This window comes from Papio anubis, chromosome 1, assembly GCF_008728515.1.
Source record: "Papio anubis isolate 15944 chromosome 1, Panubis1.0, whole genome shotgun sequence".
Classification (NCBI taxonomy): Eukaryota; Metazoa; Chordata; class Mammalia; order Primates; family Cercopithecidae; genus Papio; species Papio anubis.
Window position 1 is genome coordinate 154,411,341 of NC_044976.1, and position 72,089 is coordinate 154,483,429.

Here is a 72,089-nt window from a genome sequence, read left to right on the forward strand (position 1 = left end):
CAGTACCAACGAGCTCAAACAGGAGACTGGCTCTCCAGGCTTGGTTCCATAATGAGTGGAAAGCTACAAGCCATGCCCTCAGGGAGCACTCGAATCCCGCTCTCTGTAGTTTCCACACTTTCACTAGGCACTGGCCACCAAGGATACTTGGCATTAAAAACAGTTGTGGTTTTAAATGGCAAATCCTCCAGGAAAAGACTGTGTTTATACTTTTCTCAGCTTTTTCTACTATATTTAGCTCCTTTTTGGTGGTTACTTTTTCAATTGCCCCTTTTTAGAAAAAGTAGAATCCATCTGAACAAAAACTCTAAAGAATATATTCTGAATAGGTGAACTATGAACCCCCTATGCGTTTGATTCATTTAATGCTTATCAGTTGTCTACTATGTGCAAAGCTATGCGTAGTGAACTTGGCACTCACACAATTCTGATTCCCAAATAGACTGTCAGAGAGCTACAACATCACCTACATCTGGACTTTCCCAAACTTTCCTTTCTCCACTCACTACTTTCTTTTTCTTTTCACCTATGTCCTACACAAATACTGACCACTTTTTAAATCCGTTGGACAGAAAAGCAATCAAAGTTTTGTCATAGAGAGGTCTGAAGATATATGACTTATGCTGGAGTATTTTTCACATAATGATAAAAATATAGCCATATATATAGGCTATAAATAAATCCTATTGCATTGACTATAGTTTTCCTAAGAGAGCTAATATTTATGCTTTTACAAAATCAACTTAAAAATTAATGGTATAAACATTAAGATACATTTTTGTGTGAATATTTTTAATAATTTTGTTTGGAACTCATCCCTGACCAATTCTCATTTATCCAGCCACAAAAATCTTGACTATTCAGCTTCTTGATGAAAACCAGGATGTTGGATCGGCATGTGGCAAGCCAGCTACCTCCCATGCCCACTACCAAAAAGAAAAACAGTCGGGTGCGGTGGCTCACGCCTGTAATCCCAGCACTTTGGGAGACCGAGGCAGCCGGATCACGAGGTCAACAGATCGAGACCATTCTGGCTAACACGGTGAAACTCTGTCTCTACTAAAAATACAAAAAATTAGCTGGGCGTGGTGGCGGGCGCCTGTAGTCCCAGCTACTTGGGAGGTTGAGGCAGGAGAATGGCGGGAACTCGGGAGGCGGAGCTTGCAGTGAGCCGAGATTGCGCCACTGCACTCCAGCCTGGGTGACAGAGTGAGACTCCATTTCAAAAAAAAAAGAAAAGAAAAGAAAAGAAAAACAAAACATGTTTTAATCTGGGTGTGCTTAGCTGTCTAAAAGTTTGATTTTTGCCCTAAGTCTCTGCTAGTTAGAATTACATCTAAATAGAGGAATCAATTAGTGTCAAAATCACATATTACATACTAATGTGGGCTTCATATTATTGACATTAAGCAAATTGGAAAAATAAAAAGAGAAAAGCTGAGGGAGAAAATCAATCCTAATTGTACCATCAAAAGTAACCACTCAGTATTTCCTGCTGTATTTCCTCCCAACGTTTTTCTCTCATTTTTTTAAACTTAATATTATATTGTGAATATTCTTAAATAAAACCTCTTCTAAAATAGTTGTATAATAGTCTATTTCTAGTTGGTCAGTGATTTATTAACCATTCTTGTTGAATGTTTAAGTTGTTTCCAGTTTTTCACTGCTATAAACAAGGCAGAGATGAACATCCTGTATACATATTTCCTAGTATTTAAATTATTTCATCGGTGGATACTTACCTTACATCATACACAAAAATCAACTCAAAATGAATTGAAGACTTAAATACAAGACCGGAAACTTTAAAAACACTGGGGAAAAAGAAAAAGAAAACACTGGGCTAAAACCTTCATGAAATTCGTCTTAGCAATGATTACTTGGACTTGATACCAAAGGAACAGGTAATAAAAGCAAAAATAAACAAGTAGGACTACACCAAATGAAAAAGCTTGTGCACAGCAAAGGAAACAACAAAATGAAAATACAGCCTATGGATGGATTGGAAGAAAATATTTGCAAACTATATATCTGATAAATGGTTAATATCCACAATACATAAGGAACTCCTATAGCTTACTAGCAAAAACACAACCCAATTTAAAAATGGACAAAGGAACTGAATAGACATTTTTCCAAAGAAGACACACAAATAGCTAACAGGTACATGAAAAGATGCTCTCCATTACTGATCATCAGGGAACCAAAAATCAAAACCACAATGAGATATCACTTTGTTCCTACTAGGGTGGCTATTTTTAAAACAAAACCAAAAGATAACAAGTGTTGGCAATGATGTGGAGAAAAGGGATCCCTTGTACACTGTTGGTGGGAATGTAAATTGAAATGGCCACTGTGGAAAACAGTATGGAGGTTTCTTTAAAAATTCAAAGTAGAACTATCGATGAACCAACAAGCTCACATCTGAATATATATCCAAAGGAATTAAAATCAAGATCTTGAAAGGATATCTGCACTGCCACATTCATTTCAGCATTATTCACAAGAGCCAAGACATGAAAGCAACCAAAATGTCCCTCGACTGATCAATGGATAAATAAAATGTGGCATATACAAACAATGTCATATTATTCTGCCTTTAAAAAGAAAGAAATGCTGTCATTTTCATCAACATAGATGAACCTGGAGGACATTATGCTAACTGAAATAAGCCAGATGCAGAAGGACAAATACTGCATGGTACCATTCATATGAGAAATCTAAAATAGTCAAACTAATAGAAGCATATGGTAGAATGGTAATTGCCAAGGGCTAGGGGTCATGGGGAAGTATATTAGTCAAGGGTACAAAGTTTCAGGTACACTGGTTGGTGGAAATGTAAGTACAGGATAAATATACAAGATAAGCCCTAGAGATTTGTGGTACAGCATAGTGCCTATAGTTAATAATACTGTATTGCATACTTAAAAACTTGCTAATAGGGTAGATCTTATGTTAAGTGATCTTATCACACATACAAGTAATAATGATAAAGAGGGTAGAAGGAAACTGTTGCAGATGATATGTTTATGACATTGATTGTGGTGATGACTCCACATGTGTATACTTCTCTCCAAACTCATCAAGTTGTGTATGTTAAATATATACAACTTTTTGTATGTCAATTCATACCTCAATATAATAGTCTAAAAACAACTTAATTAGAATGGAGTCTCAAATACAAAATTATTACAGCCAAGCTTTTTGATACAAATTTTTATATTGCTTTCCAATATAATTATATCAGCTTGCAATCCTGAGAGAAAAAATAAATCAGTCTTACCACACCCTCAAATTTATATTCAGTTACTCTATCTGCATAAGAATTTACATCGTTGCCTAAGAATTTATATTTTATCTCACTTCAGGTTCCAGGAACTTAATTCTTGACACAATGTGAGGTACTAATACAAAATGTTTCCAAAAAAACTAGCAAACATTTCCTGAGCACCTACCATGTGTAAAGAACTGTGCCTGGTGTTGTACAAAATATAGTACAGGTATATGAACTGTACTTGTCCTTATACTACTTACTCTTCAGTAGGAGAAGTAAAATTATAGCTGTCTACCACAGTGTCCACTTTTTGCTCTTTTGTATTAGTTACACAGCTAATACAAAACAGAAAGTAATAAGAGCCATAGAAGAATTACAAATAGTTTAATGAGAAGGCAGAACAAAGGAAACATTTGATGAGATAAGGAGATCTAATATCAATTGCTTTGGGCCTTATGCTTTTTGTATTAAGAGGAACACAAAATGCTGAAGATAGAGCTTTGGGGCCTTAATATTCCTTTAACGAAGACTCTGGCAGAAGTAGGACTTTCTTTAAAAATTTTGAATTATTATTATTATTATTATTTTTTGAGATGGAGTCTCACTCTCTCACCCATGCTTGTGTGCAGTGGCATGATCTCAGCTTACTACAACCTCTGCATCCTGGGTTTTTAAGTGATCCTCCTGCCTAAGCCTCTTGAGTAGCTGGGAATACAAGTGTGTACCACTATGCCTGCCTTATTTTTGTATTTTTAGTAGAGATGGAGTTTTGCCATGTTGGCCAGGCTGTGGATTTCTTTAATGCATCATACAGCATGGAACAAAGTCCTGTGATTATGTTCATTACTATTCCCACTAGTATAAGTAATTACTATGATGTTTCAAGTAAAATGGATTAACATATCAATGTTCTGCTTGAATCAAATGCTGTTGATTTGATATGTATTTTATGTTCTTTCCTTTCTCTATATTTAATAGAGATGAAATTGAGTGATCCTGGAGCAAGATGGCCGAATAGGAGCAGCTCCAACCTCCAGCTCCCAGCGTGAGCAACACAGAGAACGGGTGATTTCTGCATTTTCAACTGAGGTACCGGGTTCATCTCACTGGGGAGTGCCAGACAATCGGTGCCGGTCAGCTGGTGCAGCCCAACCAGCGAGAGCTGAAGCAGGGCAAGCTATCACCTCACCTGGGAAGCACAAGGGAGAAGGGAATCCCTTTTCCTAGCCAAGGGAAACTGAGACACACAACACCTGGAAAATCGGGTAACTCCCACCCTAATACTGCGCTTTACCAAGGGTCTTAGCAAACAGCACACCAGGAGATTATATCCCACACCTGGATGGGAGGGTCCCATGCCCACGGAGCCTCCCTCATTGCTAGCACAGCAGTCTGAGATCTGCCGGGCGCGGTGGCTCAAGCCTGTAATCCCAGCACTTTGGGAGGCCGAGGCGGGCGGATCACGAGGTCAGGAGATCGAGACCATCCTGGCTAACATGGTGAAACCCCGTCTCTACTAAAAATACAAAAAACTAGCCGGGCGTGGTGGCGGGCGCCTGTAGTCCCAGCTACTCGGAGGCTGAGGCAGGAGAATGGCCTGAACCTGGGAGGCGGAGCTTGCAGTGAGCCGAGATCGCGCCACTGCACTCCAGCCTGGGTGACACAGCGCGAGACTCCGTCTCAAAAAAAAAAAAAAAAAAGAAAATGTGGCACATATACACCATGGAATACTATGCAGCCATAAAAAAGGATGAGTTTGTGTCCTTTGTAGGGACATGGGTGCAGCTGGAAACCATCATTCTCAGCAAACTATCGCAAGAACAGAGAACCAAACACCACATGGACTCACTCATAGGTGGGAATTGAACAATGTGATCACTTGGACATGGGAAGGGGAACATCACACACCGGGGCCTATTATGGGGAGAGGGGAGGGGGGAGGATGTCATTCAGAATTATAACTGATGTAAATGAGAAGTTGATGGGTGCTGACGAGTTGATGGGTGCAGCACACCAACATGGCACATGTACACATATGTAACAAACCTGCACGTTGTGCACATGTACCCTAGAACTTAAAGTATATATATTAAAAAAAAGAGATGAAATTGATCCTTGAGGTGGAGTCAAACAAAGGTAAAGGCTGAGACCTTGGCCTACTAGGATCTCAGCTCTGTGTACATCTAAATGGAACAAAAAATAAATGAAAGATTTTCTGGTTTTATCTTGGTGACATTCACTGGTGTATTGGTCTGTTTTCATGCTGCTGATAAAGACATACCCTAGACTGGGCAATTTACAAAAGAGGTTTAATGGACTTACAGTTCCACATGGCTGGGGAGGCCTCACAATCATGACAGAAGGTGAAAGGCATGTCTCACATGGCAGCAGACAAGAGAAGAAAGCTTGTGCAGGGAAACTCCCCATTTTAAAACCATCAGATCTCATGAGACTTATCATTATCCCAAGAACAGCACAGGAAAGACCTGCCCCCATGATTCAATTACCCCCCACTGGGTCCCTCTCACAACACATCGGAATTCAAGATGAGATTTGGGTGGGGTCATAGCCAAACCATATCATTCCACCCTGGCCCCTCCCAAATCTCATGTTCTCACATTTCAAAACCAATCATGCCTTCCCAACAGTCCCCCAGTGTCTTAACTCATTTCAGCATTAGCTCAAAAGTCCACAGTTCAGTCTCATCTGAGACAAGGCAAGTCCCTTCCACCTATGAGCTTGTAAAATCAAAAGCAAGCTAGTTGCTTCTTAGATATAATGGGGGTACAACAGGCATTGGGTAAATGCAGCCATTCCAAATGGGAGAAACTGGCCAAAACAAAGGGGCTACAGGCCCCACACAAGTCTGAAATCCAGTGGGGCATTCAAATCTCAAAGCTCCAAAATGATCTCCTTTGACTCCATGTCTGTCATCCAGGTCATGCTGATGCAAGAGGTGGGTTCCCATGGTCTTGGACAGCTCTGCCTCTGTGGCTTTGCAGGGTACGACCTCCCTCCTGGCTGCTTTTATGGGCTGGTATTGAGTGTCTGTAGCTTTTCCAGGCACACAATGCAAGCTGTCAGTGGATCTACCATTCTGGGGTCTGGAGGACTGTGGCCCTCTTCTCACAGCTCCATAGGTGGTGCTCCAGTAGGGACTCTGTGTGGGGGCTCTGACCCCACATTTCCCTTTGACACTGCCCTAGCAGAGGCTCTCCATGAAAGCCCCACCCCTGCAGCAAACTTCTGCCTGGATATCCAGGCACTTCCATACATCCTCTGAAATCTAGGCAGAGGTTCCCAAACCCCAATTCTTGGCTTCTATGCACTGGCAGGCTCAGCACCACATGGAAGCTGCCAAGTCTTGAGGCTTGCACACTCTGAAGCCATGGCCTGAGCTCTGTGTTGGCCCCTTTCAGCCATGGCTGGAGTGGCTGAGACATAGTGCGTCAAGTCCCTAGGATGCATACAGCACAGGGACCCTGGGCCCAGCCCACGAAACCACTTTTTCCTCCTAGACCACCAGGCCTGTAATGGAATGGGCTACCTGACATGGCTTGGAGACATTTTCCCCATTTCTTGGGGATTAACATTCAGCTCCTCATTACTTATGCAAATTTCTGCAGCCTGCTTAGATATCTCCTTAGAAATGGGATTTTCTTTTCTATCACATTGTCAGGCTGCAAATTTTCCAAACTTTTATGCTGTTTCCCTTTTAAAACTGAATGCCTTTAGCAGTACCCAACTCGCCTCTTGAATGCTTTGCTGCTTAGAAATTTCTGCTGCCAGATACCCTAAATCATCTCTCTCAAGTTCAAAGTTCCACAAATCTCTAGTGCAGAGGCAAAATGCCACCAGTCTCTTTGCTAAAACATAACAAGAGTCACCTTTGCTCCAGTTCCCAACAAGTTCCTTATTTCTGTCTGAGACCACCTTAGCCTGGACTTTATTGTCCACATCGCTATCAGCATCTGGAGCAGGCAAAATCATTCAACAAGTCTCTAGGAAGTTCTAAACTTTCCCACATTTTTCTGTCTTCTTCTAAGCCCTCCAAACTATTCCAACCTCTGCCTATTACCCAGTTCCAAAGTTGCTTCCACATTTTTGAGTATCTACAGCAGCACCCCACTCTACCAGTACCAATTTACTGTATTAGTCTGTTTTCACACTGCTGATAAAGACATACCCGAGACTGGGCAATTTACAAGAGAAAGAGGTTTAATGGACTTACAGTTCCATGTGGCTGGGGAGGCCTCACAATCATGACAGAAGGTGAAAGGGACATCTCACATAGCAGCAGACAAGAGAAGAAAGCTTGTGCAAGGAAACTCCCCTTTATAAAACCATGAGATCTCATGAGATGTATTCACCATCCTGAGAACAGCATGGTAAAGACCTGCCCCATGATTCAATTACCTCCTACTGGGTCCCTCCCACAATACATGGGAATTCAAGATGAGATTTGGGTGGGGACACAGCCAAGCCATATCAACTGGTGCCTCTTTTTACTTCCAGTGATCTAGAGATGTTAACTATGCTAGTTGCTAACCACATGTAGCTATTTAAACTTATTTTAAAATTAAGAAAAATTAAACAAAATTTAAAATATAGTTTCTCAGTTGCTCTGGCCATGTTTCAGTTTCTCAATGATTCATGTGGCTAGTGACTACTATGTAGCACAGAGCACATATATGACATTCCATCATTGCAGAGTTCTACCGCACAGTGCTGATCCAGTGTCAGGGATTACGTAAGCTCAAGAAAATTGTTAGATAGTTACAGAGGCTCAAGAAATTGATTGTGCAGTTGACCAGGATTTAGGAAGGTTGTAATTATATGTTAAGACCCAATTTTCTAGGGATGAGAGCAGTGAAGTGACTCTCCTTCTTTCTAGGGTATACTCTTTGAACATCAACTATTTACAGAACATCTTCTATAAAAAATGATCTAGAATAAAGGCAAAGAAAAGGGAAATCTTGAACATCAATGTGTAAATCTGTGAAGGTGTTTTAGTTATAGATAGCATAATCATATGTCCCAATTTACCTGTGTGGTCTCAGTTTGCACCAGTTTTCTTTGCATAATTATTAAGAGTCCTCTTTTTCATTCTCAAAGTGTTCTAGATGGATAATAAATTACATGGTCACGGTACTTATAGTCTCATTTCCTCCTTCCTCATTGAAGCTATGTAGATAAGCAAAACAAAAGCCTTCTAAATGCTGATTTCCATGTAATAACCACCTTTGCTTAAGTCACATTCAGGGGTATGTGCTCACAGACTGAAATTGTTCCCCACATGTAGCGAGCCAACTTACTGTAGCAGAGCTCCAGCCAACATATTTGGACTTCTGCTTTTCTCTTTCTTAAGGATGAACTATCAGAGGCAACACTGTTTTACTACAGCATAGAAATATATGAATGACTTAGGGAGAAATAAACTACATCAAATGCTTGCATGTATGTATTTCCTGCATTAACAGGTTTTCATGACTTAATGAGGAAAGAGGGTGTTGACCTTGAAAGAAACACAGAAACAAATATTTAGTGGAAAAACAACTGATCTGGAAGACAAAATATGTGAGCTTCTTGCTAGTTTAGCCATCATGTGAACTTAGATTTCCCCTTTTTATGTCTTGTCCTTCTACACTTCAGTTTTCTAGAGGGAAAGGTGTGATACACATTTAAAGCATTCTTCACTTGAGCTCATTAGAACTTCTGAATTTTCAGCTCCTTAAATGTACCAGTTCCTGGCCTTTGCATATGCATTGTTTTTCATTCTTCAGGACTTAGTATGAGTATCATCAGTTCTTCATGGATGTCTTCTCTGATCCCCTGAATTAGGTCAAGTGACCCCATGATGTTTATACCTTCTCATCAAAGCACTGAGCTTTGGTTTCCTATTTGCTTGTCCAAATTCTCCACAAGATTTTAAGTTCGGTGAGAATAAAAGCCATGTCTACTTAATTCACTTTATATGCCCAGTCCTACAGAATCCACATAGTTGATTCTCAGTTTTATTAATAAATGAATAAGCAAGCCTGTGTGCAAGCCTTTGTATCCAAGAATATGGAGTCAAGTACAGCCTGATTCTTATCCTGACAGAGCACACAAAGTAAGGCCGAACTAGAATGTCTGTAATGTGAGACAAAGTAAGTTTCACCAAAGAGGTACAAAAGATGCTGTAGGAATTTAAGGATAAACGATAGCACATCAGAGATAAGAAAAGGCTTCTGAAGAGATGGAGCATTTGAAATCAACCTTAAAGAAAAGCTAGAACTTCAATAGGCAGAGATTGCTACTGTGCAGTTAACATTCAATTTATTGTCAAGCTACTATGTATAGGAATTGTTTTAGGCACTAAGTTAGTAGTAAGAAGACAAGACATGGTTCCTGCCTTAGTACAGTCAGTGATCTAACTGGGAAACATATAGATGTACAAAAATCTATGATATAAGACAAAATATATTTTCTGCTAAAGTTGACAGTGTAACCAGTGTGCTTTTGGAGCTCAAAGGAGGAAGGGTGGAGGGTGGAAACAGACAGGAGGTATCAATTTTGACTAGGTTGTCTTTTCCACTAGGGTGGAGAACATTAGAGTAAAGCTCTGCAGTTGCGGATTTTAATGAACCTCTTGGAACTTGCCTTTGTTTCTCTTGTTGCTTGGCAACTCTCAGTCTGGCTCCTGAGATGGTCACCACTGGGAACAATTTTTTTAAAGGTTAAACTTTAAATCTCCCATTTACACATAGACCACACGTGTAAAAATTGTCTCCATTCAATTGCCTATTTGGGCAATGACCTTGGCCATGGGAAGAGCATGTCACCCAAATTTTACCTTACCTTTATGTTTGCTGTACTCTCATGGGGGTAATCACTGGACTCTTAACTCCACTAACTCCCAGGGATATTTTGAGCTGGCTTCTTCCAAAGGGAGCTATGACCAGTTAGAATGTGCTTCGAGTGAGACCTATTTATTTCCCTTTTCTCTCTTGGACCCTCACTTTGGGAATTACAAGCTGCACTTCTTTGCAGAGTCCCCGTGGTACACATGCTAAATAGATTCCCTACCCCAACTGGCTGCCTCAGCCCTTGGAATCCTCAGACGTTGCTCAGCAGCAGCCTGAGGGGAAGATTTAAGGGCAAGAGAAGCAGTTTTTGTCTTTGATTAACCCGAGGCTAATGCATGGATTCAAACTCTTACCACGGGCTCAGATGCACCATATGTGTGTGTGAGTGTCCAGGGAAGATTGGTGTATCAATTTCAAATGCAACTGCCCACATCACAACTTTGAGCTTTCTTTGACTCATTAGCATGATCACATTTCGTTAATAATCTCTGATAGAGATCACTGAAAGGTATCATACCGGTATTAACTAGCAGCTTCTAAAAATCTTTAGGATACTTCAAGGCCCACAAACTGTTCATTTATTTATAGAATATTTCCCCAAAATATTCCTGGAAAAAAATGGGAAATTCATTAGTGAACTTATTTTTTCTCGAGAGAAGAGGGCTTTAAGGAGAAGGAACATTGTTAAATTATCTGTTGATCTAGAAACACAGAATGACATAATATGATGGTATCATCTCTAAATGCCCAAATCCATCTAGTCCATATCAAGGGGATTAATGCAATTTGCAAATGCCAGGCAGCCACCATTTTTCTTTGCTATCAGCAGTAAATGACTTTGGAATCTCTCCCCATTCTACAACAAAGCATCTGCTTTGCAGATAAATTTTGTTACAAAGTCTAGAAGCATTATTAGTTTAGAGCAGGAAGGAAGCTATACACACCAATGGCACTAAAACATTCATTTTCTCATTAATTTAAGCATAGCTGATGCAACATTGAAATATAAATTATTTCAGAACAGAAATAGCATCCTCCTTTCATTTGTAGAATCCCTGAATGTGACCAGCCCACCCAAAGACAATTATACTGAGCAAGTCTTTTTAAATGTGTGAACCAGATGAAAATCTGCAGGAAGAACATCTTTTCTGTTAAACAAAAGTCTGTGACTTTTATGGTGACTTCATGGGGAGGGGTTGGTTTTCATTTGCAATCCTTTAAAACAGATACACTAAAATCCAAAAGAGGATAAGTAAGGAGAAATGAGCACTCTGTAGGAGGGAATCGGAAGAGAGACACACAACCATAGCCATAACCAACCATAACCATGCCACACATAACCAGCCACACACAACCATAACCATGTTATGTCTATGCAAATACTTTACAGAGCTACGTTTTAGACTTTGCATTCTTACTGCCAGAAATGGAAAGCTGAGAATGTGATGACTATTGATTCTAGGCCACAAAGAAATTGCTGACCAAGTGCCACATCTTTTCATTTCACTGATGCAGTTAATATTTTCTCATAACAGGAAACAACTTACTTACTGCCTGAGAAATCCCTTACTGCAAATACTTAAAGTGGGAAGCTCTGGAGAGGGCATATTCTGGCCATAGGGATCTCATGGTGGCTTCATCATTGCTAAACCTGATGAGTTCCTGACAAACTCCTCTCTCTGGGGCTTGCCAACAATGTTGCAGGAAAGAAATAGGATTTGCTAGTGAAGGGGGAAAGAGGGACACAAGAGCTACCTGCTGCTTCAGGAAAAGTGCTTATAAAGTGTACTATGCAGGATGTGTATTACACACATCTGAACAACTCAAACCTCTAGAAAGCTTCCTTACTGGAACTAGAGAGAAAGCCACACAGGAAGATGAAAGGCAGGTGCGCAGCTAAGAACTAAGATACCACTGAGACCATTACCTTCCCCATAGCACTCATTGTTCTATGAGTACGAGATAATTCATGGGCATTCCCTCTGCAGGACAAGTCCTTGTTTTGCTTTTTTCATTTTTATTTCATTCTCTACATCCTTAGAATTTCCATTCCTTGCGCCCACCATATTTTGAAATCTCTTGGAGTTGATGCGTTCCTTTTTCTGCAAATATCTCTTCAACATCCAGACAGCATGCCTTTTGCGGGCTCAACTCTGCCCAGTTTCACATGGAAACAGGCTCCTGTGAAGAATAAAAAGAAGTATCTGATCTTAATTCCCTACTATGGAAAGAGGCTGCTGGGTATCCTAAAATGCCTTTGGCTTGGCTCTTAGCGTAACTGGATGAAACTGAAATGGAAAAGCTTCAGCTGTATATAATGATACTCCCAGAGTCACAAAGGCAGACTTTTGCTTTGTTCTGGATCTCCTACAGAAGACAACAACCTTTTCTCCTGAGGTTTGAGTATCAACAGGGTTCAGCAAATGTAATATAATCATGTCAGTGACAGCTAACCTTTTTTCAGTAATCTCATTGACCCACAGGCCTGCCATGTTGATTTTTTTCTATCCTTAGTTGGACTAATAGGGGTCTTGAAAAATTATTCAAAATTCTTAGGCAAACTCAAGGGAAAGAAGAAATTATTAAGTGTAAAGTTTAAGGGTAAAGTCTTACCTCCTCTACAAATCCTTCTAGCCATGGAAGGAAATTCGTGGTCTTTCTTGACCCCAAATTCCTATACATTGCACTGACATTCAAACAAAATACTCTCTGCTTCCACTTAGTTATTCTGATATTGATATCTCATCTCCTCAAGTGGATATGAATTGTGAGAGGGTAGAGGCCTTGTTTTAGCCTTCCCTTTATGTTCTAGTGACATCTGCTTCAATAAGCCCATATTACACTCTCATTAAATACTTGCTTAATTAATGAAAAATTCTTCCTCCCTTCTCTTCTGGTAGTCCCATCAGATGAAATTGATTCCCTCAACATTGTAGACTCTACAGCCCAACTAGCAAACTGTTTTTGGGATTCTGGCTATTAATCTTCACAAGACTGACTTCAGTAAAAATCAAACAGGCATTGTTTGGGGAAAAGCAGGCCACGGAAGAAAGAAGGCGAAACTTATTTTCCAACTGCAGTGACATTGAAAGCTAAGTAAAACACGTAATGTGCTAGTTATACAAATTTTGCTAATAGTTGGAGTTAAAAGCTTGTTAAATAATATTTCTGTGTCATTCTGATTTCAACCTTAAAGGCCATTCCCATTTTAAAAATGAAAAGAAATTTGGTCACAAAAACCAATTATGGCCAATTCTAGGCATATTGGATATAGCTAATGTTTGTCCTAGATGTACTCACATAGTCACTCTTCTATTCCCACTAACAATTCCATTGCTTTCTCCAACATAAATTGTTCAGTTCTTTTTTATTATTCTTGGCTCTTAAAAAAAAAATCTGCTACAAGCAAATGCAGCTTGATAACTTTTCCTTTGTTAGGAAAAAGTCTTTAAAAATACGCAGAAAATGAGGAATGATGAACACAAATACACTGTTAATGACAAGATTCAAGCATTAGCCCAGTCCAGATGGAACTAACATATCTGTTTTAGAAGCAAATACTGACTATCATGAGGCCAGCTCCAAATGTAATAAATGTTTCTTGCAGAAATAAGAGGGTAATTACTGCTGCTCCAATCCCTTAGGGTTGCTTTATTTTAAAAGAGAGGTCATCTCACCCAGCTGTCTGGTGAGCTAATATCCTGCAATGAAAACAGCTAAAGGTCAGCATTGAATCTTAGTCCTGAGACTGTGATGATGCTTTCACTTTAAAGGTCTGGGTTTACGTGGAAAGTGAAAACCAAATTCCTCAGTAAAAGGAAACGCGGCACGACTGTGCTTCTATTTTGTAAGAGAATCTTCAAATGGAACCCAACAGCTAGCCTCCCAGATCCACATTCCGCTTAAGGCTCTCACATTTCAATTGTTTCTGTCACTCATACTTACCCCTAGTTGAACACTGTGCCCTTCAATTTTGGCCAAAGTGTGAGCACAAAGTCATTTCCTTGTTTCCCCCTTAGCACAATTAAGAACTTTCACAAAGGTTTTCTTTCTTTTTTTTATACCAAGTAAAACAAACCGACAAACAAATAAAAGGAACACAAAACATATAAATGTATGAAAACTCTCTGGCATATAAACTCTCATTTTCTGATTTTGTATATGGTGGTGTGCACCCAGGGCTTATAGACCTTGTCCTATTTTATGCTCTACCTGAGTGGTTTTACTTAACCCTAAAGGGCTGGGACAAATTTACAGCCTTGTACCTGTGTTCTTAATTCCAAAGTTCTGGCTCAGCTTCCTACGGAGGGGACCATCTGAACATCCTAAAACTCCTTCTAGACATCCTGGCTACACTGTGGTGAAGATCAAGAGAGACTGGTTTCCACAACCATCGAGCCTTCCTCTTCTCCTCCCCACGAGCAGGGCTTCCTTCAGTGTTCTGGCACATAAATACATATTTTAGCCAAATGATTGATGCCATAAATGGCCCCAATCTTTAGGTGAAATTTCCTCAATCCCACACACCAGAAGATGCCTTCATCCTGTAGAGGTTCAATAATATGAAATACCATAAATGATTAATAAACATAACATTCCTGTGTCCATATGGTGAGAGTGAGTGAGGAGATGGGGGCTGTTCAAGATCTGTACCTTGCCCTGTAAAAATCAGGATGAGCCATCCTCTCCCACAAATTAACACTGAGAACTACATAGATTTTCCTTTCCCAGTAGCTCATCAGTGGGTTTACGTCATTGGAGTGCTTATTGAAGCAAAAAGGCTTGATGACTTTTTTACCACTATAATTTTTATATAAAATGACTATTACTGACTTATTTGTATAAGATTTTAGCCACTAAAGTCCCTATACTTATGAGATCAACTTGCCCAAGGCTACACAGAACCCTGGATTTATATGTTAAGGTTGGATGAGACTTCGCAAGGAGAAGACCTGTGGAGTCAGGAGAAACGGGGCTTGCAATGCACAATCTCAAATTACCAAAATAGAGCATTTGATATTTTGGTCATGATTGAAGGCAGGCATATTTGTCATTCTAACTTCATTCATTCTAACTGCATGATGAATATTGGAAAGCTAATGAGAAGGAAAAGAACCTGTTGAATTGTGGTAAGAATTTCCCCTCTTTTAAAAATTGTAATGACTGGGCTGAAAAGAAAGGTGTTACTTCTCGTGTTTGGTCTCTAAAGCCTGAGAAAAGCAGGATGTGGTCTTATGACCCATGGACTCCACAGACTTCATAAACATGGATTCAAAGTAGCTTCTCTTCATTGGAAAAGGAAACAGTTCTAGAATGCATTTATTACCTAGCTATTGAATATCTATTAAAACTTGGGAGTGTCTAATTGCAATAAACCAAGGCTACATGACTCAACTCCTCATTTCCATGCTGCTCAGGGCAAACTCCCTCAAGTTACAGGAATTGCCCTAGCTGCTTCTTCCCTGCCTTCCTGCTGAATTTTGTTCCCAGCCTGCTCCTTAAGCCTTCAGTTTCCTTCATGTCTGCTATCTACTCCTACTACCTGAAAAAACAAAACTAGAAACAGACCAATCAAAACCATCACCCTTGCTTTCTCTTCAAAATAATCTGAGTGACTCTAACCCTGCCCTGTCCATGCCTACACCCGGCCTCGTTGGACAGGTTTGCCTTTGTTCTTATCTTACAGACAAAACAGAAACCCAGCTATCTTGATGCTTCTTGCCTCACTGCCTTTCCTGCGAAATCTCCACCTTCCACACCCACATGTTTTATGGTAGAAGAGAAATTTATATTGCTGTACCTTTCCAGCCATCAACCTATTTTTATTCAAAATATTTCTAACCCTTGATCCCTACATTTACTTATTTCCAGAATGTAAATTCGTGATCCTCGTGACTTTTATTGAGGGCAGGCATATTTGTCATTATAAATTCAGTCATTCTAACTGCATGACGAATATTAGAAAACTAATGAGTAGGAAAAAGAACCTGTTGAATTATGGTAAGAACTTCCTACTCTTTTAAAAATAGTGACAACTGAGCTGAAAAGAAAGGTGTTATTTTTCATGTTTGGTCTCTGAAGCCTGAGAAAAGCAGGATATGGTCTTATGACTTACTGACTCCACAGACTTCATAAACATGGATTCAAAGTAGAATCCATGGGATGGAATGGGAGAGCATTCAAAATGCCAAGACTATTTGTATCCACTGTGTTGACCTCTTTGACAGCTTTTTGTCCCAATTCCCATTTCTCAGCTCACCAATCTTCATCTGCTCTGCACTTCCCACCAGCATGTCCACCTCACCCTGCTCATCTCTGAGCCCCAGAACTCTGTCCCCACATCTCCCTATTGAACCATCCCCTCGCTTCTTTCTTTCTTTACTGACCTGGTACCGTTTTGCCATAACCACTGAACCAACTTTTGACTGTCAATAGGATCTCTGATGTCTCAGTCAATATTTTTTCACTCAATCCATTATAGTTACACAATTCACAATTTAACAGAGTTCAAATTTTTTTTTCAATCGTTTTCTATAATCCACACATACATTTATTCTTTGAACAAATATGTCTCAGGCACTCATTTCAAGTACCATGCATTGTACTAAGTGCTGGGATGTGGCTCAGAAAGAACCAGACAGGATGTCTGCCTTCATGAAATTCACAATCTAACAGAAGAGCCATATAAACAAGCAAATGTACACATAAATATGTAATTACAAAATAAATTACAAATGAAGCTCTCTGAAGAATACTAAGAGAGAATAATGATGAACCAACTTTCGATTAGGGGCGTCATGGAAGTGCCCTCTGAGGAAGTGGCATTGAAGTTAAGGTGTAAGGGATGGGTAGGAATTAACCAGGTGAGAGAAGAAAGTGAGTACAAAACAGGAGCAATAGCATGTCCACAGTGCCTGAGACAGGAAATTGCTGGGCAATTTTGAGGACAGGAAAGGACAGTGTGGCAAGAGCAAGCAAGAAAGTGGTTCTGAGAGGAAGCACAGCAAGATAGCTGAATAGGACCCTCCAATGATCTTCCCCCTCCACAGGAACACCAAAATGAACAACTATCCACACAAGAAAGCACCTTCATGAAAACCAAAAATCAGATGAGTAATCCCAGCAACAGGTTTTAACATTCTATCAAGGAAAGGGGCATTGAAGAGGTAGGAAAGGCAGTTTTTTTTGTGTTTTTTTTTTTTTTAAACTTTTAGTTTCAGGAGTACATGTACAGGTTGTTATATAGGTAAATTGCATGTCACAGGGTTTTGGTATACAGATTATTTCACCATCCAGGTAATAAGGATAGTATCCAATAGACAGTTTGTCAATCCTTGCTCTCTTCCCACCCTCCACCCTCAAGTAGGCCCCAGGATTTATTGTTTGCTTCTTTGTGTCTATGTGTAGTCAATGTTTAGCTCACAGAAAGTGATCAACATGTAGTATTTGGCTTTCTGTTTCTGTATTAGTTTGTTTAAGACAATGCCCTCCAGTGCCATCCATGTTGCTGCAAAGGACATGATCTTGTTCTTCTTTGTGGCTACATAGTATTCAATGGTATATAACATTTTCTTTCTTTATCCAGTCTACCATTGATGGACATTGAGACTGATTCCATGTCTTTGCTATTGTGAATAGTGCTGCGATGAACATATGTGTGCATATGTCTTTATGGTAGAATGATTTATATTCCTTTGTATACATACCCAATAATGGGATTCCCGGATTTGAATGGTTTAAGTTCTTTGAGAAATTGCCAAGCTGCTTTCCACAGTGGCTGAACTAATTTACATTCCCACTATCAGTGTATAAGTATTCCATTTTCTCCACAATCTCACCAGCATCTGTTATTTTTTGACTTTTTAATGATAGCCATTCTGATTTGTGTGAGACAACATCTCATTGTGGTTTTGATGTTCATTTCTCTAATGATTAGTGATGTTGAACATTTTTTTCATATGCTTGTTGGCCACGTGTATGGGACAAACACTCTCAAATTGTCTACACCACCCCTCCTTCATCCCCTGCCTCAGGCAACAGCCACATGGTGTGTGGAGGAGGGAGAGCACAGTAACTGTGGGATTTTGCATTAAAACTCAGAGTTGCCCTGTTACAGCAGAAGGCAACACAGGGTGAAATTCACCTGGCGCTCATGGAGGGAGCATTTAGACAAGCCCTAGCCAGGGGGACTCTTCCATTCCAGTGGCCAGACCTTGAGTTCTGGCAAGTCTCATCACTGTGAGCTAAAGGGCTCTGGGCTCCAAATAAATTTGAAAGGCAGTCTAGGCCAAAAAGGCTGCAATTCCTGGGCAAGTTCTGGTGCTGTCATGGACTTGGAGCTAATGGACACAGGGTATATGTAACCTAGTGAGACACCAGTTGGGGTGGCCAAGGGAATGCTGTGTCACCCACCTCCAACCTCAGGCAGTACAGCTCACAGCTCCAGAAAAGTAAAGAGGACTTTGTCTTATGCCTGGGATACCAGCTCAGCCACAGTAAAATAAAGCACCAGGCAGAGTCCTGAAGCCCCCATTCCAGGATCTAGCTCCTGAATGACATGTCTAGATACACTCTGGGGCAGAAGGGAACCTGCTTCCTTGAAGGGAAGGACCCAGTCCTTGCAGAATTCATCACCTGCTGACAAAAGAGCCCTAGCCCTTGAATTAACATCAGGGATAGCCAAGCGGTATTTACCAAGGGCCTTGGGCAAGACCCAGTACCATGTGACCCAGTGCATTCTCAGCTGTGGGGGCCATGGGGAGAGACTCTTTCTGCTTGAGGAAAGGAGAGAGAAGAGTAAAAAGGATTTTGCCTCGTAACGTGGGTAACAGCTCAGTCACAGCAAAAATAAAGCACCAAGTAAATTTCTAAAGCTCCTGACTCCAGGTCCTATAGCTCCTAGACAGCATTTCTAGACCCATTCTGTGCCAGAAAGGAGCCTGCCACTCTGAAGAGAATGATACAAGCCTGGCTGGATTCACCACCTGCTTACTAAAGAGCCTTGGGCCTTGAATAAACATCAATGGTAGTCAGACAATAGTCACCACAGGCCTTGAGGCAGACCCAGTAGTGTGCTGAATTCAGGTCTGACCTAGTACAGTCCCAGTGCTGGTGGCTACAGGGGTGCTTGCATCACCCCTCCCCTAACTCCAGGCAGCTCAGCACAAAGAGAAAGAAACTCTTGTTTGTTTGGGGGAAAGTGAGGGAAACGAACAAGAGACTCTGTCTGGTAATTCAAGTAATTGTCCTGGATCTTACCCAAGGTGATGGAGGCAGTACTCTAGAAGTCTGCAAGAGTTGCAGCATTACTGGGTTTGGGGTGCCCCATAACGCAGATATGGCTGCAGTGACAAAAGACTTAAATTGCAACACTCAATTATCTTTGAATGCTTGGAAAGCCTTGTCAAGAGGGATGGATGGGTACAAACGTGCCAACACTGGAAAGATTAGAATAAATACCTAACTATTGGATGCCCAGACATCAGCAAACATCCATAAGCATCAATACCATCGAGGAAAACATAACCTCACCAAAGGAACTAAATAAGGCACCTGGGGTCAATTTCAGAGTCAAAGAGATACGTGACTTTTCAGACAGAATTCTACATAGCTGTTTTAAGGATGCCCAATAAAATTCAAGAAAACAGAGAAGGAATTCTGAATCTTATTAGATACATTTAATGAAAAGAATAAAATAGTTTTTTTGTTTGTTTGTTTGTTTGTTTTGAGATGGAGTTTAGCTCTTGTTGCCCAGGCTGGAGTGCAATGGCACAATCTCGGCTCACTGCAAACTCTGCCTCCTGGGTTCAGGCAATTCTCTTGTTTCAGCCTCCTGAGTAGCTGGGATTACAGGTGCACCCCATCATGCCTAGCTAATTTTGTATTTTTAGTAGAGATGGGGTTTCACCATATTGGTCAGGCTGGTCTCTAACTCCCGACCTCAAGTGATCCACCGCCTTGGTCTCCCAAAGTGCTTGTATTATAGGCGTTAGCCACCATGCCCAGCCTGAAATGGTTTTTTAATAAGTAGAAATTCTGGAGCTGAAAAATTCAATTGAGATATTGAAGAATGCATCAGTCTCTTAACAGCAGAATTTATCAAACAGAAAAAAAGAATTACTGAGCTTGAAGATAAGCTATTTGAAAATACAGTGTCAGAGGAGATTTAAAAAAAAAAAAAAAAAAGAGTGGCCAGGCATGGTGGCTCACATCTGTAATCCCAGCACTTTCGGAGGCTGAGGCAGGTGAATCACGAGGTCAGGAGATTGAGACCATCCTGGCTAAGATGGTGAAACCCCATCTTTACTGAAAATACAAAAAAAAAAAAAAATTAGCCAGGTGTGGTGACAAATGCCTGTAGTCTCAGGTACTCGGGAGGCTGAGGCAGGAGAATCTCTTGAACCTGGGAGGCAGAGGTTGCAGTGAGCCGAGATCGTGCCACTGCACTCCAGCCTGGGTTACAAAGCAAGACTGTCAAAAACAATAAAAAAAAAAAAAAAAAAGAAAGAAAAGAAAAAGAATGAAGCATGCCTACAAGATCTAGGCAATGGCCTCAGAAGGGCAAATCTAAAAGTAACTGGACTTAAAGCGAAGGTACAGAGAGAGATCAGGGTAGAAAGTTTATATTCAAAGAAATAATAACAATTTTCCAAATCTAGAGAAACATATCAATATTCAAGAAGTTACAGAACACCAAGCAGATATAATCCAAAAAACACTACCTCATGACATTTAATAATCAAATTCCCAAAGGTCAAGGATAAAGGATTCTAAAAGTAGCAAGAGAAAAGAAACCAATCACATTAAAGCAGCTCCAGTATGTCTGGCAGTAGACTTTTCAGTGGAAACTTTACAGGCCAGGAGAGAGTGGCATGACACATCAAAAGTGCTGAAGGAAAACAACTTTTATCCTAGAATAGTATATCCAGGGAAAACACACTTCAAACCTGAAGAAGAAATGCATTCCCAGACAAACAAAAGTTGAAGGATTTCCTCAACACCAGTAAATCTGTCCTGCAAGAAATGCTAAAGGGCGCTTTTCAATCTGGAAGAAAAGGAGGTAAACAAATAATACGAAATAATCTGAAGGTACAAAACCCACTGGAAATAGTAACAGACAAATACAGAATAAGATAACACTACAATTGTATATAAACTACTCATATCTTGAGTGGGAAGACTAAAAGATATATCTATCAAAAATAATAACTACAATAACTTTTTGAGATGTAGACAGTATAATAAGATATAAATAGAAACAGCACAAAGTTAAAAAGTAGAGGTCAGGGAATGAAGTTAAAGTGTAGAATTTTTATTAGTTTTATCTTCACTTATTAGATTTTTGCAGTCAATGTTAAATTCTTATTACTTTAAAATAATTGGTTAGAAGATGTTATTTGAAAGCCTCTGGTAACCTCAAATCAAACAACCTACAATGAAAGCACAAAAAATACAAAGCAAGAAATTAAAACCTACCACCAGAGATCACTTTCACAAAAAGGAAGACAGGAAGGAAGGAAAAGAAGACCACAGAAAAAACAATTTTTTTTAAACAGAGGTCATTACTTATCCATAATAACATTTAATGTAAATGAACTAAACTCTGAAAGCAAAAGACATAAAGTGGCTGAATGGAAATAAAAAACAAGTCTCAACCGCCTGCTGCCTACAAGAAATACACTTCAGCTATGATGACACGTAGACTGAAAATAAAAGGATGGAAAAAGATATTCAATGTAAAAGAAAACTAAAAAAGAGCAGGAGTAGCTATACTTATATCAGATAAAATAGGTCTCATGGCAAATGCCATGAAAAGAGACAAAGAAGGTCATTATATATTGATAGAGGGGTCGATTCAGCAAGAGAATATAACACTGGAGCACATAGATACATAAAGCAAATATTATTAAAGCTACAGAGAGAAATAGACTCCAATACAATGAGAGCTGGAGACTTCAACACCCCACTTTCAGCGTTGAACAGATCAGTCAGATAGAAATCAACAAAGAAATACCAGACCAAATCTTCACTATAGATCAAATCAACCTAGTAGATATTTACAGAACATTTCATTCAACAGCTAAAGAATACACATTCTTCTCCTCAGCTCATGGAATATTCTCAAGGATAGATTATATGTTAGACTGCAAAACAAGTCTTTAAAAATTCAAAAAAAATTGAAATCATATCAAGTATCTTCTCTGACCACATGGAATAAAACTAGAAATAAAAAACAAGAGGAACTTTGAAAACAATATCAACATTTGGAAATTAAATGGTGTGTTCCAAAATGACCAGTGAGTCAAAGAAGAAATTAAGAAGGAAATTTAAAAATTTTTTGAAACAAATGAAAGTAGAAATACAACATTCCAAAACCTATGGGCTGCAGCAAAAGCAGTATTAAGAGGAATGTTTATAGCAATAAGTACCTACATAAAAAAGAAGAAAACTTCAAGTAAACAACCTAATAATGCATCTTAAAGAACTAAAAAATGAAGAACAAACCAAACTCAAAGTTAGTAGAAGAAAATAAGTAATAAAGATCAGAGCAGAAATAAATGAAATTGAAATAAAAACTATCAATGAAATGAGAAGTTAGCTATTTGAAAAGATAAGCAAACTCAACAAACCTTTAGTCAGACTAAGAGGAAAAGAGAGAAGACCCAAATAAAAACATATCAGAGATGAAAAAGGAGACATTACAACTCATAGTACAGAAATTCAAAGGATATTAGATACATGAACAACAATATGTCAAAAAATTAGAAAACCTAGAAGAAATGGATAAATTTGTAGATACACACAACTTACCAAGATTGAACCATGAAGAAATCCAAAATCAGAATAGATCCATAACAAGTAACAATATCAAAGCCATAAAAAGTCTCCCAGCAAAGTAAAGCCCAGGACACAACGACTTCATTGCCGAATTTTACCAAACATTTAAAGAAGAGCTAATAATATCAATTCTATTGAAACCATTCTGAAAAATAGAGGAGGAGGGAATACTTTCAAACTCATTCTATGAAGTCGATATTACTCTGATACCAAAACCAGACAAGGACACATCCAAAACAAGAAAACTGCAGGCCAATATCTCTGATATCAGAATACTGATACAAAAATCCTCAACAAAATATGACCAAACTGAATTCAACAACAATTAAAAAGATCATTCACCATGACTAAGTGGAATTTATCCCAGGGATGCAAGAATGGTTCAACATATGCAAATCAATGTGTGTTACATCACATTAACAGAATGAAGGACAAAAAACATAAAATCATTTCAATTGATGCTGAAAAAGCATTTGATAAAATTCAACATTATTTCATGACGAAAACTTAAAAAAAAAAAAACTGGGTAGAGAAGCAACATACTCCAATACAATAAAAGTCATATACGACAGATCCACAGCTAGTATCGTACTAAATGGGGAAAAACTGAGAGCCTTTCCTCTAAGATCTTGAACAAGGCAAGGATGCCCACTTTCATCACTGTAATTCAACATAGTACTGGAAATCCTAGCTAGATCAATCAGACAACAGAAGGAAATAAAGGGAATCCATAAAAAGCCTTTGCCTTCCTTGGAAAGGAAGAAGTCAAATTATTATTGTTTGCAGATGGTGTGATCTAATCTTTGGAAAATACTAACTACTCCACCAAAAAACTATTAGAACTGATAAACATTCAGTAAAGTTTCAGGATACAAACTCAACATGCAAAAATCATTTTTATATGCCAACAGTGAACATTCTGAAAAAGAAATCAAGAAAGTAATCTCATTTACAATAGCTACAAATAAAATAAAATACCTAGGAATATACCGAACCAAAGAAGTGGAATATCTCTACAATGAAAACTATAAAACATTGATGCAAGAAATTGAAGAACACACCAAAAAATGGAAAGATATTCCATGTTTATGGATTAAAAGAATCAATATTGTTCAGAATTTCCATACTACCCAAGAAATCGACAGATTCAATGAAGTCTCTATCAAAATACCAACAACATTGTCCACAGAAATAGAAAAAATAATCCTAAAATTTATATGGAACTCTAAAAGACCCAGAAGAGCCAAAGCCACCCTGAGCAAAAAGAACAAAACAGCAGGCATCACATTACCTGACTTCTAATTATGCTACAGAGCTATAGTAACCAAAGCAGTATGGTAGTGGCATAAAAACAGACACATAGACCAATGGAACAGAATCAAGAACTAGGAAATAAATCTATACACCTACAGTGAACTCACTTTCAATAAAAGTGCCAAGAATATACATTAGAGAACAGTCTTAAAAAACGGTGTGGGGCAACTGGATATCCACTTGCAGAAGAATGAAACTAGACCCCTATCTCTCACCATATTAAAAAATCAAATCAAAATGGATTAAAAATTTAAATCTAAAACTTCAAACTATGAAACTACTAGAAGAAAACATTGGAAAAACTCTTCAGGACATTGGAGTGGGCAACGATTTCTTGAGTAATACCCCAGAAGCACAGACAACCAAAGCAAAATGGACAAATGGGATCACATTAGGTTAAAAAGCTTTTGTACAGCAAAGAAGACAATCAACAAAGTGAAAAGATAGCCCACAGAATGGGAGAAAATATTTGCAAACTACCCATCTGACAAGGAATTAATAAACAGAATATATAAGGAGCTCAAATAACTCTAGAAGAAAAAAATCTAATAATTTGATTAAAAATTAACAAAAGATCTGAATAGACATCTCTTAAAAGAAGATATACAAATGGCAAACAGGTATACGAAAAGGCACTCTACATCATTGAACAGAGAAATGCAAATCAAAACTACATTGAGATGTCATCTCATTCCAGTTAATAAAATGGTTTTTATTCAAAAAACAAGCAATAAAAAATGATGACAAGGATGTGGAGAAGAGGGAACCCTCATATACTGTTGATGGGAATGTAAATTGGTACAACCACTATGGAGAACAGTTTAGAGGTTCCTCAAAAATCTAAATATAGAACCACCATACCACCCAGCAATCCTACTCCTGGGTATGTACCTACAAGAAAGGAAATCAGTCTGTGAAAGAAATATCCACACTCCCACGTTTGCTGCAGCTCTGTTCACAACAGTCAAGATTTGGAAACAACATACGGGTCCCTCAACAGATGAATGGATAAAGAAAATGTGGTACTTTTGCACAATGGAGTACTATTCAGCCATAAAAACAGTGAGATTCAGTCATTTGCAACAACATGGATAGAGCTGGAGGTCTTTATGTTAAGTGAAATAAGCCAGGCACAGAAAGACAAACATCACATTCTCACTTATTTGGGGAACTAAAAATCAAAATTGAACCCATGGAGACAGTGAGTAGAAGGATGGTTACCAGAGGCTGAGAATGGCATTGGAGACTAGGGGTTGAGGGGGAGGTGGGGAGTGGTTAATGAGTACAAAAAACAAAAAAAGAATAAATGAATAAGACCTAGTATTTGTAGCACAAAAGAGTCACTGTAGTCAATAACTGTACATGTAAACATATCTAAAAGAGTAATAATTGGGTTGTTTGTAATAGAAAGGATACATGCTTGAGGAGATGGATACCCCATTTTCCATTATGTGAGTATTATGCATCATATGCCCATATCAAAATATCTCATGTACCCCATAAGTTTATATACCTACTATGTACCCAAAATTAACAATAAAAATTATTTTAAAAAATAAATTAAAATAAGAACTGAGTAAAGGATCTGACTAAACATTTCTCAAAAGAAGACATGCAGATGGCAAACAGGTATATGAAAAGTTGCTCAACGTCATTGATCATCAGATAAATGCAAATCAAAACTACAATGAGGTGTGGTCTCATTTGAGTTAAAATGGATTTTATCCAAAAGACAGGCAACAACAAATGCTGGTGAGGATGTGGAGAAGAGGGAACCCTTGTCTACACTGTTGGTGGGAATATAAATCAGTACAGGCACTATGGAGAATAGTTTGGAGATTTCTTAAGAAACTAAAACTGGAACTACTATACGATCCAGCAATCCCATTGATAGGTATATGCCCAAAAGAAAGGAAATGGTATATTGAAGAGATATCTGCCCCTCTATTTCTATTGCAGCACTATTCACAATGACAAAGATTTGGAAACAACTTAAGTGTCCATCAATAGACAAATGGATAAAGAAAATGTGGTACATATACACAATGGAGTAGTATTCAGCCACAAAAAGAATGAGATCCTGTTATTTGTAACAATGTGGATGGAACTGGAGGTCATTATGTTAAGTCAAATAAGCCAGGCACAGAAAGACAAACTTCACATGTACTCACTTATTTGTAGGAGCTAAAAATTAAAGCAATTGAACTCATGGAGATAGACGGTAGAATGCTTGTTACCAGAGACTGGGAAGGATAGTGGGGAGGGGAAAGGAAGTGGGGACAGTTAATGGGTACAAAAATATAGTTAGACAGAACGAATAAGATCTAGTATTTGATAGCACTACAGGATGACTATGATCAATAACAATTCATAGTATGTTTTAAAATAACTAAGTATAATTGGAATGTTTGTAACAAAAAGAAATGATAAATGCTCGAGGGGATGAATACCCACCCCCACTACCCCACCTTGCAAAAACCAAAAGTGGTCCTGGATGAAGTTGGAGGGTCAGATAGGACTCTGATCCTAGAAAAATCTTGTAGCCCATGTTATGGTATTTAAAATTTGTTCTAGGTGCAATGGAAAGTTATTAAGAGATTAAGGAGCAGGTTAATGTGATTAAATTTACATTTAAAAAAGATCTCTTGGTTCCTTTTGTAGAAAATGAATTAAAGGGCACAAGAGTAGAAGCAGGGAGAACCATTAGGAAGCTGTTGCAGATATTATGAATTAGAGATAATGGCAGCTTAGACTAGAGCAATAACAGAAGAGATAGGAAGAACCAGACATATTTTAAATATAGTGTAGAAGGAAGTAAAATCCACAGAGTTTGAGAATAGATTAAATGGAAAATCCAAAAGAGGGAAAGAAAGAAAGGGTGATCCCTGGGATTCCCACCCAGGCCCTGGGTAGCTGATAGTGGTATTTACTAACAAGGTCATGATGGGGAGAAGAGAAAGTTGGTAGCTACAGGCCAGGCATGGCAGACAGAGTAGGCAAAGGGCTCCTTTGGGAACATGTTAAATTGGAGATGCCTATGAGAGTTCCCAAGTGGAGATGTCAAAGGGGCAATTCTGCCCACCTTCTGCCATTCCTGCCCTCCCGTTTTCCAACTCAGCGTCACCCTTCATGTCATATCTGTGTCTACTTACTCTGCACTTGGGCCCAGCAATAGTAGTCCCAAAGAAAGATCTAGAATCGTGGAAATCCCACTCACTTGGTGTGTGGCAGAGATGACTAACTGCCTACCAAAGATTTGCAATTCTGTTCCTTAGAAAGCGGTATTAGCCATGAAGCAGCTGCTCCAACAGCTTTAATGGCAAGGGAATATGAACATAGTTGAGGTGTGTTACTTCCAGAAAGAGGTGGTTAATAAGAGGTCTACTTTATACTCTCTCTTTCCTTTTGTTTGATGTAGATAAACATGGTGACTTTTAGCACATACTAAAAATGATGGAGACAAAAGAGTAGGAGTCTGAGTCCCCAGTCACTATCTAGAGGAGATCTGACCAAGAACAACGATTTTGGACTTTACAACAGGAAGAAAGAAACCTCTATTGTATTACACTATTGAAGTTTAAGGGCTTATTTGTTATAGCAGTTAGCATGCCTTAATATATCTAATTAACATTCATTTTCCCATTAGACTTTGGTTGTTGCTTAAAGTATTTTTTGTATCAGGAGTTGTAGTGGAATCTGGTTGACATATTTCGCAGGTAATTTGGGGTGCCAAGACAGACTGTTTAGTCCCTTGGGGTAAATGCCAATAGAGATCAATGGAAACTCAGAATAAATTTGCCCAAGCATATAAAAAAAGCCCACTATCACTGATTATTGGAGAAATGCAAATCAAAACCACAATGAGATACCATCTCACACCAGTCAGAATGGTCATTATTAAAACGTCAAAAAATAACAGATGCTGGCAAGATTGTGGAGAAAAGGGAATGCTTATACACTGTTGGTGGAAATGTAAATTATTTCAACCATTGTGGAAAACAGTATGGTGATTCCTGAAACAGCTAAAAACAGAACTACTATTTGACCCAGCAATCCCATTACTGGGTATATGCCCAAAGGAATATAAAACATACTATTAATACCATAAAGACACATGCATGTGAATGTTCATTGCAGCACTATTCACAGTAGCAAAGACATGGAATCAACCTAAATGCCCATCAATGACAGATTGGAAAAAGAAAATGTGGTACATGTACCATGAAATACTATGCAGCCATAAAAAAAACAAGATCATGTCTTTTGCAGGAACATGGGTGGAGCTGTAGGCCATTATCGTTAGCAAACTAACACAGGAACAGCAATGAAATGCTGCATGTTCTCCCTTATAATTGGGAGTGAAATATGAGAACACATTGACACAAAGAGGGGAACAACAGACACTGGGGTTTACTTCAGGGTGGAAGTTGGGAGAAGGGAGAGGAGCAGAAAAAAATAACTACTAGTACTAGGCTTAGTACCTGGGTGACAAAATAATCTGTACAACAAACCTCCATGACACAAGTTTTCCTATACAGTAAACCTGCACCTGTGCCCCTAAACCTAAAACAAAAGTTAAAACAAAAAAAAAAGAGAGAGAGAGAGAATAAGTTGGTCAAAGGATGGTCGAATGTGAATTCAAGCTAGAGAGGAGGGAGTCTTGACTTCATGAGGCTCCTGGATGCCTACATTTATAACCTACATAAAAGGATGAAGGCTACCCTTAACATTGCTCACAGGCATGAGGAAAGCTCATGTATGACAGAGTGGTTTAATTCAAACATCCCTCACTCAGACTTCACTGTCTTGGGGAATTTGGTCATAGACAGAAGGGACCAGATCTTTTTAAAAAGTAAGGCTCCTTTTTATGGATCAAAAGAGATACGATTGCTTAGAGGTTGGATTATCTAAATTGGACATAAAAGATGTGATACTTTGTGGGGAAATAAATGTTTATTCATTCGGAGTGGAGAGAACTCGGGATCTCAGAGAAGGACTTATGGTAAGCAGTTGCATAGAACAAGATGGGAACTGCGGGAATCATAACCAGAGCAGCATTGTAACAAAATGCACCAGGTCAGCAGTGGCCACCCAGAAGGAAATCAGCACTGACGAGTGGTGGTCAATGTCTAAAATAGGAAAGCAGGGCCACAGAAAACAGCAACAGGGAAAGTCACCCACAAATGCTTGGCATATTCTGTCCTCTGTTCTGATTGCTATCATACAGTACCTTCTGAAAAAGGACTGGCAATAGTGGAAGAGGGGAGAAAGAAGGAGTAGAAGGAAAACAACTTTTACAGAGCCCAGACCACAAAAATAAAACATATTTGTCCATTTGGTGGTGGTGGATTGTGATATAAATCCCATTTTCTCTTCATCTTTTTTTTCTTGCAGTTCATCTACTTTCCAAGACTTATGCATTTTTCAGGAGTCCTCTGTTTATTCCAAAAAGCTTATGCATTTTTTATGATTCCCCTGTTTATTCCACAGGGCTGGGTCATAATTTCTTGCTGTACTCAAGCTATGACCCTGCCCCTCTCACTGCATCCACCCTTGGATGATCACCCTCCTACTTGACAGAAGTGGAATGCATTCAGTGCAACCCCACCCATATTTTTTCCTCCTATTATTTCTATGTCTGTAACTATGTGACAATACCTCTCTTACTTCCTTTCTCTTTGGCTTCCTTTGGGTGTTTCATCCCTCCATTATAACCTATCATCACTAACTGCCTTCCCTTGACTTTAAAACACTCTATAACCTGAAATCAATTTTGCTAGGACTTGGTGCCCCCTCATATTAACATCCTGTTTTTCTTCTTCCTTTTGATATAAAACTCTCTAAGTGCTGCTTTTATTTTTCTTTATAGATCTAGAACTAAACTGTCAATTTACTCCCAAATTGGATGGCCATTCTCTTGATAATGATGTCATTTTCAGGCAGGCTTGAAATCCTAGTGTGTGTGTGTGTGTGTGTGTGTGTGTGTGTGTGTGTTTCCTTTCAATCCTCCTTTCCTATCCTACAACCCGTAATTTACAATATATATTCATTAATCCCCATAAATTTGTTACTTAATTTGTTATTAATTCATGTTTAATATATCTAATTCTATTTATTAGTTTCATCAATTCCTTCATGAACTGTTCATCATGATTTGAGGGCCAATAATTTTGATTTTTCAAAATATTACACTAAAATATTATTTATGTTGGTTACCGAGTTGTTGATGTCCCCCTAACAGTTTATGCTCAAGGTGAGTACCTCACTTGCCTCACCCTGGTTTTAGCCTGTGGCTCGGGGTGCTGCATGAACAGATGCCATTGAGTAGACTATTTTGGACTCACCAGACTTAGGCATTTTGCATATGCACATGTATCTGCAGGTGAGCCCATGAGCTTTCTGACTTGGTCCCTTCTCTTCAGGGTCTTAGGAACTGAAGGAATGTGCATTGTATCCCATTCTTTGACCTTTTAGAAAATGCTCTGAAGATCTTCTAGAAAGATCTATCACATATTTACAAGAAGTTGAGGTTTTTGGCAGTGTTTAGTTCATTGGTTTGGTGTGGTGTCAAAGATGAAGACAGTACTTTATAAAATGGGTGTGTTGTGGGTGAGAGGATAAAGATGATATAGAAAAAACACTGTGTGGGTGACTTGATACCTAATTTTTATTGCCTGCATATTGGGAAGCAGTGAAGGAGTTATTTCAGGATCAACTTGATACATTTTCAGTCAACGCAGATGTGGAGAGCATTGAAGAGGACTTTTAAAGGGAATCTTGACTTTTTTAGATGCCACATACAAGTAAGATCATGCAGTATTTGTCTTTCTTTGCTTGCCTTATTTCAGTTAGCATAATGTCCACCAGGTTCTCCATGTTGCTACAAATGGCAGGACTTCCTTCTTTTTTAAGCCTGAATAATATTCCATTGTGTATATATATATCACATTTACTTTATCCATTCATCCATTAATGGGCACATAAGTTGATTCCATTTCTTGTCTATCATAAATAATGCTGCAGTGAACATGGAAGCACTGATATTTCTACAAAGTGCTGATTTCCTTTCCTTTGGGTACATATACCCAGCATAGGGATTGCCTGGTCATATAGTAGTTCTTGTTTCAATTTTTTGAGGAAAATCCATATTGTTTTTTATAATGTCTTTACCAATTTACATTCACACCAATAGTGTCTAAGAGTTCTCTTTTCTCCACATTCTCTCCAACACTTATTCCTTGACTTTTTGATAATGGCCATCTTAACAGGGGTGAAGTGATAATCTCATTGTGGTTTTGATTTGCAGTTCCCTGAAGACCAGTGATACTAAGTACCTTTTCATATACCTGTTGGCCATTCATATTCCCTCTTTGGAAAAATATCTACTTCATTCCTTTGCCCATTTTTAAATTGAATTATTTAGGGTTTTTTGCTATTGAGGTGTGTGAGTCCCTTATATGTTTGGATATTAATCCTTTGTCGGATATATGGTTTGCAAATATTTTCTCGCTGCCTGCAGGCTGCCTTTTCATTTTGTTATTTCTTTTGCTATGCAGAAACTTTTTAGTTTGATGTAATCCTACTCATTTATTTTTGCTTTTGTCACTGTGCTTTTGGGGTGATAGCCAAAAATCATTTTCAAGACCAATATCAAAGAGCTCTTTCTATATTTTCTTCTAGGAGTTTTAAATAAAAACAGAGAGTAGAACAGTGATTACCAGGGGTAAGGAGGCAGAGGAAATAGAAGTATGTCAAAGGGTACAAATTTGCAGTTAAATTGGATGATAAGTCTAGAGGTCTAAAATACAGCATGAAGACTATGGTTAATAATATTGTATTGTATACTGAAAATTTGCTAACAGAATAGATTTTAGGTGCTCTTAGCACACATAGATAACTATGGAAAGTGATGAATATTTACATTTGTTTGACTGTAGTAGTTATTTCACTGTGTATATGTACATGCCAGCACCATGTTGTACCCCTTAAATATATAAACATATAAGAATCTTGGTGTAAATGTTGGGCCATAGAAAGAGAATTTATACCAGTGGCAAGATGGCCCTGGAAGTAGAATGAACTATGCCTGGAAAAGCTTGAAGTTTAAAGTTAGAGGTGACCATTCAGTAAAAGGTCTCTAGAGGTGCACCAAATATACATTTTGTCCTAATAGCAGATGGCCAAGTATTAAAGCATAATATTTTCTCAAAGTAGAAGATGAGGCTTACAATAGTATCATGAAATGCACTTGGAGGCTGCAGGAAGAAAATTAGAAGTCTCACCCAAAAGAGTTTAATAATTATTACAAATATATTATGAAAGTTTAATATTCAAATTTTAAAAGTTTGATATTCTTATGCAGAAACAGGAATTTATTAGCACTGCCAGCTGCTTGATTGTTTTTATGATTACTATACCACTTGTTTACCACATTCTGTAAACCCTCACTTTCAACTGAGGTGAGAGGAAGAGCAAGCTATTCAGTTGTGACTTCGTTTTTCCTTAACAATTTCTTTATTTCTTTATACAGATTATAGTAATGTATTATATTCAGACTGATGACAATTTATCATGATTGTTACATATGATTTGGAAGTTTTTCCTTTGTCAAATTTTGAGGTGGTAATATTTGACATTCTCTTTTCCATTCTGCTTTGATGAATCCCTGTAGAACTTGTTTCTAAAAGCATAGTAGCCTAAATTAAGTAAAATACAGGTATTTCAGCTCATTATGTTTAATACAATAAGTGCCAGCATATAAAAAGTTCTGTAAAAATTATCAATTTGATATATAATCTATTACTCTGTGTCGTATAATTAATTTTTAACAAGTAATACTTTTATTGATACATATATTAGCCAGGGTTCTCCAGAGGGACAGAACTAATAGGATATATGTATATCTGGAAGGGAGTTTACATATGCCTAATGTTCCATTATTGGAACGCTAAGCATGTGGGAGTTATTTATATCCTTGAGCACAAGGTCATTGCCAAGGTCTGATTTTTCACACACAAAAATTGCAACCTCAGGCATAAATGGGTTAAGTAGAATTGACTCACATGATCACAAGGCGAAGTCTCATGATAGGCCATCTGCAAGCTGGGGAAGAAGGAAGCCAGTAGTTGTTCAATCTGAGTCCAAAAGCCTCAAAAGCAGGGAAGCCAGTAGTGCAGCCTTCAGTCTGTAGCTGAAGGCTGAGAGACCCTGGCAAACCACTGGTGTAAGTCCAAGAGTTCAAAGGCCAAAGAACCTGGAGTCTGATGTCCAAGGGCAGGAGGAATGGAAGGAAGCATCCAGCAGGGGAGAAAGATAAAAGCCAGAAGGTTCGCAAGCCAGCCTATCCCACCTTCTTCCACCTGCTGTGTTCTAGCCATTCTGGCAGCCAGATTGGATGGTGTCCACCCACATTGAGAGTTTGTCTCCCTCTCCCAGTCCACTAGCTCAAATGTCAATCTCCTCTGGCAATACCCTTACAGACACACCCAGAAACAATACTTTACCAGCTATCTAGGCATCCTTCAATCCAATCGAGTTGACATCAAATATTAACCATCACAATACACAACAATTATACATGTTTATGGCATACATGTGATATTTTGATACATGCATACAATGTGTAATCATCAAATCAGGGTATTTAGGATATCCCTCACCTCAAACATTTATCATTTCTTTGGGTTGGGAACATTTTAAATCTTCTCTTTTAGCTATTTTGAAATATACATGAAATTATTGTTAACTATTCTCACCCTACTGTGCTATGGAACACTAGAACTTTTTCCTTCTGTCTAACTGCGTCACTGCATATTTGTACCCATTAACCAACCTCCCGATATTCTTCTCCCAGACCTTTTCCAATGTGTAGTAACTATCGTTCTACTCTCTACCTCCATGAGTTCAACTTTTTAGTTTCCACCTATGAGTGAGAGAACATGCAGCATTCGTCTTTCTGTGCCTGGCTCATTTCACTTCACATAATGAACACCAGCTCCATTCAGTGTTGCTGTAAAGGACGGGATTTCAATCTTTTTTTGGCTGGATAATATTCCATTGTGTACATATGCCACATATTCTTTTTTTTTTTTTTAGATGGAATTTTGCTCTTGTTGCCCAGGCTGGAGTGCAATGGCATGATCTCGGCTCACCGCAACTTCTGCCTCCCGGGTTAAAGCAATTCTCCTGCCTCAGCCTCCCGAATAGTTGGGATTACAGGCATGGGCCACCATGCCAGGCTAATTTTTGTATTTTTTAGTAGAGACAGGGTTTCTCTATGTTGGCTGGTCTCAAACTCCTGAACTCGGGTGATCTACCAGTCTTGGCATCCCAAAGTGCTGAGATTACAGGTGTGAGCCACTGTGCCTGGCCACCACATATTATTTATTCATTTATTCATCTGTTGATGGTCACTTAGGTTGATTCTATATCTTTGCTGTTGCAAATAGTGCTGTAATAAATATGAGGGTGCCGGTATCCCTTTGGTATACTGATTTCCTTTCTTTTGGATAAATACCCAATAGTGGGATTGCTGTATCATATGGTAGCTCTAGTTTTAATTTTTTTAAAGAAACCTTTATAATGTTTTTTATAATGGCTATACTAATTTACATTCCCAACAGCAGTGTATAAGAGTTCCCTTTTCAACTGGGCATGGTGGCTCAGGCCTGTAATCACAGCACTTTGGGAGGCCCAGGCAGGTGGATCATGGGGTCAGGAGATCAAGACCATCTTGGCCAACATGGTGAATACCCATTTCTACTAAAATACAAAAAAATAGCCAGGTGTGGTGGCGTGTGTCTGTAATCCCAGTTACTTCAGAGGCTGAGGCAGGGGAATCACCTGAACCCGGTAGGCTGAGATTACAGTGAGCTGAGATTGTACCACTGCACTCCAGCCTGGTGACAGAGCAAGACTCCATCTAAAAAAAAAAAAAAAGCTACCGATGACTTTCTTCACAGAATTGGAAAAAACTGCTTTAAAGTTCATATGGAACCAAAACAGAGCCCACATTGCCAAGACAATCCTAAGCCAAAAGAACAAAGCTGGAGGCATCACGCTACTTGACTTCAAACTATACTACAAGGCTACAGTAACCAAAACAGCATGGTACCAGTACCAAAGCAGACATATAGACCAATGGAACAGAACAGAGCCCTCACCAATAATACCACACATCTACAGCCATCTGATCTTTGACAAACCTGACAAAAACAAGAAGTGGGGAAAGAATTCCCTATTTAATAAATGGTGCTGGGAAAATTGACTAGCCATAAGTAGAAAGCTGAAACTGGATCCTTTCCTTACTCCTTACACGAAAATTAATTCAAGATGGATTAGAGACTTAAATGTTAGACCTAAAACCATAAAAACCCTAGAAGAAAGCCTAGGCAATACCATTCAGGACATAGGCATAGGCAAGGACTTCATGTCTAAAACACCAAAAGCAATGGCAACGAAAGCCAAAATTGACAAATGGGATCTAATTAAACTAAAGAGTTTCTGCACAGTAAAAGCAACTACCATCAGAGTGAATAGGCAACCTACAGAATGGGAGAAAATTTTTGCAATCTACTCATCTGATGAAGGGTTAATATCCAGAACCTACAAAGAACTCAATCAAATTTACAAGAAAAAAACAAACAACCCATCAAAAAGTGGGCAAAGGATATGAACAGCATTTCTCAAAAGAAGACATTCATACAGCCAACAGACACATGAAAAAATGCTCATCATCACTTGCCATCGGAGAAATGCAAATCAAAACCACAATGAGATACCACCCCACACCAGTTAGAATGGCAATCATTAAAAAGTCAAGAAACAACAGGTGCTGGAGAGGATGTGGAGAAATAGGAACACTTTTACACTGTTGGTGGAACTGTAAACTAGTTCAACCAGGGACTGTAAACTAGTTCAACCATTGTGGAAAACAATGTGGTGATTCCTCAAGGATCTAGAACTAGAAATACCATTTGACCCAGCCATCCCATTACTGAGTATAAACCCAAAGGATTATAAATCATGCTGCTATAAAGACACATGCACATGTATGTTTATTGCAGCACTATTCACGATAGCAAAGACTTGGAATCAACCCAAATGTCCATCAGTGACAGACTGGATTAAGAAAATGGCACACGTATACCATGGAATACTATGCAGCCATAAAAACGGATGAGTTCGTGTCCTTTGTAGGGACATGGATGCAGCTGGAAACAATCATTCTTAGCAAACTATTGCAAGAACAGAAAACCAAACACCACATGTTCTCACTCATAGGTGGGAATTGAACAATGAGATCACTTGGACACAAGAAGGGGAACATCACACATCAGGGCCTATTGTGAGGAGGGGGGAAGGGGGAGGGATAGCATTAGGAGATATAACTAATGTAAATGATGAGTTAGTGAGTGTAGCACACCAACATGGCACATGTATACATATGTAACAAACCTGCACGTTGTGCACATGTACCCTAGAACTTAAAGTATAATTTAAAAAACAAAAGAATTTAAAAATTAAAAAAAAAAAGAGTTCCCTTTTCTCTGCATCCTTGCTATTTTTTGACTTTTAATAATAGTCATTTAAAGTGGATGAGATAATATTAATATCTCATTGTGGTTTTGATTTCCATTTAATTTTGCATTATCTAATGCTTAGTGGTGTTCATACAACTGCTGGCCATTTGTATGTCTTTTTTTTTTTTTTTTTTTTTGAGATGGAGTCTCGCTTTGTCACCCAGGCTGGAGTGCAGTGGTGCAATCTTGGCTCACTGCAACCTCCACCTTCTGGTTTCAAGTGATTCTCCTGCCTCAGCCTCCCAACTAGCTAGGATTACAGGTGCCTACCACCACGCCCAGCTAATTTTTGTATTTTTAGTAGAAACGGTTTTCACCATGTTGGCCAGGCTGGTCTTGAATTCCTGGCCTCAGGTGATCTGCCCACCTTGGCCTCCCAAAGTGCTGAGATTACAAGCGTGAGCCACCGTGCCTGGTCCATTTGTATGTCTTCTTTTGATTAGTGTTTATTCACATCTTTCCCATTTCTTAATGGGATTCTTTGGGGGAGGTTTTGCTGTTCTTTGTATTTGTGTTCTTTGTATTGATGTTTTTTGTGTTTTCTGGATACTAGTCCTCTGTTGGATGAATAATTTGCAAATATTATCTCTCATTCTACAGGTTGTCTCTTCACTCTGTTGATTTTTTCTTTTGCTGTGTAGAAGCTTTTTAGTTAGATTAAATCCCAGTTGTCTATTTTTGTTTTTGCTGCCTGTGCTTTGAGGTTCTTTGAGGTTATGCATTCTTTGCCTAGGCCAATATCCAGGAGACTTTTCCCTAGATTTTCTTTTAGTATTTTTATAGATTTTGGTCTTACATTTAAGTCTTTAATCCATTTTGAGTTGATTCTTTTAATATGGTGAGAGATAGGGTTTCAGTTTCATTCTTCTGCTTGTGGCTATCCAGTTTACCCAGCACCATTTAGTAAAGAGGATGTCTTTTTCCCAGTGTAAATTCTTGTCAGCTTTGTCAAAGATGAATTAGGTGCAAATATGTGGCTTTATTTCTGTGTTCTGTATTCTCTTCCACAGGTCTATTGTTACACCAACACCATGCTGTTTTGGTTACTATAACGTTGTATTATATTTTGAAATCAGATAATATGATGCCTCAAGCTTTGTTCTTTTTGCTCAGGATTGCTTTGGCTACTAGGGCTCTTTTTTGGTTCCATGTGAATTTTAGAGTGTTGTTGCTATTCCTGTGAAGAATATCATTGATATTTTTTGCTCGGGTTTCACTGAATCTTTAGATTACTTTGTGCAGTATGGTGATTTTAACAATATTAATTCTTCCAATTCATGAGCTTGGGATGTCTTTCCAATTCTTTGTGTCATCAATTTCTTCCATCAATGTGTTTTATAATTTTTCTTATAGATGTCTTTCATCTCCTTGGTTACATTTATTCATAGGTATTTAATTTTTTTGTCGCAATTGTAAATGGTTTCTTGACTTCTTTTTCAGATAGTTTGATATTGTATAGAAATGTTACAGGTATTTGTATGTTGACATGCATGTACAATTATTTAATTTTATTAAATGTTTGTTGGCAGAAAAATTATGTTTTTTCGTAATGTTCTCTAAATAATGCACTATTGATATATTAACTGAAACCATTTTCCTATTTATTTAAATATTAAAAAGTGTTTCTTGCACGTACAATAAATAGCTTTAACAGTCATCATTAATCATAGTAGTGTACATATAGGATATATTTATAGTAATACAAATATCGTATATTTATTCATCAACTGACAGAATCTTAATATAAAGAACATAAGGAGACTTCTCACTCTGTGCCACATCTAGAATATATACCTATGTTCTTTGAAAAGGTTCACTAGTAACTCTAAATCTGAATGGCTTTTTTTTTTTTTTTTAGATGGAGTCTCTCTCTTGTCGCCCAGGCTGGAGTGCAGTGGCGTGATCTCAGCTCACTGCAACCTCCGCCTCTTGGGTTCAAGCAATTCTCCTGCTTCAGCCTCCTGAGTAGCTGGGATTACAGGCACTCGCCACCATGCCCAACTAATTTTTGTACTTTTAGTAGAAACAGGGTTTCACCATGTTGTCCAGGCTGGTCTTAAATTCCTGATCTCAGGTGATCCGCCTGCCTCAGCCTCCCAGAATGCTGGGATTACAGGTGTGAGCCACTGTGCCTAGCCTAAATGACATTTTTAATGTCATTGTTATTCTGATTAGAAGTGATTAGATATGACAGTCAGGAATGTCAAAAATTACATTGCAAGAGAAGTAGGGGGAGATTGATGAACAGAAGTTGGTTAAGGGATACAAAAATACAATTGATAGAAGGAGTAATTTCTGGTGTTTGATAGTTAGCAATAATTTATAGTATATTTCAAAACAGCTAGAAGAGAACTGTAATGTTTTCAACACAAAGATAAATGTTTAAGGTGATAGATATCCCAATTACAATGAATGAATAATTACACATTTTATACAGGTGTCAAAATATTACATGCACCTCCAAATGTGTACAACTATTGTATAGCAATAAAAAATTAAAAATTAGATCTGGAAAGAGGGAAGGAGCAAGGTAGTTGAATAGACATCTCCACTGATTGTCCTCCTACAGAAACACCAAATGTAACATTATCTGCACAAAAAAAGCACCTTCAAGAGAACCAAAAACTAGGTGAGCACTCACAGTACCTGGTTTTAACTTCCTATTGCTGACAGAGGCACCAAAGAGGATAGGAAAGACAGTCTTGAATTGCTGACACCACCACCCCTATCCCCTGGCAGTGGCCATATGGGGCAGAGAGAATCGGTGTGCTTGGGAGAGGGAGAATGCAGCAATTGTGAGACTTTGCATTGACCTCAGTGCGCCCCTGTCACAGCAAAAAGCAAAATCAGGCTGAACTCAGCATATGCCCACCTATAGAGGAAGCAGTTTGAGGAGCCCTCACCAGATGGGAATCGCCCATTCCAGTAGTTGGAACTTGAGTTCCAGTAAGCTTTGCCACCACAGGCTAAAATGGTTTGAGGCCTAAATAAACTTGAAATGCAGTCTGGGCCACAAGGACTGCAACTCCAAGGCAAGTCCTAGTTCTGAGCTGGGCTCAGAGCCAGTGGAATTGGGGGGCATGTGACCTACTGAGACATTAGCCAGGGCAGCCAGGGCTCGTGCCACCCCTCCCCAAACCTCAGACAGCACAGCTCGTGGCTCCAAAAGAGACCTCTTGCTTTTGCTTGAGGAGAGGAAGGGAAAGAGTAATAACGACTTTGTCTTGCATCTTGGATACCAGCTCAAACACAGTAAGATAGGGTACCAGTCAGAATTGTGAAGCCCCCACTAGAGGCTCTAGCTCCTGGATGACATTTCTAGACATACATACCCTGGGTCAGAAGGGAAACTGCTACCTTGAAGGGAAGGACCTAGTTCTAGCAGGATTCCTCACCTGCTGACTAAAGAGCCTTGGGCCCTGAATAACCAGTAGTGAGACCCAGGTAGTACACTCGGGGCCTTGGGTAAGACTCTGAGACATGCTGGTTTCAAGAGAGACCCAGCACATTCCCAGCTGTTGTGGCTAAGGAGACACTCCTTCTGCTGGAGAAAAGCAGAAGGAAAAGTAAAGGGGACTTTGTCTTGTGTATTACATATCAGCTCAACCAGAGGGGGTAAACCAACAAACAGGCTCTTGGGGGTCCCTATTTCCAGGCCTTGGCTCTTTGATGGCATTTCTGGACATTTCCTGGACCAAAGGGGAGCCCACTTCCCTGACGAGTGAGTCCCAGGCCTGGCGGCATTCACCACAAGCTAACTGAAGAGCCCTTGCGCCTTTGGTGAACATTTGTGGTAGCCTGGCAGGACTCACTGTGGGCCTGTGGTAGTGGTGGCCATGGAATGAAGCTCCTTTGCCTATAGAAAAGGGAGGGAAGAATGGGAAAGACTATGTCTTGTGGTTTGACTGCCAGCTCAGCTGCAGGACAATAGAATACCAAGTAGGTTCCTAACGTTTTCAACTCCAATCCCTGATTCCCAAATGCCATCTCTATACCTACCAAGGGCATGGAAAACTTGCTTCCCTGAAGAGAAGAACACAAGCCTGGCTGGATTCATCACCTGCTGATTGTAGAGCCCTAGAGCCTTCACCAAACATAGATAGTAGAAAGGTAGTCATTACAGTGAGCCTTGGGCAAGACTTAGTGCTGTGATGGCTTCAGGCCGGACCCAGCACAGTAGTGATGGTGGCCACAGAGGTGCTTGTGTCACCCCAACCCCAGCTCCAGACAGCTCAGCATGGAAAGAGAGAGGCCCTGTTCGTTTGGGAGAAAATAAGAAAAGAGATAATGCACAGACTCTTCCAGATCTTATCCAAGACCACCAAGGTGGTACCTTTGAGTCTGCAATAACTATAGCATTAATGGATTTGGGGTCACCCCTAATGCAGACATGGCTTAGATTACACCACCCAAGTCCTTTTGAATATCTGGAAAACCTTCCCAAGGACAGGCACAAACAAGTCCAGAATGCAAAGACTTCAATAAAAACCTAACTCTTAAATTCCCAGAAATTGACAAACATCCACAAGCATCCAGACCATCCAGAAAAACAAGGTTTTACAAAATGAACTAAGTAAGGCACTGGGGACTGATTCTGGAGAAACAGAGATATGTGACCTTTCAGAAAAAGTTTTCAAAATACCTGTTTTGAGGAATCCCAAAGAAATTACAGATAACACAAAGAAGGAATTCAGAATTCTGTCAGATAAATTTAACCAAGATATTAAAACAATTAAAAAGAATTAGGAAGAAAATCTGGAGTTGAAAAATGCAATTGACAATGAAGAATGCATCAGAATCTTTTAATGGAAGAATAGATCAAGCAGAAGAAAGAATTAGTGAGCTTGTGGACAGCCTACGTGAAAATACACAGTCAGAGAAGAATAAAAAAAGAAAAAAACAAAGCACACCTACAAGATCTAGAAAATAGCTTCAAAAGGGCAAATCTGAGAGCTAGTGGCTTTAAGAGGTAGAAAGAGATAAGGGTGGGACATTTATTCAAAGGGATAAGAATAGAGAAGTTTTCAAGCCTAGAGAAACATACTAATATCAAAGTACAGGAAAGTTATAGAACACCAAGCAGATTTAACTCAAAGAAGACTATCTCAAGGCATCAAGAAGACTATCTGAAGGCATTTAATAATCAAACTCCCAAAGGTCAAGGATAAAGAAAGCAACCTAAAAGCTGCAAGAGAAAAGAAACAAATGATATGCAATGGAGCTCCAATATGTCTGGCAGCAGACTTTTCAGTGAAAATCTTACAGGCCAGAAGAGAGTGGTATGACATATCTAAAGTGCTGAAGGAAAACAACTTTTACCCTAGAATAGTATATCTGGCAAAAATATCCTTCAAACATGAAGAGATGTAAAGACTTTCCCAGAGAAACAAAAGCTGAGGGATTTTATCAACACCAGGCCTGTCCTTTAAGAAATCCTAGAGGGAACACTTCATCCAGAAAGAAAGGGACATTATGAATAGTAAGAAATCATCTGAAAGCACAAAACTCACTAGTAGTAGTAAGTACACAGAAAAACACAGTATGATAACACTGTAACTGTGGTATGTAAACAAGTCTTATCTTAAGTAGAAAGACTAAAAGATGAACCAATAAAAAATAATAACTACAACTTTTCAATACATAGTACAATAAGATATAAATAGAAACAATACAAAGTTAAAAAGCAGGGCACAAAGTAAAAAAATAGAGTTTCTATTAGTTTTCTTTTTGCTTGTTAATTTATGCAAACAGTGTTAAGATGTTATCAACTTAACATAATGGGATATAAGATAGTATTTGCAAGCCTCATGGCAACCTATAATAAAAAAATAAAACGTATGCACCAAAAAAGCAGGAGATTAAATCATACCACCAGAGAAAATCACCTTCACTAAAAGGAAGACAGAAAAGAAGGAAAAAAGAAAGAGAAGTCCACAAAACAACCAGAAAACAAATTTTTAAAAAGGCAGAAGTAAGTCCTTACTTATCAATAGTACCATTGAATGTAAATGGACTAAACTCTCCAGTAAAAAGACATAGAGCATCAGAATGGATGAAAAAAACAGGATTCAACGATCTGTTGCATACAAGAAATCCATTTTACCTAAAAAGACACATATAGACTGAAAATAAGGGCATGGAAAAAGATGTTCTATGTTGACGGAAACCAAAAAAGAGCAACAGTAGCTATACTCATATCAGACAAAATAGATTGCAAGACAAAAACATAGAATGCAGCAAAAGTGGTATTAAGAGGAAAGTTTATAACAATAAGTGTCCCCACCCCCACTCAAATCTCATCTTCAATAGTAGTTCCCATAATCCCCACATGTCATGGGAGGGACACAGCAAGAGGTAATTTAATGATAGGGGCAGTTCCCCCATGCTGTTCTCATGATTGTGAGTTCTCACAAGATCTGATGGTTTTATAAGGGGATTTCCCCTCTTTGCTCAGCAGTTCTCTTTCCTGCTGCCACGTAAAGAAGGGTGTATTTGCATCCCCTTCTGCCATGATTGTAAGTTTCCTGAGGCCTCCCCACCCATGCTAAACTGTGAGTCAATTAAAACTCTTTTCTTTATAAATTACCCATTCTCGGATATGTCTTTATTAACAGTGTGAGAATGAACTAATACAGTAAATTGGTACCACAGATAGTGGGTCTCTCTCCTATAAAGATACTCAAAAATGTGGAAGCAACTTTGGAACTGTGTAACAGGCAGATGTTGGTACAATTTGGAAGGCTCAGAAAAAAGACAGGAAAATGTGGGAAAGCTCGGAACTTCCAAGAGGCTTGGAGGGGTCAGAAGACAGGAAGATGTGGGAAAGTTTGGAACTTCCTAGAGACTTGTTGAATGCCTTTGCCCAAAATGCTGATAGTGTTATGGACAATGAAGTCTAGGCTGAGGTAGTCTCAGATGGAGATGAAGAACTTGTTGGGAACTGGAGCAAAGGTGACTCTTGTTTTGTGTTAGCAAACAGACTGGCAGCATTTTGCCACTGCCCTAAGTATCTGTGGAACTTTGAACTTGAGAGTGATGATTTAGCGTATCTGACAGAAGAAATTTCTAAGCAGCAAGGCATTCAAGAGGAAGTACAGCATAAAAGTTTGGAAAATTTGCAGCCTGACAATGCAATAGGAAAACAAAAACAAAAGCAAAAACAAAACATTTTCTGGGGAGATATTCAAGCCTGCTGCAGACATTTGCTTAAGTAATGAGAATCCAAACATTAACCACCAAGACAATGGTAGAAATGTCTCCAGGGCATGTCAGAGACCTTCACAGAGAGGGAAAAATGGTTTTCTGGGCTGGGCGCAGAGCCCCTCTGATCTGTGCAGCCTTGGGACATGGTGAACTCCATCCAAACTTCTTCAGCTCCAGTTGTGGCTGAAAGGGGCCAATGTGCAGCTTGGGCCATTATTTCAGAGGGTGCAAGCCCCAAGCCTTGGCAAATTCCACGTGGTTATTGAGACTGTGGGTGCACAGAAGTCAAGAATTGAGGTTTGGGAACCTTCACCTAGATTTCAGAGGATGTATGGAAACGCCTACCTGGATGTCCAGGCAGAAGTTTGCTACAGGGGCAAAGCACTCATGGAAAACCTCTACTAGGGCACTGTGGAAGGGAAATGTGTGGTTGGAGCCCCACACAGAGTCCCCACTGGGGCACTGCATAGTAGAGCTGTGAGAAGAGGGCCATTGTTCTCCAGACCCCAGAATAGTAGATCCACTGACAGATTGTGTCATGTGCCTGGAAAAGTCACAGGCACTCAGCACCAGCCTGTGAAAGCAACCAGGAGGGGGGCTATACCCTACAAAGCCACAGGGGCAGAGCTGCCCAAGGCCATGGGAGCACATCTCTTGCTTCAGCGCAACCTGAATGTGAGATATAGAGTTAAAGGAGGTCATTTTGGAACTTGAAGGTTTAATGACTGCCCTATTAGATTTCAGACTTGCATGGGGCCTATAACCCCTTGGTTTTGGCCAATTTCTTCTATTTGAAATGGATTTATTTATCCAATGCCTGTACCCCATTGTATCAAGGAAGTAACTAGCTTGCTTTCAATTTTACAGGCTCATAGTTGAAAGAGACTTGCATTGTCTCAGATGAGACTTTGGACTTGGACTTTTGGGTTAATGATGGAATGAGCTAAGACTTTGGGGGACTGTTGGAAAAGCATGATTGTGTTTTGAAATGTGAGGACATGAGACTTGGGAGGGGACAGAGGCAGAATAATATGGTTTGGCTGTGTACCCACCCAAATCCCCTCTTGAACTGTAGTTCTATAATTTTCACATGTAGTGGGAGGGACCCAGTGGGAGGTAATTTAAACATGGGGGCAGCTCCTCCATGTTGTCCTCATGATAGTAAGTGAGTTCTTATGAGATATGATAGTTTTATAAGGGGCTTTTAGCCCTTTGCTCAGCACTTCTCCTTCCTGCCACCATGTTAAGAAGGACATGTTTGCTTCCCCTTCTGCCATAATTGTAAGTTTCTTGAGGCCTTCCTGGCTATTCTGAACTGTGAGTCAATTAAACCTCTTTCCTTTATAAATTACCCAGTCTCAGATATGTCTTTATTAACAGCGTGAGAATGGACTAATACAAAGAGCTAATACTAATTCTACTTTCAAACCATTCCAAAAAATAAAGGAGAAGGCAATACTTCTACACTTATTCTCTGAGTCCAGTATTACCCTGATTCCAAAACCAGATAAGGATACACCAGAAAAAGAAAACTACAGGCCAATATCTCTGCTAAACATTGATGCAAAAATCCTCAACAAAATATAAGCAAACTGAGTCCAACAACACATTAAAAAGTATATTCATCATGACCACTGAAATTTATTCAGGGATGCAAGAATGGGTCAACATATGGAAATCAATCAATGTGATACATCATATCAACAGAACTAAGAATAAAAACCATATGAACATTTCAAATAATGCTCATAAAATTCAACATCACTTCTTGATAAAAACCTTCAAAAAACTGGGTGTAGAAACAATATACTCCAATGCAGTGAAAGCTGACATATGACAGACACATAGCTAGTACCATACTAAAAGGGGAAAAACTGAAAGCCTTTCCTCTAAGATCTGAAACAAGAGAAGGATACCCACTTTCACTACTGTAATTCATCATAGTACTGGAAGTCCCAGCCAGAGCAATCATACAAGAGAAATAAATAAAAGGGATTCAAACTGGAAAAGAAGGAGTCAACTTATTGTTGTTTGCAGATGATATGATCTTATATTTGGTAAAATCTAAAGCCTCCACTGAAAAAACCATTAGAACTGATAAACAAATTCAGTAAAGTTGTAGGATACAAAATCAACATACAAAAATCAGTAGCATTTTTATATGCCAACAGCAAACATTCTGAAAAAGAAATCAAGAAAGTAATCGAATTTACAATAGCTGCAAATAAATACCTAGGAATTAAACTGAACCAAAGAAATAAAAGATCTCTACAATGAAAACTATAAAACATTGATGAAAGAAATGGAAGAAGACATCGAAAATTGGAAAGATATTCCATGTTTATGGATTAGAAAAATCAATATTGTTTAAATGTCTACACTACCCAAAGAAATTGACAGATTCAATGCAATCTCTATCAAAATACCAATGACATTCTTAACAGAATTAGAAAAAAATCATAAAGTTTATATAGAACCACAAAGGACCCAGAAGAGTCAAAGCCACCTTGAGCAAAAAGAACAAAACAGCAGGCATCACATTACCTGACTTCAAATTATACTGTAGAGCTATAGTAACCAAAACTGCATGGTGGTGGCATAAAAACAGACACATAGACCAATGGAATAGAATCGAGAACTATGAAATAGATCTATACATCTACAGTGAACTCACTTTTAATAAAGGTGCCAAGAATATACATTAGGGAAAAACCAGTCTTAAAAAATGGTGCTGGGCAACTCAATATCTACTTGCAGAAGAACAATACTAGACCCCTGTCTCTCACCATATTAAAAAAATCAAATCAAAATGGATTAAAAACTTAAATCTAAGACTTCAAACTATTAAACTACTAGAAGAAAACACTCCAAAAACTTCAGGACATCGGAGTGGGCAAAGATTTCTTGAGTAATACCCCAGAAGTGCAGGCAACCAAAGCAAAATGGACAAATGGGATCACATTACATTAAAAAGCTTTTGTACAGCAGAGGAGACAATCAATAAAGTGAAGAGACAACCCACAGAATGGGAGAAAATATTTGCAAATTACCCATCTGACAAGGGATTAGTAAGCAGAATCTATAAGGAGCTCAAACAACTCTATAGGAAAAAATGAAATAATCTGACTTAAGGGCAAAAGATCTAAATAGACATTTCTTGAAAGAAGACCTGCAAATGGCAAACAGTATATGAAAAAGTGCTTAATATCATTATCAGAGAAATGCAAATCAAAACCACAATGAAATATCATCTCATCCCAACTAAAATGGCTTTTATCTGAAAATCAGCCAATAACAAATGCTGGCTCGGATGTGGAGAAAAGGAAACCCTCATATGCTGTTGATGAGAATGTAAATTAGCACAACCACTTGAAGAACAGCTTGGAGGTTCCTCAGAAATCTAAAAATAGAGCTACCATACCATCCAGCAACACCCCACTGGGCATATACCCAAAAGAAAAGAAATCAGTCTCTTCAAAGAATGAGATCCTGTTATTTGCACAGCAACATGGATGGAACTGAAGGTCACTATATTAAGTGAAATAAGACAGACACAGAAAGACAAATGTTTCATGTTCTCACTTATTTCTGGGAGCTAAAAATTAAAACAATTGAACTCATGGAGATAGAGAGTAGAAGGATGGCCAGGGGACTCACGAACACCTGAATTATGCCTTGACAAATATTCCTGCCCTTCGCTGTCATCACTGGGTCTTCATTCCTGCTTCTTGACCTGGCTTCCTAACTAGTAGACATGTGGTCAGGACATGACCCCAGCCAGGGCCTGGCCTTTCAGTTCCTTGAGCCCTACATCTCCAATGACATCCTCCCGCTCACTTAGCACCTCTCCAATGGTCATCCTGTACTTTGTCATTACCCAGGGCTGTTCCAGCTGAAGAATAAAATATTCATATACCACACTCTGTGACCACACCCTTTTGTCTTTCAAGTTTGTTCCTTCTTGACAGTCCCCTGCCATCAAACACTTTTTCTTCAACATCACCATCCACCAACCCCTCTTCTTTTCATTTCTTTTCTTCCCTTCCCAACTGAGGGGCAATGAGGCACCATTTTAGCCGTTTATCAATATTTTAAACTTCTTTGCCCCTTATGACTCTTCATGGTACCTATCTAATAAAATCGCAGCCTTAAATGAATCAGGAATCTGCTGTTTCATGTTAGCAGGACTCTAGAAAAATACCCCAAAAATTAAGCAGATTGGTACCACTATAAATTTGTGGTTACCAACTTCATCAGGGTCCTCAACTCTGACTCTCTGAAAATTTTAAATTTATTTAGTAAGGTTGTTTTCATATTTACTACATTTTCAACCTTTGTCTACCTTTCTTGAAATGCAAAGTTTCCTATTTTTTCCCTCTCTCTGAGGAAGTGCTCTTATTTCTAGCTTAGTGGGAAACAGAAGCCATTATAAAGGATGCCTGTTATATAGCCGGAGAGCCCCCATACCCATTCTTTCCTTTTTCCCCCTCCTATAAAATCGAGATGTTCATCATCCAATCTGAGGTTATTTTCTCCCAACTCAGCCCCAAATCTCATCCTCTATGGCTTTGTCAGGAAAAATGTACACTAGTTACTCTGGCCTCCCAGTCTCCCCATCCCAACTGTCCTATCTATTGTAGTCAACTTATCCCTTAACCTAATGTCCTGCTCCAGCTACTGCATACTCCGTCCTTCCTTTCTTTAGCAGCCAAATATATCATTGTTATTTTTAAAAAATTATTCAAATTATACTACTGTTTTCTATTATTCCAAAGATAAACATTAAAATTCCTATTATTACATTATATATCATCTGTGTTATATGTATAAACATGCTCAGGTTACAAATAGAGCACAAGATTATAAAGTGTCAAATAAATTCTTGGCCTTCCTAACCATTCTTCAAATACATACCCCAGAGATAATCACTATGAGATTATGTAAATAGTATACTTAGATATGTAAGAATTTCTTTTTTTTTTCCTTTTTTTTAAAATTTATTTTTTATTATTATACTTTAAGTTCTAGGGTACATGTGCATAATGTGCAGGTTTGTTACATATGTATACTTGTGCCATGTTGCTGTGCTGCACCCTTCAACTCGTCAGCACCCATCAACTCATCATTTACATCAGGTATAACTCCCAATGCAATCCCTCCCCCCTCCCCCTGATATGTAAGAATTTCTTACACAAATGGGATCATATGATACATGCTGTTCTGAAACAAGCATTTTTCATTTTATACATTTTAGATATCTCCCCACATCAGTACATGCAAATATACCTCATTCTTTTTAATGACTGCATTTCATTTAGTGACTTTTTGTTGTTCACAGCACTATGCTCAGTGCCTGGCACAGAGTAGGTTCTCTGTGAACACTTGGTGGGTTAGTAAATTCCAGTGTTTGCAAGCACATCGCATTTAAACCAGTCCCCTATTGGTAAATGTTTGGGTTGTCTTAAGTTTGTTGCTATTACAAATCAACTTGGCCATGCCCTCTCAGCTGTATTCCCTGTCCTAACATCCTTTTGACTCCCCCTGTCTAGGTTCTTATATCTATGTCTTATATGTTCCTTTATTGTCTGTTACAACAGGCTCTTCTCCCTGTGCTGATTAGCTGAGAAACTGTCCTTGATTGCTAATCACAAGAAATCCAAAAGTAATGAGCAGGTGTGATTATGTAGGTTTTGCTGGAAATCTCTGTAGTTGCGGTGTGTTAGTCATTAGTGTGGTTCCTCAATGATTCTGTTTCTTCTCCTTCCAGGCATGTGATAGAGTTGCTCTTCCCTCTTCCCTTTATAGCTCCCTTAAAGTGATTTGCTTTTGGCAGTAAAATGTAAAGTTATGAAGAGCCATGGGATTGTCATACTCCTTCCCCATGAAGCAGAGGCTCTGTGGGTCCCAGGGCAGATCCCAACCTGGCTCCCCAGCAACCCAAGATAACATGTAGTGTTAACAGGAAATAAAGCTTTATTTATTTATTTATTTATTTTTATTTATTTATTTATTTTTTTTTTTTTTTTTTTTTTGAGACGGAGTCTGGCTCTGTCACCCGGGCTGGAGTGCAGTGGCGTGATATTGGCTCACTGCAAACTCCGCCTCTGGGGCTCATGCCATTCTCCTGCCTCAGCCAACCAAGCAGCTGGGACTACAAGTGCCCACCACCACACCCAGCTAATTTTTTGTATTTTTAGTAGAGACGGGGTTTCACCATGTTAGCCAGGATGGTCTCGATCTCCTGACCTTGTGATCTGCCTGCCTTGGCCTCCCGAAGTGCTGGGATTACAGGCCTGAGCCACCGCGCCCGGCCAGTAAAGCTTTATCTTTAAAGCCACTGAGATTTGGGGATTGTTTGCCATGACAACAAACTTAGTTCCTCCCAGCTAATGCACACGGAGGGTAGGACCACATCACATGCTGTGCAGCTGCTGAAGGCATCCTGTGAGGTCCCTCATTCATTTCCTCCCCCAGGGCTTGGCAGGTATATGAGCCTTGTATGACCCTTGCTGTCCCCATCTTCTGTGATTGACTTTTCCTGAAAAAAAATTTCTCTATCCATTGCTACCTTCTTCTGAAAAAGGATTTTTTACCCCAACATATCTATTATACAAATGGCTTTCAGAGAAACTGGAATAAGGCAACTATAAAAGTTCTTTTGAAACATACCCTCATTTGCCATATTGCCCCCACTCTGAACAGTTTTCTGGGGCATTGCATGGAAAATCCCAGATACCTGTCTTGTTTTCTGCTTCCTTGTTTGGTCTGATTTATTACAACTGCGGAGTAAGTCCTCCTTCTAACCTTTGGAACCCCTCCCTGACTCATATAAGAGAGAAACTCCCTAACATCAGAGGATCTGTAGCAGCATTAGGAAAACAAGCCTCTCTAACACTCCTTTCTATCCTCACTCAAGTTCTGAGTTTGGGTCTATGCCCATGTGTCTGACTCCCAGTCCCTAGAAAGGATGTATTAGGTGGCTACCCTGCCTTCATCTCTTCCTAGAAGATTTCTGTCAACTTTTCTTACATTCTACCACAAAGGCCACATTTACTTTCACCTCAACAAAACAATAAAAAGTTAACTATTTCATATGTCAAAGCCTAGATCGGTTCTTTGTAAGTTGAACCTGTTTCTCATATAATGAGCCCTGCAAGACTCCCTGGGCTGATAATTTGGGTACCATTACAGTCCTTTCTCTACCTTAGCTTGTCAAATTGCAAGCAAAATAGAAGGAAGTTTTGTTTGGCATTGCTGCAAAACGATACCAAAATACCATAACATAAAACAACTATTTTTTATTGAAAAGGAATTTGGAATGTATTTTGAAGTGAATGAAATTGAAAGTACAACATATTAAAGTTTGCGAAATGCCACATGGCAGTTCTCAGAGAGAAATTTATGGCAGTAAAGTGCTTTATTGGAAAGGAAACAAAGGCCTAAGTCAATTACCTTGGTTTCCATCTTAAGAAACTAGAAACAAGAGCCAATTAAACCCAAAGTAATCAGAAGAAATAAAGATCCGTGCAGAAAGCAATTAAATAGCAAAGAAAAACAGTAGAGCAAATCAATAAAACAAAAAGCTAATTCTTTAAGAAATCAAAAAATATTTATAAAACCTGTAGATAGACTGAGTGGGAAGAAAAAAGAGAGAAATGTAAATTATTAATCTTAGGAATGAGAAAAGGAGAAAAGTGGCATCACTACAGATTTTACAGATATTAAAATGATGATAAGAAATCAGAATATTAAAAATTAGTAAGGTAAGTAATCCTATATGTGTGAGAATGGAGACAAAATAACTCTTCTACACAGCAAAATAAATTGATACTGCATCTACTTTCTAGGGTATATATACAACAGAAAACCTCAAGCAGTTTTATAAAGAGACATATACAAGTATACTCATCACAAAGTCTTTTATAATAAAGGGAAACTGGAGGCAACCTAGGTGTTCATCACAAGGGGAATGGATAACAAGATATGGAGGATTCATGTATTAGAATACTATGTAGTACTTGGGAGCAAGCAAGGTGAAAAGCACATACACATTAACAATCTGTGTGCACACTAAACAACATGTATCACACACATTAGAGTAGGTACGTATGGGGGTGGAGAGAGGAAAATGGGGAATGGCAGTTAAGAGATAAGGGAAAAAAGCAGAGAAGGGCTTTTACTTTGACCAAGGATAATAGCCTCTTATGAACTAAGGAATATGATTTACTAAACTCTGCATGGATGTCTAGAAAGAGAAAGAATCACACAAACACTGTTATGTAACTCATCACCCTTCACAACCACTAAGATATAATAAAATGGAAAAGAAAAACTTTAGGGAGTGAACTTGTAGAGAGCACTGACATTATATGACATAGACACGCATATGAAAATTAGGACAAACTGATTTTATTAGGAAATTATTTATTTCAGTTAGCCTGCCAAATTCAGAAAAGTAAAATCTTCAGCTGAATTATACTGATATAAATTAATAATTTCACAGTCTAAGGTCACATGTATATTAGCAAGTTTTGCCAAAGTTATTTATTGCCATAAATAATGATATTTAAGTGGAGTTGATAAACTGAGGTTTTCTCTCAAGAATTGTATAAAAAAGCAAATCTTTTCTCCATCTTCTTGGGAACAGAGGTATAGTATATTTAAACGGTTTTCTCCTTGTCTCTCTCTTGCTTCAGTTTTTCAATCTGTAGAGACAGTTTATGTAACTCTAGGGCCACTGTTGAGACCCTGCGACTTGGGAGATGGTGTAAGAGGGTTTTGTCTGCCATGACTATGTCACAGCCTTCAGAGACTTTCTGAAAGAGGAAAAGGAAAGGAAAGGAAGGGAAAGGGAAGGGAAAGAGAAGAGAAAGGGAAGGAGAAGGAGAAATCAAAGCCTTTCGGGAAGGCGTGTGACAGGAGGATTAGAAGGTGAGGAATGACCCCGGAATGGATGGGCAGGAAACTCCAGAAAAATACTTTCGATCCTAGCAAAATATTTCCCTGAGAGCTGAATCCATATCTGTTCTTAGGCAATAATCAGTATCAGCACAAGCAAAAAGGAAGCTTAAGCTGCAGGGGGATCCAGTTCTACTATTCACCAGAAAAACACATCAGATAATAGAGAAATACTGAGGCCAAGGGCCAGGTCAACTGGTTAATAAGACTCTGCTGACCTCCTATAAAACAACCGCAATAAATTTTGCTACCACCACAGATTTATCACAATGCTTCAAGCTAGAAAGAGCCAGTACCTGTAAACACCTAATAAATTAAACCCAATAACTGAGACTATCCTTTAGGAGATATTACTACTTTTCCCATTTTATGAACCATCCCATTTTCCTATCATTTATTTTGAGGTATCATATATAAAATTCATTGAATGCATATTATTCATCCTCTTGCACTTGGACATATCCAGACTTCAAGATTTGTTCTCTGAGCAAAAACACTCTGGGAGCCAAACATCCAATAGCCAGGGTCATATTGGGTGATGACAGTTTCAAGGCTGATATACTGATTCTTCTCCACAGACAGCTTTGCATTTAATGTTTATGGTTTTAGGTACAGAGCTGTAGTCAAAACACATTACCTTAGCATCCTGTGAATCTCAGAGAAAACACATTTGGACACTGATAAATAATAAAAGGGATAAGAAATCTTGCTGAATTCTACCTTTTCTTTCTCAACTACTCTTGATACCGCTGCTACCACCACCCCATCACGTCAACCAGCATTACCACTAGCTGAGTGGTAGTTGGTATTTACTAGCTGATATTTACTGAACACTTGCTAGATGTCAGCCTACATGTCAAGCACATTACATGCATTATTTCATGTAAGCCTTCAGCAACCCTGTATGGGCATATTTGCTGTAGAGATAAGGAAACTGAGGCATGGAGAAGCTGAATCACACAGTACCTTTTAAGACACAGAGCCAAGGTGTGAATCCAGGGCATCTAATTACAGATTCTGAGCTCTCTTTTTCTATACAACAGGACTTCTCTTCTTGCCTCGGTTTTCCCCTGCATAAAATAAAAGCAGCGATAATGACTTAGCTCCTGGAATTGTTCTGAGTAAAATAATGTAAATAACCTTTTAAGAAATATTTTGCTTATTCTGTCATAACAGTCATTTGACCAACAGTGGGGGTCAACCCCATAGGTCAACTATCTCATGAAAGGTTTTGGGCTACATATAAACTGGGGAGTAATGGTGCTATCTCTTGGATATTTGAAATTGAACCATGACCCACCTCACTCAGACTCAAGCACTGACCCATGGCAAATGCCTCTGGCTGGGAGGAACGCTTCCCTCAAAGTCACTTCTGAGTCACTCTGTAGTGGCTAGCTGCTCAGCACTATTTTGGCTGGGGAGCTTGGATTCCCGTTGCATTGAGAAGCTGGAGATGAACAATCTGCAAACCTGCAGATTTTAGCTGCTCCAGTCAGAGCATATCCTTTCTTGCATTCACACTACACTACAGTGCTGAGTGAGGAATTCACTAATATTTTCATAGTGTCAGTGTGTAATCTGGGGAAGCAAATTGCAACCTTGGATAGTGAGAGAGACAGAGGGCAGAGGGGAGAAGGGGAGGAAGAGACGGAGAGAGAGGGAGAGGGAAAGAGGGTGTTTTTTTCTGATTCATTAAAGAAAACAGCACAGAACTAAAGGAATTTATTGGAAGACTTTTATGCTTCCCAATCAATGTCATTGCCAATAAAATAACGTGGCATAATTCACAAAGTGGGGATGCCCCCCTCACAATACCACGTGACTGAGAATTAAGGAAAGTGGGTATGTAAGTATTTGGAGGAAGCAGAATCGACTTCTCATCTTCTATAGAACTGTTTCTTTCAATAATTTAAAATATTTAAAAAACAGAGGCCGGGTGCAATGACTCAAGCCTGTAATCCTAGCACTTTGGGAGGCCAAAGCAATGACTCAAGCCTGTAATCCTAGCACTTTGGGAGGCCAAAGCAGGTAGATCACTTGAGGCCAGGAGTTGAAGACCAGCCTTGCCAACATGGTGAAACATTGTCTCTACTAAAAATACAAAAATTACTCAGTATGGTGGCACTTGCCTGTAATCCCAGCTACTTGGGAGGCTGAGGCATGAGAATCACTTAAACCTGGGAGGCAGAGGTTGCAATGAGCTGAGATCCAACCACTGCACTCTAGCCTGGGTGGGTAACTTAGGGAGACCCTGCCTCTAAATAAACAAATAAACAAAAATGTATGTATAAATGCTTACTATAATTTTTCAGGTAATGTTTTAACCATTTAACAAATATAAAATCCCCCAACAAGCACATGAGATAGGCATTATTATTATCCTCATTTTACAAATGACAAAACAGAACCACAGAGAGGTAAAGCTACTTGCCCAAAGTCACACAGCTAGTGAGAAACAGTCAGTGTGGTTTTGCTCTACACGGTCCGTGTTCTCTACAACTTGCTTCCTGTGTTACTTGAGGGCCATGAAGGACCTTTAGACATAAAGTCAGCAACAGAGGAGACTTTTTTTTTAAACTGAAGTTATTTGAGAAGTGTTTTGTGATAAAGAGACATTGCCCTGTGAAAACTTGCAAGAACTGCACAAACTCAGAATCTGCAAGCACTTCCCCTCCTACCAACCTCAACAATACCCTGTGTTCTGCATTTATAGAAAACAATTTGCGGTGACTCACGCCTGTAATCCCAGCACTTTGGTAGGTCAAGGCGGGCAGATCACGAGGTCAGGAGACCAAGACCATCCTGGCTAACACAGTGAAATCCCGTCTCTACTAAAAATACAAAAAAAATTAGCTGGGTTTGGTGGCGGGCGCCTGTAGTCCCAGCTACTCAGGAGGCTGAGGCAGGAGAATGGTGCGAACCCTGGAGGTGGAGCTTGCAGTGAGCCAAGATCATGCCACTGCACTCCAGCATGGGTGACAGAGTGAGACTCCGTCTCAAAACAAACAAACAAACAAACAAAAAACAATTTTAAGAAAAAAATTTAAGTACTTGAATAATGAAAATTACCAAACTGCAAAAATAAAACATTGTATTTATGTAGTGTTTTATGGTTTACAGAGAACTGTTACACACATAACTTATAAGTGTAGGTTCCAGTTAGTTTTCTCAGAATTTATGACAACAATAACAATTTCATTTTTGCTTTCTGGATGGTAAAAGGTGACAACCAATTATTAAACAAAAATACAGCAGGCATTAATGAACTCATTAAGAGGTAAAGGAATTTTAAGCACTTTTATATTTATATTCTTATGTAAGGAAGCGAAGTTGCTTACAATTCATCTTTATCTGTTTACTAGAGTAGATCCCCAGGAATATATACAAACCAAGTTTTTTTAAATCCCCTAGTAATGGTATTAGCATATACTTAAAAGTATTAAAGCTTAAAAAAATTGTAGTTAAACCTTCCTTAAATAAAATGGAAATTAATAAACAATATTATACCATTAATAAAATAATTAATTTGTTAATAAGCAAGTAACATTAATAAAATCATTTATTATGCCTCCCACAAATCGGTATAAATTACTACAATTTGACCATACTTTTAAAATTCCTAACATGGAATAAATGCCTTTGTAATTGATTGATCTAAACTACCTTCCCTTCATTGACTGTGCACTTTACCCAGGCTTTCCTGAGGCCCTGTGCACTAGGCATGCCTTGCTCATGGTGTAGGCTGGACAGGCATGAGATACAGAGATGGGAGAGTGGTTTGCTCCCTGATGCAGGCCTCATGGTACCTGTTGACCTGCACTGACAGAAGCCCAAAGGTCACAGATTCCACCTAGAAACAACTAAAGGAAAGAGAGAGAACTAGCAGCGGCCTCTGCCAAACTGGAGTCCAGCTGTGTAATAGTCAGTAACAGCTATACCCTGGGGCAAAGTCAGGTCAAGACCAAACTCTGCATTAAGAAGGAGCTCAGGGGAAGAGGGTGGAATAGGGGTTCCCAGAATCAGCTGAGTCAAAGGACACTCAAAACTTCCATTTTAGCATCAGGGGTTCTGATGCAAGGAGTAAGTAAACTTGTGGAATTCTGAAGGCATTTAGCAATAGAACCCTAATCTTTTCCTTACAAGATAAGAGCCGTACTTAAAAGAAATTGTTATCTAGGAATGTAAGTAATTCATTTTTGAGTGACAAAACCAATAAGGGATGGAAGAAAGGGACTTTAGTTCAGAGTGGGCAGGCTCAGTCACCCTTAAAGCAAACCTCGAGTGTGATAAGTGTGAACGTGAGATCCACTCGAATCAGGAAATTACAGCGTAAGAGAAAAGCCATCCTGAGCAGCACTGCCTACTTAGGACAAGCTGTAGCTCCAGTTATGAGTTTGAACTGCCAACAGAAGGATGAAATTAAAAAACAAAACCAAAAGTGATGAGGAAGTTACATTTCCTTCCAAAAGTTTTAAAGCCTGAGGGGGCAAGAGAAATACGGGGGAAAAAAAGCCTCAAGAATACAAACAGGCGTGACAAAATTGCTCAGACAATATTTGAGTAGGACATTCCTTTTTGGTTTTCCTGATTTACCTAAGTCACCTAATGAGTCACACTTTGGTGCCATTCTGGTCTGTTAAAAGAGGGAAACGTGGTGCCTGAAGCACTGAAAAGCATGCAGGAGCATGTGGATGCAGTGGGAACATATGCAGACAGCAAGATTCCATCAGACCTGAAGAATACTTGCATGGTTTTCAATCAGCCAAAAGGCACACTCAGCCTGGTGTTATGACTTTGAAAAAAAGGAGTGAAAGATAAGCTGTTTATGTGCATAATTATATTTCATGGGAAATAATACTTGAATCATAATAATAATATGCTGATTTTTACTACAGGAAGATGAGTTTTGGGAAAGACCTGAAAATGACCTGCCTACCTAGTTCAACTGCAAAGACTGTTACAGGAGTTCAAAATCCAAAGCACTTAGCTCTCATTTACCAGAAGTAACTAAGTAAATTAAGATGTAACATTTATTACAGTATGATTAAATTTCAACCTCCCTAAAAAGAAAGGAAAGCACATAAGTTCGTCATGAATTGACTTAACTTTAGAAAGAGAATCTAAGACAATAATTGATTATTAGTTAGAAAAAACAAGGAATTTAGAGCATTCGTTAGACAACTCTTTTACCTATTAGGCACCTCTATGTTCTCAGCACTTTCCATAAATAATTGCATTTAGTCTTATGACAGCCTTATGGTTTTTTAAATCCGCTTTTCAAAAAAGTTTAGGTACATTTGGCCAAAACTTTACAGATAATAAGTGGCTGAGCCGCATTACCTGAGCCTTCTTATCACCATCTCCCGCATGTTTTCAGTGCTTCAGGCACCACATTTCCCTCTTTTAACAGATCAGAATGGCACCAAGTGTGACGCATCAGGTGACTTAGGTAAATCAGGAAAACAATAAGGAATGTCCCACTCAAATATCGTTTGAGTAATTTTGTCAGGCCTGTCTGTACCCAAATAAGTGGTTCAGCCACTTATTATCTGTAAAGTTTTAGCCACTTATTCGGTTCAGTAATCTGAATCAAATCTGTGCTTTCCACTAAAACCTAGTGCTTTTACTTTTCTTGCTTTTTAAAAATTTTTGGAATTATTTTATTTCTGTGGGTACATAGTAGGTATATTTATTTATAGGGTACATGAAGTGTTTTGATACAGGCATGCAATATGTAATAATTGCATCATGGAGAATGGGGTGTCCATCCCCTCAAGCGTTTATCCTTTTTGTGACAATCCAATTATACTCTTTTCATTCTTTTTAAATGTCTAATTACATTATTATTGACTATAGTCACTCTGTAGTGATATCAAATACTAGGTCTTATTCATTCATTCATTCTATTTTTTTGGACCCATTAACCATCCCCACATCCCCCACCAGCTCACCCCCAATACCCTTCCCAGCCTCTGGTAATCATCCTGATATACTCTCTCTCTGCATGAGTTCAATTGTTTTGGTTTTTAAATCCCACAAAGAAGTGAGAACATGTGATGTTTGACTTTCTGTGCCTGGCTTATTTCACTTAATATAATGACCTCCAGTTCTATCCATGTTGTTGCAAATAATAGGATCTTATTCTTGTTTACAGTTGAATAATACTTATTGTGTATATGTGCCTCATTTCAATAGATCCATTCATCTGTTGATAGGCACTTAGGTTCTTTCCAAATCTTGGATATTGTGAACAGGGCTGCAAAAAAGCATATATGGGAGTACAGATATCTCTTCAATATACTGATTTCCTTTCTTTGGGGTATATACCCAGCAGCGGGATTGCTGGATCGTATGGTAGCTCTATTTTTAGAGGAACCTCCAAAGCATTCTCCATGGTGGTTGTGCTAATCTGCATTCCCACCCACAGTGTACTAGGATTCCCTTTTCTCTACATCCTCACCAGCCTGTCTTTTGGATAAAAGTCATTTTAACTGGAGATGATAGCTCATTGTAGTTTTGATTCACATTTTTCTGATGATCTGTAATGTTGAGTACCTTTTCATATGCCTGCTTACCATTCGTATATCTTCTTTTGAGAAATGTCTATTCAAACCTTTTTGCCCATCTTTTTATCAGATTATGAAATTTTTTTCCTGTAGAGTTGTTTGAGCTTCTTATATATTCTAGTTATTAATCCCTTGGCAGATGGGTAGTTTGCAAATACTTTCTCCCATTCTGTGGCTTGTCTGTTTTCTTTGCTGTGCAGAAGGTTTTTAACTTAATGTGATCTCATTTGTCCATTTTTGCTTTGGTTGCCTGTTCTTTTTGGGTATTACTCAAGAAATTTTTGCCCAGACCAATGTCCTGAAGATTTTCTCTAATGTTTGCTTGCAGTGAAATAATTTGAGGTCTCAGATTTAAGTTTTTAATCCATTTCTATTTGATCATTGTATATGGTGAGAGATAGGGGTCTAGTTTCATTCTTCTGCAAATGGATATCCAGTTTTTCCACCACCATTTACTGACAAAACTGTCTTCCCCAGTGTATGTTCTTGGCACCTTTGTTGAAAATGAGTTCACTGTAAGCCTGTGGATTTGTTTCTGGGTTCTCTTTTCTGTTCCGTTGGTCTATGTGTCTGTTTTTATGCCAGTACCATGCTGTTTGGGTTACTATCACTCTGTAGTATAATTTGAAATCAGGTAATATGATTCCCCTAATTTTTTTTTTTTTTTTTTTTTTTTTGCTTAGGATAGCTGTGGCTCTTCTGGGTCTTTTGTGGTTTCATATAAATTTTAGGATAGTTTTTTTCTATTTCTATGAAGAATGTCATTGGTATTTTGATAGGAATTACACTGCATCTGTTGATTGCTTTGGATAGTATGAACTTTTTAAAAATATTGATTCTTCTAGTCCATGAGCATGGAATATGTTTCCATTTTTTGATGTCCTCTTCAATTTTTTTATTGGTGTTTTATAATTTTTATTGTAAAGATCTTTCACTTCTTAGGTTAATTCCCAGGCATTTAATTTTATTTGTGCCTATTGTAAATGGAATTGCTTTTTTATTTCTTTCTCAGCTTGATTGTTTACTGTTGGCATATGGAAATGTTACTGATTTTTGTATGTGAATTTTGTATCCTGCAATTTTACTGAATTTATCAGTTCTAATAGATTTTTGGTGGAGACTTTAGATTTTTCCAAATATAAGATCACATCATCTGCAAATCATTATAATTTGAGTCTTCCTTCCCAATTTTGATGCCCTTTATGTCTTTCTCTTGTCTAATTGCTCTAGCTAGGACTTCCAGTACTATGTTGAATTACAGTGGTTAAAGTGGGAGTCCTTGTCATCTCCAGATCCTACAGGGAAGGCTCTCAGTTTTTCCCCATTTAATATGATACTAGTTGTAGGTCTGTCATATACGACTTTTATTATATTAAAGTATCTTCCTTCTATACCCAGTTTTTTTTTAGGTTTTTTTTTTTTTTATCATGAAGGGATGTTGAATTTTATCAAGTGCCTTTTCAGCAACAATTGAAATGATCATATGGTTTTTGTCCTTCATTCTGTTGATGTGATGTATCACACTGATTGATTTGCACATGTTGAATCATCATTCCATCCATGGAATAAATCCTACTTGGTCATGATGAATGATCTTTTTAATGTATTGTTGGATTCAATTTGCTAGTATTTTGTTCAGGATTTTTGCATCAATAGTCATTGGCATTATTGACCTGTAGTTTTCTTTTTTCTTCTTTTCTACGTGTCTCTTTCAGGGTTTGGTATCAAGGTAATTTTGGCCTCCTAGAATGAATTTGGAAGTATTCTGTCCTCTACTTTTTGGAATAATTTAAGTATGATTGGTATTAGCATTTCTTTAAATGTGTGGTAGAATTCAGCAGTGAAGCCATTAGGTACTTGGCTTTTCTTTACTGGGAGACTTTGTACTATGGCTTCAATCTCATTAATTTAAAATCTAGTACTTTTAAAATAATGTAAATAACTGTCACAGAAAATTGGTAATTAGGTAGAGACAAAGAAGATAAGAAATGGGGTTAATATCTAGAAAGCAGAGATACTATTTCCTTCCCCCCAAGTCATCATGAAAGGAAATAATTAATAGCTATGAAATAATAAACAAATATTAACATTGATATAATCCACTGATATTATTCAAATTTCCCATTTTATTTGTATTCATGTTTGTTTGCACATGCATTCAATTCTATACAGTTTTATCACATATGTAGATTGGTGTATCCACCATCACAGTCAAGATACATAACAATTCCATCAACACAAGGATTACCTGTATTGCCTTTTTATAACTGCACTCACCTCCCTTATGCCCATCCCCCTCGCCTCTATTTCTGACAACCACTAATCTGGTTTTCACATCTAAAATGTTGTCATTTTCAACAATGTTATATAAATGGAATGATACAGTATGTAAGGTTACACTATATAAACTCTCTGGATTGTATATTTTTTATTCGGCATAATTCCTATGACATTCAATTTAGATTTTATATGTGTCAATCATCCATTTTTTTTCTTTTTTACTGCCAAATGGTATACCATCGTATGGGGTATGAGTGTACCAGAGTACCTTTTTTTTTTTTTTTTTTTTGAGAGGGAGTCTCGCTCTGTCACTGAGGCTGGAGTGCAGTGGTACGATTTCAGCTCACTGCAGCCTCCGCCTCCCAGGATTTAAGCAATCTTCTACCTCAGCCTCCCGAGTAGCTGGGATTACAGGCATGTGCCATCACACCCAGCTAATTTTTGTATTTTTAGTAGAGACAGGATTTCACCATCTTGGCCAGGCTGGTCTTGAACTCCTGACCTCGTGATCCACCCACCTCAGCCTCCCAAAGTGCTGGGATTACAGGTGTAAGCCACCACGCCTTACCCCAGAGTACTTTTAATGAGATCCAATTTATCAATTTTTCCATTTAATGGAGTGTGCTTTTGGTGTCAAGTCTAAACAATCTTTGCCTACCCCTATCCTGTATCCCAAGATTTTGTAAGTGCTGTAGTTTTATACTTTACACTTAATTCTTAGATCCCATAGATTTTTCTCCTGTGTTTTTTTCTTTTTCTAGTTTTATGTTCCACATTTAAGTTCAGGATTTATTTTGAGTTAATTTTTATATAAAGTATGAGGTTTACATCAAGATTTATTTATTTATTTGCCTGTAGATGTTCAGTTGTTCTAAAAAATGCTATCCTTTCTCCTTTGATTTACATTTGTACCTTCATAGAAATTGGTTGAACATGTTTGTGTGTCGATGTATTTTTAAGCATCTAATATGAGCTAATCATTGAACAAGTATCTATTGAGCCCCTACAATGAGCCAGGCAATATTCTATGTGCTGGGAATGCCACACTACCCAAAGCAGACAAAAAAATACCATACTCAAGGAGCTTACAGTCTAGTGAGAAAAATAAATATAAACCAGATAAATAAATACATAAAAGGTCAGGGAAAGAAGTAGTATGACAAAAAATAACAGAGTAATGTGCTGGGTAGTAAGGTGTTGAGGTGGGATGGGCAGCACACGTTAGACGATACGGTCAAGGAAGGCTTCTCTGAATAAGTTCCGTTTGAGTAAGGGCCTGAATTGAGTGAGGGAGTGAGCCATGGAAATACCAAGGAGAAAAGTTTTGTCTGAACAGAGAACATCATGTTCTGCAAGCTCAAAAGACTGAATATGGGTAAGAGGATGAAGACTTCCATTTTCAGTATAGCTGTGTAAGTGTCTACTGGTCCCACCCTCCCACAGATAGCAATTCTAAACTCTGAATAAAATAGGGAAGAAAACAACAACAAAAATCCTACCTTAAGGAACCAGAAAGTAAACAAAAGCAGACACATTCTAAAGGAGCAATAAGTCTTACAAGAAGGGAACACCATAGATCAAACTTCCCATTTGTTATGCCTTTTAGCCTGAGAGAATATCAAAGTTGGCATGATGTGGCATGGATAAAACTCTGAAAGAAAACCAAGTCTTTCTGGTTTGAAAAAATAAAACAGAGCTTTGGGCAGCAACAGACACTAGAAAATTATGGGGGTCCTAAAAATTAAAGAACCAAGAGAAGAGCCCATCCTGTGCATAAACTCTGCCCAAATCTCTGGCTGATCTCTGAATCACCCATGAGGAGGACAGATTAAAAACAGAGCAGCTCCCATTCTGTAGGTTGCCTGTTCACTCTGATGGTAGTTTCTTTTGCTGTGCAGAAGATCTTTAGTTTAATTAGATCCCATTTGTCAATTTGGGCTTTTGTTGCCGTTGCTTTTGGTGTTTTAGACATGAAGTCCTTGCCCATGCCTATGTCTTGAATGGTATTACCTAGGTTTTCTTCTAGGGTTTTTATGGTATTAGGTCTAACATTTAAGTCTCTAATCCATCTTGAATTAATTTTCGTATAAAGAGTAAGGAAAGGATCCAGTTTCAGCTTTCTACTTATGGCTAGCCAATTTTCCCAGCACCATTTATTAAATAGGGAATCTTTTCCCCATTTCTTGTTTTTCTCAGGTTTGTCAAAGATCAGATGGCTGTAGATGTGTGGTATTATTTCTGAGGACTCTGTTCTGTTCCATTGGTCTATATCTTTGTTTTGGTACCAGTACCATGCTGTTTTGGTTACTGTAGCCTTGTAGTATAGTTTGAAGTCAAGAAGTGTGATGCCTCCAGCTTTGTTCTTTTGAATTAGGATTGTCTTGGCAATGCAGGCTCTTTTTTGGTTCCATATGAACTTTAAAAGAGTTTTTTCCAATTCTTTGAAGAAACTCATTGGTAGCTTGATGGGGATGTCGCTGAATCTATAAATTACCTTGGGCAGTATGGCCGTTTTCACGATATTGATTCTTCCTATCCATCAGCATGGTATGTTCTTCCATTTGTTTGTGTCCTCTTTTATTTCACCGAGCATTCTCAGCAAACTATTGCAAGAACAGAAAACTAAACACCGCATGTTCTCACTCATAGGTGGGAACTGAACAATGAGATCTTTTGGACTCGGGAAGGGGAACATCACACCCAGGGGCCTATTATGGGTGGGGGGGAGGGGGAAGGGATTGCATTGGGAGTTATACCTGATGTAAATGATGAGTTGATGGGTGCAGCACACCAACATGGCACAAGTATACATATGTAACAAACCTGCATGTTATGCACATGTACCCTAGAATTTAAAGTATAATAATAAAAAAATAAAAAACAAAACAAAACAAAAAAACACAAATGGTCAGTAGGGATACACTCTAGCAGAGACTCTGGCCTAGCAAGAGTACCTGTTTTTCCCTTCTCTTCCTTTTGCATCCAATAAAACTTTGTCTTACCCACCAAAAATAAAACAGAGCAGCTAAGGATAAAAGAACTGAACTGAGATTTGGGTTGCTCCAGAGAGAGAGAGCGTTTTCAGGTTGGATATAAGTAAGTTAGTTGTCTGTTTAAATGAAAAACAAAAAAATAGTACAAACAAAAAAAACCTTTCTTTTGGGGGAGAATATAATAGAATCCATTAATAACGTCGAGGATACAATTCAAAATTACTGAACATATGAAGAAACTAGAAAATCTGAACTCTAGTTAAGGGAAAAGAAAGTCAATGGTGACTGTCTCTAAGATGATCCAAATGTTGGAATTAGCAGGCAAGTATTTTAAAACAGCCATTATAAATATGCTCAATGATGTAAATGTATATATGCTTGCTAAAGAATAGGAAGATAAGAAATCTCAGTAGAAAATAAACTATTAAAAAGCATCGGCCAGGCACAACCTGTAATCCCAGCACTTTGAGAGGCAGGTGGATCACGAGGTCAGGAGATACAGACCATTCTGGCTAACACGGTGAAACCCTGTATCTACTAAAAATACAAAAAATTAGCCAGGCATGGTGGCATTCACCTGTAGTCCCAATTACTCTGGAGGCTGAGTCTGGAGAATCACTTGAACTCGGGAGGTGGAGGTCGCAGTAAGCAGAGATTGCGCCACTGTACTCCAGACTGGGCTATACATAGCGAGACTCCATCTCAAAAAAAAAAAAAAAAAAAAAAACCAGGCATCAACATTCTACAACTAAAACCTACCCTCTGAAATAAAAATGTCACTGGAGGAACTTGGCAGCTGAATGGAAATGAAAGGAAAGAGCCAATGAACTTAAGGATAAATCAATAGAAATTATCCAATCTGAAGTAGAGAACAACAAAACATTTATATAAAAAACAGAGCCTCAGGACTTATAAGACAATATCAAGTGACCGAATAAACATGTCATTGGAGTTCCACAATAAGAGGAAAAAGAGAATGAAGCAGTAAAATTGTCCAAAAAAATAGATTTCTCAAACTTGGGAAAAGAGGTACATTTACAGGTTCAAGATGTTCAGTGAAACTCAAGCTGAACAAATATGAAGAAAACCATGCCTAGGCACATTATAGTCAAACTGCTGAAAACCAAAAATAAAGAGAAAATCTTACAAACATCCAGGAAAAAGACAGTGCTTACATACAGGGAATTCTTTGAATAACTGCTGACTTCTCCACAGAAATGAAAGAAGTCAGAAAGTAATATATAAAATTAGTCTTTGAGAAAAAACTAATCAAGAATTCTGAGTAGAGGAACAAACACTTGAGCTCTCCATGACTGCTACGAGGAGGCAAGAGAAGAAGCCTAAAGCCAGAAGCCTATTGTGGTCATGTAGTCCAGAAGTGACGGTGTTTTAGGCCAGGCTATAGTCATTTCTTTGCATGGGCTCTCAATCGCCTTTTTCAAAATCTCTCTTGAACGTGCTTGTTTGAAAGATTTCTAACCCTTCTTGGTAAAACAAGAGGTGAAGAATAATGGAAGTACAAGAGTCAAAGGACTGGATGAAGATCCATTTTGGGTCAAATAATAGTTGGAACTGGGGTAAATGAAATTTTAAAAATAGATCTGTATTGTAGAAATTATCTCATAACTCTAACATGAACATTTTTCCATTCTCTCAAAAACATTTCAAAGGAAGAAGGAACTGAATTAAATGAGTGATTAGATATAAGGAAAAGAGAAGACGTGAAGAAACCTGTGGTTTTCTGGCTTGAAGACAATGGTTCAATTTAAGAAACACATAATGACTCAGGTACAGAGAATAAATATAGGGTAGGCCTTAACGGGCTGTTAGTCTGATGTCAAGAAATGTTACAGTAACTACCCCGTGTTAGATAAGGAATGTACTGGGTGTGGGCTATGTCAGCCAGTAAAGCTGAGTCATTACACCTGAAGTCATTGTGTATATCAATGAAGTACACCTGTCCCGGCTCAGTTGGCTTAGCCTATATCAAAAGCAGCCCATGTCTAGAATTGCTCCAGTCTTACAAGGCAATGCTTAGAAGGGAATATTTGCACTTCCAAAGTTCTCATGAGGCTCTCACTCATTCAGATAAAATCATCTCAACTGTGAACCTGCTGTGAAGATTTTGAAAGCTGGAAACTTGCCTGGAAACTAACCTGGAAAATGTGACTCTCTGCCTGTATCCAGACCTTCATAACATCCTTCCATATTTCTGTATCTTTAAATATGCAAATGATTTGATTTACCCAAGCATCTGATGTCCCCATCCATCAGAGCCTCCTCTTGACATTTGTTAATACTGTAAATACTATCATTGCACAGACAATGGGATTCATGCAAGACCCCATGCCCATTGTAACTAAGTCTCTGTGAGGAAACAGGACAATGAAGGGGAGAGGTATGATACTATGAGATAGCTAAAGCCCGTGGATTCATCTGTTCTCACACTGCTGTAAAGAAATACTTGAGACCGGCTGGATGCGGTGGCTCACGCCTGTAATCCCAGCACTTTGGGAGGCTGAGGCAGGCTGATCATTTGAGGATAGGAGTTTGAGACCAGCCTGGCCAACATGGTGAAACCCTGTCTCTACTAAAAATGCAAAAATTAGCCAGGTGTGGTGGCACGCGCCTGTAATCCCAGCTACTCGGGAGGCTGAGGCAGGAGAATCGCTGAACCCAGGAGGCAGAGGTTGCAGTGAGCCCAGATCGCACCACTGCACTCCAGTCTGGGCTACAGAGTGAGACTCTGTCTCAAAAAAAAAAAAAAAAAAGAAGAAGAAGACGACGACTTACCTTCTTTACAATTTTTAATTGAATTTTTATTGAAGAATGTTTTACATACACAAAAGCACATTGTCTCAAATGCAGACCTAGTTGACTTTTCACACACCAAACACACCCACGTAACACCACCCAGTTGAAGAAACAAAACATTCTCAGGACTTTCAAAGCCTTCCTCATACTCCCATCCCGGGGGGAGATTGCTATTTTGACTTAAACACTAGGAATTACTTTTGCCTGTTTTTATACATTACATGCATGAAACAAAACAGTATGGACATCTTTTATATCTGGCATCTTTCACTAAACACTTTCTGTTTTGAAATTCATCTGTATAATCATTCATTTCATTGTTGTGGTATATTTCATCATGTGATGTATCACCATTAATTTATCCTCTACTACTCATGAGCATTTTGATCATTTCCAGTTTGGGGTTATTGCAAATAGGGCTGCTATAAACATTCTAATACATGTCCATAGGTGAATAGATATAGATGCATGTTTTTATTATACTTTATGTTCTAGGGTACATGTGCACAACATGCAGGTTTGTTACGTATGTATATGTGTGCCATGTTGGTGTGCTGCACCCGTTAACTCGTCATTTACATTAGATATATCTCCTAATGCTATCCCCCCGCTAGCCCCCCACCCCACAACAGGCCCCAGTGTGTGATGTTCCCCTTCCTGTGTCCAAGTGTTCTCATTGTTCAATTCCCACCTATGAGTGAGAACATGCGGTGTTTGGTTTTCTGCTCTTGCGATAGTTTGCTGAGAATGATGGTTTCCAGCTGCAATAGATGCATTTTTGAGAGGTAATCTCTAGGGGTAGAATTGCTGGATCATAGAGTAGACATATGTCCAGTTTAGTTGCCAAAGAATTTTGTAAGGCAGTTGGACCAATTTATACTTTCACCAGCAGGTTTTCAGAGTTACGGCTGGGATACATTTTTACTAATACTTGATATTATATCATTTTAGCTATTCTTCTGAGTATGAATTCTGAAATTGTACTTTGTGTTTGATTTTAATTTATCTAATGACTAATGAAGTTAACCAAGTTTTCTTATGGCTATAAACCAACCAATTGGATATCATTTTTTTATGAAGGTTCTTCAGGTCTTTTTCCATCCTCTTGGTGAGTTGATTATCTTTTCAAATTTATTTGTAAAAATTCTTTATATTTGGGGGGCACAAGCCCTTAGTTTTTGACATGAGTTTTGCAAATAGTGCTTTCGAGATTGTAGCTTGCCTTTCACTCTCTTACTGGTGTCTATATTAGTGTTCTAGGGCTGCCATGACAAAATATCAAAGACTTAGGGGGATTAAACAATAGAGTTTTGTTGTTTTTTTATTCTCACAGTTCTGGGGCAGGGAGTCTGGGATCAAGGTGTGAGCATGCTTGTTTTCTTCCGTGCCTCTCTCCTTGGCTTGCAGACGGCCACCTTCTGGCTGTGCTATTACATGATCTTTACTCTGCATGTCCACATGTCTGGTGTTTCTCTCTGTGTCCAAATTTCCTCTTTTCTTCTGAGGACACCAGCCAGATTGCATTAAGGTATAATTTTAAAACCACATCTTAGCTTCATTACCTCTTTAAAGACCTTAGCTTCAAATATGGTTACATTCTGATGTACTGGGGGTTAAGACTTCAACAACATATGAATTTCGGAGTGGGACACAATTCAGCATGTCTCAGTGTCTTTCTTTTTTGAGATATTATTGACATACCATAGAGTTCACCATTTTAAAGTATACAATTCATAAGATTATGCAACCATCACCACTGATTCCAGAAAATTTGTATCATCCCACAAAGACACGGCACACAAATTTGGTGTCCTATAGTACACCTTTTAATGTAAAGAGACAAGTTCCCACATCCTTTCAATGCTAATACCCCAAAGTGAACATGGGGTGTATGTTACATATACATTTACCCATTGCACATGTGCTCAACCTGCTCATAAATAGGTATAGCTTTGCCCCCAAACTGACTGTATTAGTTTGTACTCCCACTGCTATAAAGAAATACCTGAGACTGGGTAGTTTGTAAAGAAAAGAGGTTTAATTGGCTTCTGGTTCTGCAGGCTGTAGAGAAAGCATGGCAGTATCTGCTTCTGGGGAGCCACAGGGAGTTTTTAGTCATGGCAGAAGGCACAGGGGGAGCAGGCCTCTTACATGGCAGGAACAAGGGGAAGAGAGAGTCGAGTCGGGAGGTGCTATACACTTTTAAACAACCAGATCTCATGAGAACTCACTCACTATACATTACCAAGTGGGGGGATGGTGCTAAACCATTCACGAGAACTCCACCCCCATGATCCAATCACCTCCCACCAGGCCCCACCTCCAACACTGGGGATTACAATTCAACATGAAATTTGATGGGGACACACATCCAAACCATATCACCTACTGAGTGTATATGACTCTATTATGTAATATGGACCCTGTCAGACATAAACCCCAACCTACTCTTTCCTTCTTTGAAGAGAGATCACCTTCAGTCCATGCCAGATACTATTTCTTCACAGTTTGCAAACTGTTATCACCAATAAATCTCTCTTTTCTACTACTTAGCCATCCTGCTGGTCTTTTGGATGACAATGTGAAGGTCCAGCCTGGCATTGCCAGTCATATATCTCTCTGTTAACCCAAAAATTTAGTTGAAGTCTGCTCTGCAACCTCCTGTGTGACTGCTATTTTGAGAAAATTTTTAAAACGGGGGCAGCAGGGGAATGTTTTCTACCGTTGATCAAGATGCAGTGGAGAAGCAGCGACCAGCCACAGAAGGTAAGCGGGAGTGAGCATGAGATTTCAGAGGAGGCAAATAGTGGAAGAGTTAGTGACTTGTCAGAAATATAAAGCTCCCAATACCCAGCAATATAAGGGGAACACATGTGGATGAACCCTGAAGAGCTCTGCTCCACCCCCACGGGTCCCTTTTATCATTTCTGTGCTGCAGGCATCTGGGTGCTGTTGCAAAGCAGAATGACAGTCCCGTTTCTTTGCCTCAAATTGGAGCAAATTTTGAGGAATAGTTTATAGCCCAAAGTTCCCCTTTGGGATAAAGCTATGCTGCTACCTTCCTTTCCTTAGGATGGTCCCTGATAGCCCTGCAGGGGCCCTTCCCTTTCCAGCCTTGCCACCACCCCTCCCTTTCCTGTTTTTCCCAGTAACGCTTCCTGAATACATTACTAACACATGGTTCCTCTTCTCAGGGTCTACTTCTGAGGAATCTGACCTAAAAGAGACACCAAAGTCATTTAAGTTAAAATATTAAAGAGTGATCAGATTGAACTGAAAGATTTGGGTATGCCCAAGAGGAGCCTTGTGTTACACATAGATTAAGCTTTCAAACACTTTCGAACTTGTTATTATTGGGTGAAAGGGATGTCAAACAAACCCAAATACCCCTTAAATAAAAGTGGAAACAAGAAGTTACTCTAGAGAAATACTAGTAATCAAATAGGGTGAACATGGAGGAGACTCAGAAGAAGATGGCATTATTTGATCTGATACAGGTCAGGAAGAATAAAAAATGAAAATGTAGGGTAAATATTTTTCAGATAAAGGACGCGCTGGGCGCGGTGGCTCACGCCTGTAATCCCAACACTTTGGGAGGCCGAGGCGGACGGATCACAAGGTCAGGAGATCGAGACCACGGTGAAACCCCGTCTCTACTAAAAATACAAAAAATTAGCCGGGCGCGGTTGTGGGCACCTGTAGTCCCAGCTACTCCGGAGGCTGAGCCAGGAGAATGGCGGGAACCCGGGAGGCGGAGCTTGCAGTGAGCTGAGATCGCGCCACTGCACTCCAGCCTGGGCGACAGAGCGAGACTCCGTCTTAAAACAAAAACAAAAACAAAAAAAAGGACGCAAGTATGTGTTTTTTGAGGACAACATACACAATAAAGTAGAAAAGTGAGTTAATCAGAGAAACATCAGAGAATGACTTGCAGAGAGCCCTAATTTTTCATTACTCAGAAATCACAGTGAAAACAAAGATAATTTGATTTTTGGTAGGTAATTATTTATTCAGCCAGTCCACCAAATCCAGGAAACAGGAACTTAAACTGAACTAAGACAAAAATTATGAATTGTTTCATATGATCAGTGCCACTAAGAATATTAGTGAATTCTCTTAAACACAGATATGTTTCCCCAGGAAATAATAGTACTTGAGAAACATAGAATTGCTAAAGAGAGAAATGTAACTGTTTCTCTGTTTTGTGGGGAAAGGGAAGGAAAAATCGATGTACTGGTTTCTAACTGGTGTTGTTCCTCTTCAAGTTTCACGCGTGTTCCGGTCGTTTAATCTCCAGAGACAGCTTATACACCTCCAGGGTCATTTTCGAATCCTCTGGGTGTGGGAGACACTGCATGTGTTTTCTACCCGCAAGCACTGACTCACAACCTTCAGAGGTTACCTAAATGAAATAAAGTAAT

At 38.8% G+C, this 72,089-nt stretch overlaps 1 long non-coding RNA gene across 1 annotated transcript; it reads right to left on the bottom strand.

The window, feature by feature from the left end:
• Window positions 1-7,680: 7,680 nt before the first annotated feature.
• LOC103878162 lies at window positions 7,681-58,707 on the bottom strand. Its single transcript, XR_004178891.1, has 3 exons — window positions 58,356-58,707; window positions 53,982-54,085; window positions 7,681-12,303 (listed from the first exon to the last, which is right to left on the bottom strand). It is a non-coding gene; the product is annotated as an uncharacterized LOC103878162 (long non-coding RNA).
• Window positions 58,708-72,089: the final 13,382 nt, after the last annotated feature.